This window comes from Suncus etruscus, chromosome 4 (assembly GCF_024139225.1).
Source record: "Suncus etruscus isolate mSunEtr1 chromosome 4, mSunEtr1.pri.cur, whole genome shotgun sequence".
Classification (NCBI taxonomy): domain Eukaryota; kingdom Metazoa; phylum Chordata; class Mammalia; order Eulipotyphla; family Soricidae; genus Suncus; species Suncus etruscus.
In genome coordinates, this window is record NC_064851.1 from 49,369,962 (window position 1) to 49,439,645 (window position 69,684).

At 40.2% G+C, this 69,684-nt stretch overlaps 1 protein-coding gene across 1 annotated transcript; it reads left to right on the forward strand.

Moving 5' to 3' along the window:
• Positions 1–1,300: 1,300 nt before the first annotated feature.
• Positions 1,301–39,535, forward strand: FBP2 (fructose-bisphosphatase 2). The gene is made up of 7 exons (XM_049772276.1): positions 1,301–1,470; positions 6,507–6,669; positions 26,166–26,258; positions 31,150–31,290; positions 32,725–32,862; positions 35,833–35,952; positions 39,341–39,535. Exons 1-7 carry the CDS (start codon positions 1,301–1,303, stop codon positions 39,533–39,535), a joined length of 1,020 nt encoding a protein of 339 aa, XP_049628233.1.
• The last annotated feature ends 30,149 nt before the right edge of the window (positions 39,536–69,684 follow it).

Below are 69,684 nucleotides of genomic sequence, written 5' to 3' on the forward strand. Positions count from 1 at the left end.
TCTTTCTTTCTTTCTTTCTTTTCTTTCTTTCTCTCTTCTATCTTTCTTTCTTTCTTTCTTTCTTTCTTTCTTCCTTCCTTTCTTTTCTTTCTTTCTTTCTTTCTTTCTTTCTTTCTTCCTTCCTTCCTTCTTCCTTCCCTTCCTTCCTTCTTCTTCCTTCCTTCCTTCCTTCCTTCCTTCCTTCCATTCCTTCCTCTCTCTCTCTCTCTCTCTCTCTCTCTCTCTCTCTCTCTCTTTCTTTCTTTCTTCTTTCTTTCTTTCTTTTCTTCTTTTTCCTTTCTTTCTTTCTTTCTTTCTTTTCTTTCTTTCTTTCTTTCTTTCTTTCTTTTTCTTTCTTTCGTCAACCCGACGGTGCTCAGGGGTTACTCCTGACTCTAAGCTCAGAAATCGCTCCTGGCAGGCTTGGGAGACCATATAGGGGTGCTGGGATTCGACCACCATCTTCTGCATGTAAAGCAAAATGCCGTACCTCCATACTATCTCTCCGGCCCCCCAACACATGCTTTGTTAATAAGCATAATTTCCACTCCTGTATAAAACGTTTTGGCTAAGAGATCCTTGTAGTGTCATTTACAATGTAAAGTGACCCTCACCACAGATATCTGCCAATCAGCTTCCCTCTGACAATTGGCAAGTCGGGTCTGCAAGAGACTTAGGTGCAAAAGCTGAGAGTTTTATGAGTCATAATGTTTTTTTTCTGTATTTCTCATCTCCTGAAAGGTTGTATTTTAGGATCTTTAAAAAAAAGGTTTATGAATTCTTTTTAAGCCTTTGAACACTGTCTTATTTTATACATTTTGCATATAGACAGAAGAAATAAAGAAGAGAAGTGATGCGGTAGATACATAATGGTTGATTCTTAGTGAGGTACCTGAAACACATTACTTCAATAAAAATAAATAAGATAATAGGGGGGTGCGAGGAGATAGAGAGAGAGAGAGAGAGAGAGAGGGAGAGAGGGAGAGAGGGAGGGAGAGGAGGGAGAGAGGGAGGGGGAGAGAGAGAGAGAGAGAGAGAAGAAGAGAGAGAGAGAGAGAGAGAGAGAGAGAGAGAGAGTTGGTCATGTTTCTAAACTTCTGATTCTATTTCCAGCGTTGGTAACCTTCCCAATCAGCCAAGCAAGAATCATTTTCCCAGGGCTTACCCGACTGTTGAACCACGTGGGATGAGACACTTTCCCTTAAAGGTCCTGACCAGCATCCGTTTCTAATCAACTTCCACAATCCACAGTGCAAGAGACTGAGAAACAGGTGTTTCTGCAAGAAGAAAAGGAGAATTTGGAAAAGCAACTGCTGTTATTATGGCAGACCGAAGCCCTTTCGAGACTGATATGCTCACTCTGACCCGCTACGTGATGGAAAAGGGTCGTCAGGCCAAAGGGACTGGGGAGCTCACGCAGCTGCTCAACTCCATGCTCACGGCCATCAAAGCCATCTCGTCGGCTGTTCGGAAGGCAGGACTGGCCAACCTGTGAGTCCGGGGCAGAGGTGGGCTCCAGACACCTGGCAAGAGGCCCTGCCTCAGTACCTTCCACCATTCTGCTGGGACATTGGCAATATGTTTAACTGGTGGGGGTTGGGGGTGAGGGAGTATATGCAATTTCCCCAGGGCTTTTGGTAGGAGCTCAGTAAATTGTCTCTGGAGCAAGTCAATAGCCAGGACAGACTTAATGCCCTGGACACAAAGGAACATTTGGGACTTTGTTTGTTTGGTCTCAGTTTTGGTTCATACCCAGTGGTGTCCAGGACGTGCTCCTGGCTCTGTACTCAGGAATTACTCTTGGAATGGCTTGTGGGACCAGAGATCAAACTCTGGTCTGACTTGTGCAATGCAAGCACCTTACCCACTATACTACTGCTTAGCCCTATAGGAGCATTCTTTTTTTTTTTTGGTCATGATCAGTCCATTAAAAACTGAGAATTAGGGCCCGGAGAGATAGCATAGCGACGTTTGTCTTGCACGCAGCCGATCCAAGACCAAAGATGGTTGGTTCGAATCCCGGTGTCCCATATGGTCCCCCGTGCCTGCCAGGAGCTATTTCTGAGCAGACATCCAGGAGTAACCCCTGAGCATAGCCGGGTGTGGCCCAAAAAACCAAAAAAAAAAACAAAAAAAAAACGAAACAAAGCAAAACAAAAAAGCTGAGAATTATTGACAGACAGAAACTCTTCAGTTTTCTACCAAACAGTAACATCACAGTGCTCACCATTGAATTATCTGCTGGCCATATTTCAGGTTTCTTTTCTTCTTCTTCTTCTTCTTCTTCTTCTTCTTCTTCTTCTTCTTCTTCTTCTTCTCTTCTTCTTCTTCTTCTTCTTCTTCTTTTTTCTTCTTTTCTTCTTCTTCTTCTTCTTCTTCTTCTTCTTCTTCTTCTTCTTCTCCTTCTCCTTCTCCTTCTCCTTCTCCTTCTCCTCCTCCTCCTCCTCCTCCTCCTCCTCCTCCTCCTCCTTCTTCTTCTTCTTCTTCTTCTTCTTCATTTTGGGCCACACTGGCAGCACTCAGGGGTTACTCGTGGCTCTGTGCTCAGAAATCGCTCGTGGCAGGGGGATCATATGGGCTGGGGATCAAACCCGAATTTGTCCTGATCGGCTGCATGAAAAGGAAACACCTTATTGCTGTGCTATCACTCCAGCCCCTGATATGTTCAGATTTCTGTCTTGTCTCCATTTGGTATGGGAAAACATTTGGCAAGAGAAATAAATACAGGATGTCTTTGAGGAAGTGATCAAATTCTTCCACTTTATTCACTTTGGTACTTTGGTAAAGCAGAAAAGGAGGCCAGAATCATACTATGTCTACTCAGAGTCACAACCAATTGTGAACATTTGTATCTGTAATTTCAAAAGCAGAGACCAGAGAGATGATAGAGATTAAGACATTTACTTTGTATGTGGTAAACCTCTGATTAATCCTTGACACTTCAGACAGCATCCCAAGCACTTCTAGGAGTTATTCCTGATCACAGAGCCAGAATAAGCTTTGAACACTGTTGGGTGTGGCTCCAAACCAAAATACATAAATTAAAGAAATTAAAAATAAAGCATTCATTCCATTAGAGGTCATTTTAGGAAAACTACAACTATAATAACTGCTATTACTTCTACTACTGTTATTATTGTCACTACCACCACTGTTTTACTAATACCAGTATTAGAATTCAGACTCAAAAAAATAAGAGAAAAAATAATCAAGTCCAATGATTTAAGTAAGTCCTCATGTTATGTCATTTTTGGAAAACCCACCTTTAAGAAAAATGAGATGTGATAAAATCAGACCCTCAAATAGTAGTTGCAATGTAGCTTCATTATAATGTTGGTGAGAAATGCATCCTGGGCAAGATAACTTTGTTCTGAAATCATGTTACAGTAATTTTGCCCTTCTCTCTACTAACATTTGTTGCAATGCTTACTGCCCTTTCCTGGATGTTCAATCCCTTGCTGTCATCTCAGTCTTCACTCATACCCATTGGGTTCTCTTTAATGACAGAGCACACTTTTCTGTAGAGCTCTGACTTTGTGGCCTTTTACTACCCATCATGAACTCAGAAATTGGATGATTATGTTGCTTATTTGATTTGATTTTTCCTACCATGTGACTATGGGGCAGTGATAATATTACTCTTTCTAGGACCACAGTTTCTCCATTTGTAAAATGGAGAGGACCCTTGTGCTATTGTGGCTTATCACAATATATATTGCTAAAAATATACCTTAAATTATTTGGTCATTCAGATGATCAAGGTTCCTAGCTCATCGCTCCCCAAGCTCTTTCCTTTCTTAAGTGGTGAGAGAGATAAAGACGTGTGTTTATGCTCATTAAATGACTTTTGAAAAGTAGGTGAAAGTGGGGGCTGTTCATACCAAAAGCATGCCTTATGATGAGAGGGTTGTAACTTCCAGTCCCTCTCTGTGGCGGGAAGTAGATAGAGAGTGAATCAGCTGAATCTCTACAATATATCCATAAATGTACAAAGGGGAAGGGTTTGGCTAGCTTCCATGCTAGTGAACACGTGGTTATGTATGTAATAGAATATGAATTTAAAAGAACATGGATGCTACTTTCTGGTTCCTTGTACCTTGTTTTGCATCTCTTTCATCTGGATGAAATATCTATATCCTTTATGATTCCCTTTTATAATAAATACAATAATAAACATGCCTGGGTGCTGAAGAGATAGCATGGAGGCAGGGCATTTGCCTTGCATGCAGAAGGATGGTGGTTCGAATCCTGGCATCCCATTTGGTCCCCTGAGCCTGCTAGGAGCAATTTCTGAGTGTAGAGTCAGGAGTAACTCTTGAGCGCCACAGGGTGTGACCACCCAAATAAAGAAGAAAAAAAAGAAACATGTTTGACTTTTTGTTAAACAGCTTAACAGTAACTCACAACCCTCAGACCAACTATGTCTGACTTTTTGTGATCTTCTCTAGAAAATTAAAGGAATCTATGGATGGGAGCTCTAGAAGGCAGTTGGTTAGAAGTACAAAGTACAAGTGTTAGTAACAGATGTATGCAATGGGTACACATGTGCACTTTTGTATAAGGACTGAACTAGACGTTGCTTCCAGGAATATAGTGTTGAGTAGAAACCCAAAATGCTCATGTTTGCCTATGTGGGGAAGCTTGTTAATTCAAAAAGTTGTTTTAAGGTTTAATATGTTCTTGTGATGATGAGCTGGCAACTCAGGCCTTAGGAGAAATACTGTCTTTTTATGATGGGTTAGTCCAGTACTTCTCAAACAGTGGGGTGCACCCCCCCCCAGGGGGGTACGAGGCCCCGTAAAGGGGGGTGCATTTGACCTCAGCAAACATTGTCATAACAAGCTAAGCCCTGTGTTTATTTCTCTGTATATCTTTGGAGCTGAGAGTTGCTGTGTCCTGCTTCAAACCCCGCTTCAAAAAACTATGCATTGCAAAACGTGCTCATTGTAGCTATTAATCCAGACATCACCCCTGATTAAAAAATCAGCTCAAATTATTTTTATATATTTTTGTTTTGCAGGTTAAAGTTTTTTTTAATAAAGATACTCTTTACAGTAGCGTGGGGGGAGGGCCGGGAAAAATGTTTTCTTCCTCCTAGGGTGGCATGACAGAAAATAATTGAAAAGCACTAGTTTAGTCCATTCCTGTGGAGATTTACCAGCTTGATTGTTAATACAGATGACTGACCACTAGGTGGCAGATATATCCGTGAAGCTGAAGGTCAGAATCCCACATCTTGTTCTGGACTGACTGACAAGGGTTCTGATTCAGATGGCTCTTTGGTAACAGACACCTGAAGTATATTAATAAATGCAAGGTAAGGGGCAAGAGACAGAGACACAGAGAAAAAGAGTTGAATAGGCTTGAATTCCTGCTTTGGTAACAGACACCTGAAGTGTCTTAATAAATGCAAGTGAAGGGGCAAGAGAGACAGCGAGAGACAGAGACAGAGAGACAGAGATAGAGAGAGACAAAGATAGACACAGAAAGAGCGATAGAGTTAAATGGCCTTGAATTTTTGCCCCTCATCCAGGAGACCTGAATGGATCCTGTACCTCATAATCCCCTAAACTCGGAGCCCATACTGGCCCCTGAGTATCACTTAAGTGTGACCCAACAGCTAATAACCAAATTAATAAAATTTTAATGTAGCCTAATGGATTGACTCATCTCCACTTTTTGCTACTATCAGAAAAAGGAGAAACTCGGGCTCTGGAGCACAGTGGTAGGGCATTTGCTTTGCATGCAGCCAACCGGGGACGGACCTGGGTTCGATCCCCGGCACCCCATATGGTCCCCAAACCTGCAAGGAGCAATTTCTGAGCGGAGAGCCAGGAGTAACCTCTGAGCGCCGCTGGGTGTGGCCCAAAACCAAACAAATCAAAACAAAACAACAACAAAAAAAGGAGAAACTTTAAAAGATATGCTGGAAGAGGCTGGAACGATAGCACAATAGGAAGAAGTTTGCCTTGAACGCCGCCAACACAGGATAGAACCTGGTTCAAATTCCGGCATCCCATCCCATATGATCCCCCGAGCCTGCCATGAACGATTTCTGAGTGTAGAACCAGGAGTAAACCCTGAGTGTTGCCGGATGTAACCCAAAAACCAAAACCAACCAACCAAACAAACAAATAAATAAAATGCTGCTCACTTACTATTTAACCTGTGATGCTAGATTTTAACCCAAGGCCTCACACATGCAATGCAAGTGCTTTACTTCTAACTGCATTCCTAATCCCTGGTGCTTTTTCAGAGTCATGATGGTAAATGTGTTTGGACTTTACAAATGATCTTTCTCTTCCCCTCCCAGTGCAAAATGTAGGAGATTACAGGAAGATCTCAGTGTTTGGGGGAGAACCAGACACTCTGGTGCCTTCGCCATGCGCAATCATGCGGTGAGATGGAACTTACATATTTGTATTGATCTTTTGGAAACTCAGCCTTGAAAGGATAGGAGGAACCCTTGCATTATCTCTGGAGTCCTGCTCCCCCCAGTGATTTGCTTGGGCTGTTTGACTTCCTAGGTACGGAATTGCAGGAAGCGTGAATGTGACTGGGGATGAGGTGAAGAAACTGGACGTGTTATCCAACTCCCTGGTGATCAACATGCTCCAGTCCTCCTACAGCACTTGCGTCCTCGTCTCGGAAGAAAATGAAAAAGTCATCATTACCGAAAAAGACAAGCAGGTGAGCGAGCAGTTCTCCGTTTTGCCAGTAGATGCCGCTATTGAGTCGGGAAGCCGTGGCCTAGCTTTCCTTCAGCAGCTGATGTTTTCATATCATTGAACTTTTGTTTTCCGGAGATAAAAGAATTGCATACCTCGGAGTTAGTTATCAGTTCTTTTTTTCTAGGACGAGGGAGGCCTTCAGCTAGTGTTGGGGTGCTGAGGGCGGGGAAGGGTGGCTCCTCCGGGCAATTCTCAGCAGCCCTGCGGCGGCTGTGCTTTGCTGGAGATGGGTTATGTGTCTGTGTAAGGCACATCCTGTGCTGCCCCTAACTGGCGCTGGCTCTTGGCCTATTTCTTAGGGAGGTTTTACTCTGTTTATTTACTTTGTTGTACCGCAGCACAGCGTTGTCCTGGAAATGGCTGATTCACTGTCTTGCTTCTGTGAGCAGAGTTCATGGGCTTTAGCTTATTGTGCCAATTAACAAGTGCTGATTTGGGCAAGTTTCAAATCAAATCCTGGAAAAAGGCAGACATCCTGGAAAGAGACTAGAGTCATGCTCTCTGTTTCTCATCCTCTCTTCAATCGCTGTCCTCCATACACAGGTCCCTATGGAGTTACGTTGGGAGCTTTGTTGATCAGGAACAGTCTCTTCGTGCCTGGCAAACTATTAGTTCACCTTAGCAAGGAGATCATAACAATTCGTCATCCTTTCTTCTCTGTCTCATCACCACCCCGCCTAGGGTCAAGAAGGTGCTTATTGGAGACCAGTCAGCAGGAGGAATGATGGGAGACTTCTTGATACAGAGCCATAGAAGTGTTTTTTGTTTTGTTTTGGTTTGTTCTTTTGTTCTTTGTTTTGTTTGGGAGGGGGCACAGCCGGTGACGCTCAGGGGTTACTCCTGGCAATGTGCTCAGAAATCGACCCTGGCTTTGGGGGACCATATGGGCCGCCGGGGATGGAACCAAGGTCCCTTCTAGGTCAGCTGTGTGCAAGGCAAACGCCCTACTACTGTGCTATCGCTCCAGACCCATGTTTTTTTCTTTCTTTTTTATTCTTATTCTTGGTTTATAGAAGTTGTTTTTATAGGAAAAGGACAGAAAAGAGAGGAAGCGCTGCAGATAAGTGGGTGCCTGGAAGGACAAGAAAATCCCCTCCTTGGCTGGTGCCTTAAGCCACATTACATCTTTTATATATATATATATATATATATATATATATATAAAGATTTCTTTTTTTTTTTTTTTTTGGTTTTTGGGCCACACCCGTTTGCTGCTCAGGGATTACTCCTGGCTATGCGCTCAGAAGTCGCTCCTGGCTTGGGGGGACCATATGGGACACCGGGGGATCGAACCGCGGTCCGTCCAAGGCTAGCGCAGGCAAGGCAGGCACCTTACCTCTTGCGCCACCGCCCGGCCCATATAAAGATTTCTTATTCATGCTGAAATTATAAAGTTATTCACAATTGGATTTCAGGCATACAATGTTTCAACACCAATCCCTTCCCCAGTGTCTCTTTGCTCCATTAATGCTCTCCCATAACAATTTGTCTCCCACCAGTGGCTTCTACAAGAGGCACTTTTTCTTTTTTTAACCTTTCAACACTACCTCCTCCTCCTTGTTGAACCCTTCCCCCTAGAGTGATGCCCCCTTCCTATCCTATCCTATCTACCATGGACAAAAATCTAAACAAACAAGGGTGTTGGCTTGGTAGGGTGGATAAATTGTTCTTATCTTTAAGCTTTGGGGCCAGGAGAGCTGTCCTCACCTGTTATTGATTTTTTTCCTATTGTACTGTCCAATGTCAAGTTTTCCTTCTAGGGGCAGGAGCAATAATAAGTGGTAGAGGCTTGCCTTGCATGTAGCAACTTGAGTTCTATCCTGGCATCCCATATAATCTCCTGAGTCCACAGGAGGGACCCCTGAGCAGAGACAAAAATAAGCAATGAGCACCACTGATTGCCCCCAAATTCTTCCTTCATACCTATGGAAATTGGGACATGAGTCAAAATGGGGCATGGTGGGGGATTTCAGAATTAACTGGTCATTATCCCTTTCGTGAGGATTCTACTATTAGTGGAAGCTGTTTTCCCTTTTATTTAAGATACTTTATGTAAGATATTTCCTTTTTAAGTCAGAGATATAGTACAGGGTTCAGGCCTGAGAGGCAATCAAACTGTTTGATCCCTGGCATCACATATTATCCATTGAACCACTCAGGAGTTTATGAGTTGATGAGGGCAAACACAGGAGTAATTCCTGAGAACTGCTTGGTCCTCCATCCCAAAGACACTTCCCTTTAGTGCTAGTCTTAAGTCCCTACTGTCAGCTGTTCAAAAGAAGTGGGGTGCTGACTCAGATCTGGTCATTTCCTGCTGAAGTCATCATGGGAGGAAAAGCTAGACTAGAAGATGCTGATCTGTCAGGGAAAATGTCCCAAATGAAGGCAAACAATGTGCTACTCTCAGAACCCCCACCCCCAGTGTGGACGATGGATGGGGTGGGGAGAGCCTGCTAAAGAGATTTTGGGAAATAATAAAACTAAGAAGAAATTTCTTGGCCCTAAAGTAGCCCATAAAGTAGTAAATTTCCACCTCACATTCCTTTGAGAAGTGAATCTGGAGTTTTTAGTAGAAGAAACTAAGGCACCACCCAGAAAGGGTGGGCTCCTAAGTAAGGGAGACATTACAGAGGAGAATTTAAAGGTGCTGAGAAGAATTAAAAGGACATCAGCCACGCAAGGTCTTCCCTCTGATAACTCCCAGTTTCATTTGGATATAAGAGAACTCCAAGACAAAACAGTCAGGAGAAATTACCTTCCAAAGCCATTTTCTGTTCTTTTCCACTCTGGTGAAATCCATATTTTTTCTTAAATACCCCATCCCTTTATTTCTTCCCTCTTGTTTCCCTCCCTCCCTCCCTCTCTTTCTCCCCCCCTCTCTCTACATCTTTCTCCTCATATCTCTCTACATTTCTTTCAATAGAAACTATTTTTGCTTCATTATTTTGCCTCCTCCTGAATTTTTTTTTTTTTTTTTTTTTTTGTGATGGAAGGCAATGGATCTGAAACAAATTAGTTGCAGTAAGGAATACCTTTCTATTCCTGGAATGGCTATTCCTTGCTCTACACTGAGTCCATCACTCCCCAAGAAATCAGGTAGGGGGCTGGGGATCAGTTTCTGTGAAGCCTTGGAACAAATGGCTTCAGACGAGGTTTGACTGCTAAGTCAGAGGGCTGGTGTTCATGCTATGTAGTAGCTTAGAACTCTGAGTCCTGACCCATGACAGGAATTTCCCTTGTTTTCTCAAGGTTATTAACCTCGCTCCCTCTTTCCCAAGCCACCTGCAGCAGACCCATGTGACAGATTAGGAAGATCAGGTCCTGTTGTTAGTAAAAGTTCTTTATGGGGCCGGAGAGATAGCATGGAGGTACGGCGTTTGCCTTGCATACAGAATAGAGGTTCAAATCCCTGCATCCCATATTGTCCCATGAGCCTGCCAGGGTGATTTCTGAGCATAGAGTCAGGAGTAACCCCTGAGTGCTGCAGGGTGTGACCCCCCCCAAAAAAAGAGTTAATATATATAGCCTTGGATTTCTCTAGACTTAAAAACTCAGAAGCAACATTTCTTTCCAGACAAAGAATATACTTCAAGGGTTGTAGCAATCCCAAAGTCTAAAAAATAGGTGTGATTTTTAGATCAGATTTGTTACCAAGGTAATAGGCATTGGGGGGGGGGGTCCTAGCCCGGTGACTCTCAGGGGTTACTCCTGGCTATGTTCTCAGAAATCGATTCTGGCTTGGAGGGCTATATGGGATGCCAGGGATCAAACCAAGGTCTGTCCTGGATCAGCCTTGTGCAAGGCAAATGCCCTACCACTGCACTATTGCTCTGGCTCCATAGTAGGTTTTGTTTTTTTTGGTTTTTGGGTCATACCCGGCAGCACTCAGGGGTTACTCCCAGCTCTGCGCCCAGCATTCACCCCTGGCAGGCTTGGGGGACCATATGGGATGCCGGGATTTGAACCACCATCCATCTGCCTGCAAGACAAACACCTTACTGCTGTGCTATTTCTCTGTAGTAGTTATTTTTAAAAGCATTTGCCTAAACAATTTACTCTCCATAGGGTACTTCTAGTTTATGGAATGGTTTATTTTTGGTTCCCTTTGTAGAATCAAATAATTAACGATGGGGCTGGATGGCGATGGATGGAGGTCTTTGTGCTTAGGCCCCAGCCACGTGGCTTCATCCCCCATCCAGCCAGCGAGTCCCAGGCCCAGGTGAACGGCCGTAATGAAGACTCACTCACAGGCAGGCATTAGGAAGCATCATCTTTATTCATGCCCTATTCACCACATGTGTGTGGCCTATCTCATAACCTTTTAAGCACTAGTTATTCTTGGCCCTGCATCTAAACTCATTTCAGCCATCTTCCCTTTGGGCTCCATGCTGGTCCAAGACCAGAACACAGAAACCCAGAAGCCAGAGCCCCAGCAGCGCAGAAAGGGCGAATCCCCTTCGTCCAAGGTTTATCTAACTTTTCCAAGACCCCTCCCAGGAATGGGCGGGGTCTTGCAGGTAAGGTAACACCTAATATTCAGTTCCCAAGACCCCTCCCAGAAATGGGTGGGTCTCAGGTAGCTACACCCAGATCCAGGGTCTCAGGTACACTATACCCTTGACTAGTTATTTTGTATAGACACAGCAAAACTAGAGACTTTTTATTTGGGGTATGTCCTAATTTATTAAGATCTTAGGACTCAGAAGGGCAGAGTAGCTGATTCTGCTATTAATCCAAAACTCTATGACCTATGACTGATCCATCAAGATTACCCAGATGGGACAAAAGGGACATACAAAGTTCAGATAATTACAGTGAACAGTGAATTGGAGGTGACCTCAGATCTCTTGTTTTTTGTAAGAGTAGTCTGGAGTGATCGAGTCCTTCCCATCCCTGTCCAGATGTCCCAAGGCTTCTCTGTCTCTCTTTGTGCATATCTCTGTCTCTGCTTGTGCTTAGGCCTAATACCTGCTTATCTAAGCAGGTTCAATGCTTATTAATCACTCCTGATGGTTCTTAGAAAACCAGGAATTAAAGCCAAGTTGGCTACATGGCTACATCTATGGTCCCTCCAGCCACAAATGGGTCTTGTTGCTGATAGTAGGGCCCATGCTGTGGTCTCAGACCTGAATATTCCATATTTTATGTGTCAGGAAAGGACATTTTTGCCTATCTATTTTTTCTTGGGTACATGTTTAAAAACTGTTTGCATTCTGTAACCTAAACTATTTTTCCTAAAGACATATCCCATCTTTGGGTTTTATTTATTTATTTTTTATTTGGGGCCCAATTTCCCACTTCTGGGAACTTCTGCTTATTTGTTAAAAAAAAAAAAGTCAAATTTCTCATTGAAGTTGCTTTAGGTCTGTAACATAAAACCAACCCAGGAGCAACTTCATAGGTATAACTTGTTTACCTTTAGATTTTAATCAGATTAGCCATTTACTCCCTCTCTTACTACCAACCCTTAGGTCTGCACCTATTTGGAAACAGCCCAGGTTTTGAAGTTTAAGAGAATTTCTTAGATGTTAGAACAATTACTTTGATAGTTTAAATATTTTGTGTGGGATTTTAAATTTTTTTAAATCCATTTAACCATTTAAGAAGAAATTAAGACATAGAACTTATTTTATTTTTTAGGCTCATAGTCAGTTTAGGAACCTTTCAGTTTAACTGTGACCCAATACATTCACACAAAATGAATAAAACTGGACTTGGGCCAGAGTGATAGCACAGTGGATAGGGTGTTTGCCTTGCACAAGCCTGACCCAGGCTTGATCCTCGGCATTCATATGGTTCCTGTAGCCTGCCAGAAGTAATTTCTGAGAGCAGAGCCAGAAATAACCCCTGAGTGCTGCTGTATGCTGCCCCAAAATTAAAACCAAAACCAAAATCAAGAACTCAAAACAAAGAACCAAACCAAACCAAACCAAACCAAACCAAACCAAACCAAAGTACTCCTAGACTTTTTACTTAAACCATTATGATTTACAAAGTTATTCATAATTGGGTTTTAGACATAACAGTGTTTCAGGATCAATCCACCACCAGAGTAAATTTCATTCCACCAATATTCCCAGAGTATCCCATGCCACCATCTCCTGCCTCAGCCTGCCAGGAGTAATTTCTGCGTGGAAATTTTTTATGTGGCCCCCAAACAAAAATAAAAACAAAAACAAAATCTGGGTGTCACAGGTTGTATGGGACTCTAGATGCTTCTTTTATCTTCTTATCATGACTGATTATTCCCAGTAAATTTTTGTTTTGTTTGCTTAGGAGTTACTCATGGCTCTTCTTTCAAGGATCAGTCATTTCTGTGCATATGGAACCATTTGGGATGTTGGGGATCCAACCTGGGTTGGCCATGTGCAAGGCAAGAACCCTACACACTGTACTATTTCTCTGACCCATTCTTACTAATTTTGGCAGATGCAACACCTACTTACATTTCTTTAAATATTTTTAAATTCTTAAAAAAAATTTTTTTTGAAACCAATATGAATTAAAAGTCTTTTAAAGTTATATTTCAGGTATATAGTGACAGTGAGTTAGGGTCATTCTCACTATCAGTGTTGACCTCCCTCCACCCTAGTTCCCAGCATGCATCTCATACCTCCACCCTTAACCCCCTGGACTGCTAGTAACAGGTCCATGTTGTGTATAACTTGTTATAGTTTGGGTCTTTTGATTCTACTATCATTAACTTTGGTTTGGGTATTTAGATCTGACCATTTTTTTTATTTCCACTCAATGCTCCTGAGACTGGTTGGCCCCTGGGTCTCCATCATTTTTTTTTATTTTCTTAATTTGTAGGAGGACATAAAAATATGAGGTAGAACAAAATGATTAATATTCTATGATTCTGTAAAAGAAGGCAGGAGCCCCTATCTAGAAACCATAAATAAAATTTTTTTAAAAAGAAAAAAAAAAGGGCAGGGGAAGATGTGGCATTTTTTTTGCATAAGTGCAGTAAACATTGGGGAAATTAGAAAGAAAATTCCCTTGTCCTAAGAGATACAAGGTGTCTCTACCCTTGAAGCATACTGTCATATGATTGACTACAGAGTCTGGGCATGTTAATTGTCTAACCCCAAGGTCTCTTTATGGTCCCAGGAAAAGTTCTGCTTGGTTGTGGTTGTCAAGGCAGTTTTCTATAATTAGAGATTTTGGTTTTTGCACAGACCCTATAATGGAGCATCTTCTGATTTCATTTCACCTCTAGTTAATGAGGTAGGGCAACCTGCCTTTAGATCAAGTTGTTGCTGTTTCCTCCTCATTAGGGTGTCATATGAACGAACCTACTCTGCAGCAATTTGGTGCCAAAGTGGAAGTAGGGCCTCCCCTGGGAGGAGCTTGATTCCTGATGCTGGTGCAGGCAACTGTGCTAATTCTAAGGTTGGGACCTGGGGTTCAGGGTTGGACAGTCAATGCCCAATCAATTGAGGTCTAACCAAGTCTTCATGATAAATGTTCAGGGTGAAAGGCACCCCTGCATTGTACAATTTATGATTTTTTTTTTTTTTTTGGTTTTTGGGTCACACCTGGCAGTGCTCAGGGGTTACTCCTGGCTCCACGCTCAGAAATCGCTCCTGGTAGGCACGGGGGAACATATGGGATGCCAGGATTTGAACCAATGACCTTTTGCATGAAAGGCAAATGCCTTACCTCCATGCTATCTCTCCAGCCCCCAATTTATGAATTCTTATCCCTATTAGATAAGAATGTCTTTCTATATATAACATTTTCCTGTTTTAGTGTGCCTATGCAAAAGGGAATGATGCCATATTATATTATTGGTGTATTTGTGTGTAAAAATAACAAGTTATGCAGTCTCTGTGCCCTGATTTTGACCTGAGATTTTATTCCAAGCAAGACTTTTCTTCTAGTATTTTCTACTAAGTAGAACCAGAACAAGCAAAAAAAAGGGGGGGGGTGGAGAGGGCACCTCTACATATGGAAATAATCACTAAGTGTTATAACTATTAAGGAAATACATCTACAGAAACATACAAAGAAAATATAGATATCCCCATTAAGTTTTTTGAGCTAGTCTGTGGGGGGTGGAGTGGAGTGGCATAAGATCCAGGACACATTTTTCTCCCACACTGTGATCTTGTGAAATCTGAGAAATGGTTTGCAGCAGTTGGGGATCAGGTAGAGTCCTCGAGCTGGCAGTTCCTCTGAAGCTGGATCTGGTAGCAAGCTACAGTCCACATTGAGGGGAGTTGGGAGAAAAAGGGCCACATAGAATGTGTCAGCAGGAGCAGTGGCTGCAGCTTCTTGGAAGGGTGAGAGATGGGGAGGCTGGAAGGGTATGCTTTCACTTTGGGAGCCAGGTGGCAGTTTTCTGGGGCATGTGGAAGGTCCAGATTCCTGAGGAATAAAGATAAGGGTAAAGGAGGTCAGAGATGAGGGGGGTAAGAGGATGGAAGGGATTTCGTAAGGTGGTGAACAGGGTGGGGTGGGGAAAAGAAAGAATAATATTTAATAGGGACTATATATATTATAGGCAGGGATTTGTTCAATGCAGGTTGGACAAACATAGAGGAGTCCACCCCCACTTACACCCACTTATAGACTGACATTGAAGATCTATTCGTAGGTTGTAATTGGAGGCCTGACCCTTATAGTATGGGTGATAGTGCCTAAAAACAAATTGGGAGCAAGTACATCAGGGGAGAAAGGTATTCCAATTTCTAGGCACTTCATCAATAATGGGGGTAAATTTTGCTAAGTAAGGTTTGCAAGGTTGTTTTGTGCATGGATCATTTTAGGATACACATAATTTTCACATCTAGAGTACTAAGCAAAGTGGCAGTGAGCACTGTAAGAGGAGTCTACTCCATGTAGTATCATCTACCATGTCTTGTACATCAAGGTTCCTTTCCTGAAAAGAAACTGACATTGTGGGCAGTTTGCTATAATAGTAAGGTAGCTTGAATTGGAAAAAAAAAAAAAAAGATAATAGTAACTTGCAAAAACATACTCAATGAACGGGGTCTGTAACAAGAGTCTATGGTGTGCAATTGCCTAATTCTGTGGTCTCTATAGACATAAGCTTTAGATCATACTAGCAGATGTAATCAAAAGGAAATGGATAAATTGAAGTATTTTGTCAAGACCTTGTCATAATGAGGATTGAAATTGGAGTTTAATATGATAAAATACGGAAATGCTAAATGAGGGCATCCAATCTATTATCTCCAAGAACCCTCGAGTCAGAGGGATTGGGGACTTCTGGTAGTGGGGCAGATGGGGTAGAGTAAGCTGTCAACTGACCCAAGTTAAAATCAACCTATCTACATTTCTTTTTTTTTTTTTTTTTTTTTGTTTTTTGGGTCACACCCGACAGCCCTCAGGGGTTACTCCTGGCTCTATGCTCAGAAATCGCTCTTGACAGACTCAGGGGACCATATGGGATGTCAGGATTCGAACCACCGACCTTCTGCATGAAAGGCGAACTCCTTACCTTCATGCTATCTCTCCAGCCCCATCCTATGTACATTTTTTTTTTGATTTTGGGTCACGTCCAGCAGCAGTTAGGGGTGACTCCTGCCTCTATGCTCAGAAAATCACCCCTGGCACAGGCACAGGGGACCATATGGGATGCGGGGATTCTAATCACTGTTCTTCTGCATGAAAAGCAAATGCCTTACCTCCATGTTATGTCTCTGGCCCCCTAGCTACATTTCTAACCCAGGAATAACATTTCAAGATTCCACACAGTGACAAACAAGATAACCTGATTGTATAGATGGCAATGGAAACACACACATGGTTGAGTAATAGATTTATCTTTTCTCTGACTCCTAAGGGAGGGCAGCTGAGGAAGGGTGGAGAAAGGGAGGACTATTTCTTTCTTTTCTTCTTTCTTTCTTTCTTTCTTTTTCTTTCTTTCTTTCTTTTTCTTTCTTCTTTCTTTCTTTCTTTCTTTCTTTCTTTTCTCTTTCTTTCTTTCTTTCTTCTTTCTTTTCTTTCTTTCTTCTTTCTTTCTTTCTTTCTTTCTTTTTCTTCTTTCTTTCTTTCTTTCTTTCTTTCTCTCTCTCTCTCTCTCTCTCTCTCTCTCTCTTTCTTCTTCTTTCTTTCTTCTTTCTTTCTTTTCTTTCTTTCTTTCTTTCTTTCTTTCTTTCTTTCTTTCTTTCTTTCTTTCTTTCTTTCTTTCTTTCTTTCTTTCTTTCTTCTTTCTTTCTTTCTTTCTTCTTTCTTTCTTTCTTCTTTCTTTTTTCTTTCTTTCTTTTCTGGTTTTTGGGCCACACCCGGTGATGATCAGAGGTTACTCCTGTCTATGCACTCAGAAGTCGCTCCTGGCTTGGGGGACCATATGGGACGCCAGGGGATCGAATCGCGGTTCGTCCTAGGCTAGCGCTGGCAAGACAGACACCTTACCTCTAGCGCCAAGGCGCTGGCCCCGGATTGTTTATTTCTAGGGAAAATTAAGCTCTATTGTGGTATTGGGACATATCCTGTATATTTTGCCCTCATCCACTGCTCCCAAACTGTTTTTAACGGAAGCAGATGAAGAAAAATCTTCATAATTGGGCGAGAGTACAATGGATAAGGAACCTTCTTGGGGCCATATTCCCATTTTCCCATTACCCCTATCACCATAATCATGGACACAGCTCTGTGTGCAAAGTTCAGGGAGGCAATCCTGGACTCTGGAAGGAGAGGACACTGATGAGTCCTCATTAAAGAATGATTGAAATAAATAAGCTGGTTCATTGAAGCTAGTAGTGACCCTTCTAAATGCACAGAAGGACCTGGGACAGGAATGTAACCTGGATATCTTGAAAAGAAGCAGGGTCCGGATGGAGGTGGGTAAGCTGAAGCTGGGGTCCTAGTAAGGCCCTGTAGGAACCACCCTACACTGAAGGTACAATATTGTGGATGTGGCAAGGACATCAGATTGGGGAGAAAGTGGCTGAGGGTGGGACTGAAACAGAGGTGTGAACGAGGGGAAGCGGGACTGCATCTCCACCATGTAACCCAGGAGCAGCATCAGCGGTGGTAGGTTAAGAGGTGTGGGGGTACAGCTTGCTCAGTAGGTAAAAGATTTACAGGGTGAGTCTAGGATCCTGAGTATGAACTGGGCATGGAGCTTGGAGGCAGAGCTGCGTGGCTTGGGTGGTTCCAGAAGCAGGACTGAATGGTGCTGGGTGGCTTCTAGAGGTGGAGTTGGGTGGAGCCGGAAGGGGCCCTAAGAGTAGGGCTGTGGGGGCACAGAGTGGAGCCTGGAAGTGGGGCCTGAAACAGGTGCTCTGGGTAGGTGAGGATAGAGGGGTCTTCCTGAAGCCCCAGCCACTGAAACCTCTGAAATTAGCCAGGAGCGTGCAGCCTAGGAATCCCTGCACCAGCCTATGGAGGTCTTGGGAGAGCTGGAGTTAGGGACACAGTGCGGAATGTGGGGGTTTGCCGTGCAGACCCGGTCTAGGGAATGGCTCAGATACTGGCTGGGCTACCCTGGCAGGAGGCACAGGCTGTGAATTAAGTGTCTGGATGGAGGAAGAAGACGCTGTGAGAAATAGGATCCCAGGCACTTTTCTGAGGGGCTGAGTGTGAGCTAGGGGCAGTGAACACAAGAAGGACGCCCTGTGTTAGTGTGACACATGTTGAGCTACACATGTGGTCCTGGGTACCAGAAGGGGGCTAAGAGAGTCACCGGGGCTCATTGGGTTCATCATAGTTTAGTGCTGGACAGTGCAGCTCTTTCCTCTGGGCTATGAAACTCCTGCCTGAAACAAAGACCCAAGTAACAGACCCAAATCTGGCAGAATGTACCCTGCTGAATGTGTGAACCCCCAAACAATGTTGGAACAGCAGATTGCTGTGATGGTTGTGATGCTTGGACATCAATGTTTTTTTGTTTGTTTTTGTTTTGTTTTGTTTTGTTTTTAGTGAAAATAATGAATAAAAAAGATGCTGAAGACTCAGCAAAGATAATTGAAAACTACCAAAAGAACTTTTCTCTTTGCTAACCTGTGGTACCTCCTTACTGGGTAGACTTCATAAAGGAAAAGTGAAACTTTGCAAGTGATTATTATGACTCGATCACTGGGGACATCCAAATCAAGATGACACTGACATTTTATTCCATCTCATTAAGATTGGAAGATAACAAAATTAGTAGAAACAATCTGTGTTGGTGGGGATGTGATAAAAAAAAGGACATTTCACCTACTGCTGATGGGAATGTTGTCTGATACAACCCTTGTGGAAACTAGTATGGAGAGTCCTCAGTAAACTTAAAATTGAGCTGTCAACTCACCCAACAGTTCCACTTTGGGGCACTTAAACCCAAGACAAAAAAATCATTTAAAAAGATATATGCACACCTTAATTAATTGCAGAATTTAGTGCAATAGCTAAGAATCTTATGAAATCAATCTAAGTGTCTAATGACGAACAAGTAGATCATAAAAATGTAGCATAGTTACACAATGGGATACTACACAGCTGTGAGGAATGAGATAATCATGTAATTTGTTGCAACTTGTATGGAAGTAGAAGATAATATTGAGGGAAGGAAGACAGAAGAAGTACAGACACAGGATGATCTCCTTACTCTGTGTGCAGTATATAGAATAATTAGATGAGTACATGTAATGTAGTAAAGGGGATATGCTGAGATCATTCGTGGCCTCTGAGCTTAGAGAGTATAAAAACAGAGAAGGGAAGAATTAAAGGGGAGGAAGAAAGAAGATGACAAAATTAAGTTATGGGGGAACAGAAGCCAGGGCTTCAATTACACTAGTGGTGTAGAAGAGTATATATATATATATATATATATATATATATATATATATATATATATATATATTTAGTATAGCTATATATTCAAAGCCACAGACTCAATGTGAATCCAGGCAAGAACGTGGCTGTGAATAAAAAACCAAAACCAAAACAAACAAACAAACAAAAAAAAAACTGTTAATCGGGGCCCGAAAAGATAGCACAGCAGCGTTTGCCTTGCAAGCAGCCGATCCAGGACCAAAGGTGGTTGGTTCAAATCCCGGTGTCCCATATGGTCCCCCGTGCCTGCCAGGAGCTATTTCTGAGCAGATAGCCAGGAGTAACCCCTCAGAAATGCCGGGTGTGGCCCAAAAACCAAAAAAAAAAAAAAAAAAAAAAGAAACAAAAAAAACAAAAAACTGTTAATCTTTAGCAGCAAGAGTGGCTGTGGTCTATTGGCGGCATTTGGACTAAGAAGTGCCATTTTTACCCCGTCCCCAGGGTTATTCCTGGACACCTGCTCAGGGTCCCAGCAAGTGGGTTCCCACGAGGTGCAATTTAAAAGAGACCCCAGACTTCCTTGTTCCTGCAAGGGGCTGGGAGGGGACTGGTGAACTTTCACTTCCAGCAATTAGAAAGCAAACACCTCTCGGGGAGTCGGAAGCTTCAGCAGGCAACAAGGGAAGGATATGGCTCCATTTGCTCTTCGCTTGTCCAAATCACAGACCAAAGTGGTGTCTCAGAAACACCCCTCCCTTTTGACTATTTCTAAAACATAAAAGGGACACATGTATCTCCTTTGTATATCTCAGATATATTCCCTTAACATCTATAACTCTTTTCGAACATCCTCATATAGTGACAATTTTGCCCACTGGACTTGTTATTTGATTGTTTGATTTGTTTCCCCCTTTGAGATCTGTTTTATAAGCAATACTGGTAGAAGAGTATTTCTATAGATTTCAAGTTTGAACCAAGTTACAGGGAATGTTGGACTTTATTCGTCAGCCCCCAGATGTACCAACAAAATCTTGTGGCATTGCTTATCTTTTGCATAGGAACATTAAAATTGGAAAATAATACATATGCAAACAAGTTCTTATCTAATAGAGATGGGAACACAAATTTGGTAATGTAATTAGGTCTTTTACCCTGAACATTGGCATAATGATTTGGCTTAGGCCTCAGAAGAATGGGCATCGCCCACACACACCTGAACAATGGATACCATCTATGGAAACAACCACAATTATATATAACATTACCAGGATCCAAGCCTCTACCAGAGAAGACCTACCACTGCTTTGGCATTGACTTACTCCAAAGAGTGCTCCCAACACCCAGGCGACTCAGCAACAGTCTGCATACAGGGCAGATTCCTCCACATTGAATGGTATGCTGAAACTAGAGAATGTTCCACATCAGCCTGACATCGATGAAAGAAATGCACAGAATCCAGCGTCTTTAAATATAAGAATCTGATACCAACAATAGCTAATGTGTGAAAAAGTTTCCCTGGGACCACGGAGAATGACTCAGGTTTGATGGACTGGTATGCCTGGAACCCAGAGTCAGTCTTATGCCAATAAACTTCTGGGGTGAGGCCTTTTTGTAATCAAGCCAAGGATTTTTTTCCATTTTCTCCATTTTTCTGGACCTATGTAAACAACAGCAATTGCACTATCACACAATTACTATTTTCTTTTTTTTACTCTTATCCTTTAAGGAAAAAAAATACAACTTACTGAACTTAAAAACAAATAACTGTAGTAGAATGCCTGTCTCGAATACTGGCAGGGGATGGGAAGGGGGGAGGGGGTAATGTTACACTGGTGAAGGGGGGTGTTCTGGTTATGACTGTAACCCAACTATGATAATGTTACTTAAATAAAAAATATTTTTAAAAAGAAAAAAAAGAATTGGCACAGACAATAAACTTCATGTCTGAGGGAAAAAAACGAAGTGCCATTTTTTAACTGAACTGAGAGTGGCTGCTCATTTCTTTTAATAAAAGAGCTTCACTATAACACATAAGAACACCCCACACTACAAAGGTCATAGTGAGAACACAAGGCATAACCCCACCACAACTAGTGAGTGAAAATGGTAGTTCTAAAGACTCAATTAACATCAGCTACTTCTATAAACTCTCTGATCAGAACTTTAGAGAGTAAATGTTAAGGCTGTTCAAAGAACTCATGGAGCAGTTAGTCTATAAGGCTCAAGAGAATGTGAGAGTAGAAATGAGAAAATGTTGAGCAGAAATTATCAGGACTGAGGGGCCAGAGAGATAACACAGCGGTAGGGTGTTTGCCTTGATTGCAGCTGACCCAGAACAGCTGGTGGTTCGAATCCCAGCATCCATATGGTCCCCTGAGCCAGCCAGGAGCAATTTCTGAGCACAGGGCTAGGAGTAACCCCTGAGTGCTGCCAGGTGTGACCCAAAAATCAAAAAAAAAAAAGGAAGGAAGGAAGGAAGGAAGGAAGGAAGGAAGGAAGGAAGGAAGGAAGGAAGGAAGGGAGGGAGGGAGGAAAAGGAAGGAAAAGGAAGGAAGGAAAAGGAAGGAAAAGGAAGGAAGGAAAAGGAAGAAAGGAAGGAGGGAAGGAAGGAAGGAAAAGGAAGGAAGGAAAAGGAAGAAAGGAAGGAAGGAAGGAAGGAAAAGGAAGAAAGGAAGGAAGGAAGGAAGGAAGAAAGAAAGAAAGAAAGAAAGAAAGAAAGAAAGAAAGAAAGAAAGAAAGAAAGAAAGAAAGAAAGAAAGAAAGAAAGAAAGAAAGAAAGAAAGAAAGAAAGAAAGAGGACTGAAAAACTTGGTAAGTAAATAAAAAACTCATTGGAAAGCCTCACCAGTAGACTAACAAATGCTGAGGACAGAATCAATGAGCCAAAAGAGAGCTGGAAGATGAGCTGCATAGCACCTTATTCAATAGAAGAATTGGAAAAGGGTCATAAAATAAACAAGCAGAAAATGGAAAATATCCTCAGAATAAGTGAACAGAGAAAATAAACCTTTGGGATAAACTTAACAGGAACAATATAAAAATCATTGCAATCTTAGGAAGCCAGGAAAAAAATCCTTATGAAGAAGCAATAGTCAAATATGCTGAGAAATTCCCAGGGCTGAAGAATGCTTGTACCCATATTCTGGATGCTAGAACAGTAACAGCCAAAAGAGAGCCAAATAAAAGTACCATAGACACATCCCACTCACATTGATGAAAGCCATAGAAAAGCAGCAAGATAAAAAAGGGAAATTACATACAGAGAAACAAATTTAAGATTTAAAGCAGATTTATCACAAGCAACCATCCAGGCCTGAAGGCAGTGGTAAGATATAGTGAAATAACTCAATGGAATGAATGCCTCACCAAGAATAATTCACCCAACCAGACTTTATTTCAGGTTTGAAGGAAGGATCACAGCTTCATGGATAAACAGTAACTGAGAAACTTTATACTCAAAACCAACCTTAAAAGAAGATTAAAGGTCTACTTTAAGACAAGACACCCCCACACAAAAAATTTTTTTACGAAAAAATGCCACAAAATTTCATGATTGTGAAATCATCCCATGTACCACATTTTTAACCCTGGGTAAACAAGTCTGAGGCAGGGCAGCCATGAAGAATTAATAAACCAAGCCAGTCAGGATAGAATCATGGAGTTAGTTTGCTTCTTGCCTTGTGGTTTCTTTCCATGTGCCAAGCCAACTCTGAAACCTCTCTTTATTTTACCAGTACAAATTCAACTGAAAGGGGAAGGTCGAGTGAGAGACCAAATTACCTGTCCAAATGGACTTTTTTATAAGTCAAAGGGCTTAGTGAAAAGAAAGAGGAAGTTGGGGAACCGCCTTTGTTTTGAGTAAAGGTAGGGTGTAACTAACACATGACAATCATTCCTTTCAATACCACTGGACTAAATGCACTAGTAAAGAGAACAATGTTTGATCTGCAAGAAACACATCTGAATAGTCAGAGCAAAAAGAGAGACTGAGTCAAAGGTTGAAAGACAATCCTTCTGGGTCCGAGAGATAGCATGGAGATAAGGCATTTGCTTTGCATGCAGAAGGATTGTGGTTAGAATCTTGGCATCCCATATGGTCCCCTGTGCCTGCCAGGGGCGATTTCTGAGCAGAGAGCCAGGAGTAACCCCTGAGTGCTGCAAGGTGTGACCCAAAAACAAAAATAAAAACAAAAGAAAAAACAAAAAAACAAAAAAGACAATCCTTCAAGCAAACAATTTCCTTAAAAAAGCTGGGTGGCCCTATTAATATGAGACAACCTAGACTTCAGATTCAAAAAGGCTATGAGAGACAAAGGGTCATTTATTAATAAGGGATATGTACATCAGGAAGAAATCACACTCCTGTACATATATACACCTAATTAGGGTGCATATATTCTTAAAAATACTTAAATACTTAAAACAGCTTAAAATAGTTAAAACAAGTGCTGATAGACTTAAAAAACTCCAATAGCAACACAATAGTAATGAGAGACTTCAACACCGCACTGTTGCCTCTTGATAGATCAACCAAGCTGAAACTCAACAAGGATATACTTTAACCTGATACTTTTGATTGAGCAGAAATGGCCTCTAGGAGCAGGAGACACGAGTCACATTTCTCCCCCTTCCATCTCCCCCAGGATCCTGTCTTCACCATCAGGGCTGTCAGAGAGTAACTAAGAACAAGGGGCTTCTACCAGCACCTTTTCATATTTTCCCTTATAAGCACTTTATCATATTTTTCAAACTACAGGCCAATCTGTTTGGAGAAAGGAGAACCTGTCTCATAAGGTTTGTACCAACTATACATTTGTAGTCCGTAGGCTCTCTCAAGTTATGTTCATCGTAATCCTGACTTCTTTCATTTTTATTGTTTGTTTTTGGAGGGGACCACACCCAGAAATTCTCAGGGGTTACTCCTTGGCAGTGCTCAGAGGACTATATGGGATGCCAGAGATGAAACTTTGGACACATACAAAGCAAGTGCTCTATGCTCTGCAAAGCGAGTATACCTGCTTTCTTTGCGTATGTCAAAATATTGGCTCTGACTCCAAAGTCCTGCATTCTTACTTTATTAATGCAGGCCATAAGTAGGGCAATTATATATTCCTTTGGGTCTCATGGTTAAGTGGAGAACTTTGCTGGTGACAAAGTTCAGTCTATGTTGTAACAACTGAGACATACCTAATAAATGCTGAATTTCTGGGTTCTTATTTTACATGTTAGTCACTTGAAAGGAAGTGCCATCTTGGTCTTTATCCAGAAGGATGAAAAAGATGAAATCAAACTTAACTAGGTACTTACTATATGCCAGTTATTGTGCAAGCACTTTACTCTTTTCTCACATAATTTAAACCAAATTACATGAACTTTATGTTTTCACTATTATGCCCCTTGAAGATCTTACCAAAAGAATCTACTGTTACTCTCCCTCACCCCTCCACCTCTAGTTTGCTTGAGTCTCAGAGGTCTTCACTGATAGTTTTTTGCTATTTCACCTCTTGTCCCATACCAACTTCTCATATATTTACCAGTATTAATCTAAGTGCTTGACAAATATCTTTTGAATGCTAGCATACACGAACAAATGAGATAATTTGGATTATCCATAGGAAGGTTAGGGGAATTTTCAAATGTATGGACTAACTCATTATTTCTCAATCTCTTCCTGTTAAGCAATGTATGGTGGGAGCAGAAATAAAGTTCAAGTTAAGCAAGGGCATTTATTGAAAAATCAGAGAAAAGTAGATTTAGTGACAGAAGAAATGACTTTTGGAGGGGCAATTTATTTAGCCAGGAGACTTAGATCCCTATCACCAAGATTTTCTTGGCACCAAGTCTGGGACTCTATGAAAAGTTATTTTGTTAATTTTCCCCATAGAATGCTGGGTGATGCAGCTGACAATAGTGGTGTGGTTGTAGTAAAAAATGTGCTATCTCAAAATCCCATAAACTCTGGCTTCTAATCTTCACATTTGACAAGAATTTTGGACACAGCAGAACATGGTAGAGTAATTCTTTTTCCTCCTGTGTGCTTATGTATACCAGTTATCTTATTGACACAGACTCTTCTGAGATTTTCTGGTTTTTCGGTTGTTTCTTTTCAAATTGAAATAAAAATACTGTCTTAGATGAGACTTAAAATAAATTACTATGAAAACAACATCCAACCTTCTGATGGATGTAGGTAAAGAGAGCTCCAGTTAATTCAGATACCCCACATATTAACTTACAAGGTGCCCATTTTAATCTTGAATTTTGAGCTCTCAGTGAGTCAGGGAAAAAGTGAGATGGACCAGACCAGGTTAATATTAATAGAGCTGTTTGGTTTGTGTTTTGGGCCCACATCTGTGCTCAGTATTACTCTTGGCAGTGTTCAGTGAACAATATGTGGTTCTAGAAATTGAATTGGGGTTGGCCATATTCAAAGCAAACAGATATCACTTAAAGGAGTCTGTTTTGACCCACTGCAGACAAATATAGTAAATAAATTATTTTCTTATCTTTTATATAATAGATTGCTCCTGGATATCCCTTTGAGTACATCAACTGATCTAGTTATACACTGATAGCCCCATACTGCATAATATATGCTGATACACTGCCCTTCTTGAGTGATTTCCTTTTGCTTAAATTGATTTTATTATTGTAGTATTATCTGCAGTTCACAGCCATTTTTGATGTAAGGTTAATTGATATGATAGTTCTTTTCTCTGTGTTTAGGGTAAATATGTGGTCTGTTTTGACCCACTGGATGGATCGTCCAATATTGACTGTCTGGCCTCCATTGGAACCATATTCGCCATTTATAGAAAAGTAAGTATACATTTTAATTATTAAACCCCCTCTTTTCGAGTAATTACTGGAAGTTTACTGGTTTGGGAGCCAAATATCTAGAGTTCTGTCCTCTATTTTCTCACTTTTTATCATGGCACTACAGGAAAAAAAAATTAACCTTGAACTTGTCATTGGAAAACCAAAATGGTAGGTCTTTATTCATCACATAATTGGGAAATCAAACTAAAAAGGTTTATATAAGTTCTTTGAAAATTTAGCTGACATAATTTCAACCGTAAGTTCCACAATTCTTATGTCTCTTCTCATAATCTTCCAGTAGGCAGTCTCAGTTCTGTTGTAAGTGCCTAAAAGTTGGTTTTCGGGCCCGGAGAAATAGCACAGTGGTGTTTCCCTTGCAAGCAACCGATCCAGGACCTAAGGTGGTTGATTCAAGTCCCGGTGTCCCATATGGTCCCCAGTGCCTGCCAGGAGCTATTTCTGAGCAGACAGCCAGGAGTAACCCCTGAGCACAGCCAGGTGTGGCCCAAAAACCAAAAAAAAAAAAAATTTGGTTTTTCTGGTCCTTTGTCTATCCCCTCACATTTGTTTCCTTATCATTTACATGAATGGTATCATCTGTAAGTAGTCTTTCTCCTAATTTACTAATTTAGCAAGACACTCTCCCAAAACACCTAAGTTGTAGCAAAATGCAAGGTTTCCTATTTTCTTGTAACTGAAAGTATTCCAATGTGTAAATGTTTACATCATAATTTATACATCTACTCTTGGGCATTTGGATTGTTCTAGATCATGTCTATTATTATAATGGGTCAATTACAGAGTGAATGTATATTTTTAAAATTTATTTAAACACTGTGGTTATCAGACTGTTTATAATGCAGTTGGTTTTTTCACAGTTACAAAGTTGTTAATGATTGAGCGTCAATCATACAATATGTAACAACCTTTACCAGTGCTCATTTCCCACCATCACTGTCCCCAGTTTTCCTTTTGCTCTCCCCACTGCCCTCTGTTCTGTTTGCCTCCGTGGCAGACATTTTTCTTATCTCTCTTCTATCTCTTCTTTTTTTTTTTTTTAAATTTTAGACACTATGGCTTGCAATATTGTTAGTGAAGGGGTATTATGCATATTGCTTTATCTCCTTTCAGCACTCAATTCTTGTCCTGAGAGACCATTTCCAAATATCATTGTTATAATGATACCTTCCCTGCCCTAACTACACTCTCACCATACTCGTGGGAAGCTTTTTACCATACACTGGTATTCCTAATCCTCATCGCTAATGTCTCTAAAATTATTTCCATACTATCTTTTTTTATATCCCCAAAATGAGTGTTATTATTCTATGTCTTTCCCCCTTTCTCTGACTCATTTCACTCATCATAATAGTTTCCATATCCATCCATATTAAAGCAAGTTTCATTACTTCATCTTTTCTAACAACTGCATAGTATTACATCATGTAGATACACCTTTGTTTCTTTTCCCATTATTCGGTTTTCAGACACTCAGGTTTTTTCCAGTTTTTGGTTATTATGAATAGTAGTGCAATGAACATAGGTATTCAGATGGCTTTTCTGCCTTGTGTTTTTGAACTTCTAGGATATATTCCTAGGAGAAGATCATAGAGAAGCTCAATTTCTAGTTTCTTGAGGAATATTTATGTTGTTTTTCAAAAAAGCTAGACCATACAACATTCTCACCAGCAGTGATTGAGTCCCTTTCTCCCAGCATTCATGACAGCACTGATTGTTCTTGTTCTTTGTGAGGTGTGACAGTATCTATGATGTGAGGAGATATCTCATTGTTGTTTTGATTTGCATCTCTCTAGTGATTAAAGATATGGTACATGTCTTCATGTTAGTTTTAGCCATCCATATTTCTTCTTTGAGAAAATGACTATTCATTTCTTCTTCCCATTTCTGGATGAGATTCAATACTTTTCATTTGTTAAACTCAACAGAGACTTGTATAACTTAGATATTAAACCCTTATCAGATGGGTATTGGATGAATAGTTTCTCTCATTTCTCCCATTCTGGTTTTGCATTTGAGGTGCATTGAGGTGCAAAAGCTTCTTAGTTTAATGTAACCCCATTTATCTTTGCTTCCACATGCTTGGTCAGTGGTATTTTATCCTTGAAGATGTCTTTAGCTTCAGAGTCATGGAGTGTTCTGCTTACACTTTCCTTATGGTTTCAGGTCTTACATCAAGGTCCTTAATCCTTTTTGATGTGACATTTGTGTACTTAATAAAGTGCACTTTTTGCACTTTTGACATTAAAGAGAGGTCTGAGTCCACTTTTTTGCATGTAGCTGATCAGTTTTCCTAACATCACTTGTTGAAGAGGCTTTTCTTCCTCCACTTTATATATTTTCTCCTTTATCAAAAATTAATTAAACATATACCTAAAAGTCAGTCTCATGATAGTCAGGTCTATTACATTGATGTGGGGGTGAGGCCGAAGAGATAACATGAAGGTAAAGCATTTGCCTTGCATGCAGAAGGTCAGTGGTTCGAATCCCGGCATCCCATATGATCCTCCAAGCCTGCCAGGAGCGATTTCTGAATGTAGAGTCAGGAGTAACCCCTGACTGCTACTGGTGTGACCCAAAAACAAAAACAAAACAAAACAAACATTGATCTGGGGGTTTGTTATTATTCCAGTACCATGCTGTTTTAGAGTACAGTTTGAAGTTGGGTAAAGTGATGCCTCCCATCTTCTTTTTCCCAAGGATTGTTTTAGCTTTTCATGGAGATTTATTTTTCCATATGAATTACAGAAGTGTTCATTCTTGTTTTTGAAAAATGGCATGGGTATTCTTCTAGGGATTGCATTAAATATGTATAAAGCTTTGGTAAGTATTGCCATGTTACTGATGTTAATTCTCCCAATTTGTGAGCAGGGTATGTGTTTCCATTTTCTTTTGTCCTCTTTTATATCTTTAAGCAATGTTTTGTGGGTTTCATTGTTTAGATCTTTCACTTTGTTAGTTAAATTGATTCCAAGGTATTTGACTTTTCTGAGGCTCAATTGTTAATGGAATTCTTAAAAAATTATTTTATCTCTTTCATTATTTGTATATAAAAAAGCCAGAGGTTTTTGCATATTAATTTGGTAGTCTGCAACTTTACTATACAAATCTATTGTTTCTAGTAACATTTTTAGTAGTCTTTAAGGAGTTTCTGAATATAATATTATATTATCCGCAAACAGTAAAGATCTTGACTTTTTCCTTTTTTATCTAGATAACCTTGATATACATATATATGTATATTGTTTGTTTGTTTCTGGGCCACAGCCGGCAGCACTAAGGGGTTACTCCTGGCTCTGAGCTCAAAAAATTACTCCTGGCAGGCTTGGAGACCATATGGGATGCTGTGGATTGAACCTGGTCAGCTTTGTGGAAAACAAATGCCCTACCCACTGTGCTATCACTCCTGATATCTTCTTCTTGACAAATTATAGTGGCAAGTGTTTCCAATACTATATTGATTAAAAAGTGGCTAATGTGAGTAACTGTGTCTTGTGCCAGATCTTAGAGGAAATGTTTTAATTTTTTCCCCAGTAAATATAATGTTTGCCATATCCTTGTGGTACATGTCTAACTATATTGAGACAAGTTCCTTCAATTCCCCTGTTGTTGAAGGTGTTTTCATGAACGCATGATAGATCTTGTCAAATGATTTCTCTGCATTTATTAATATGAAAATATGGCTTTTCTCTTTTATTTATATAGTTTATTATATTACATAAAAAGACATCTGGTTGTGATTTGAGGTTTCATCATTATGTCTGCTTTTTTTCTCAGTGTGTCAGATTAGACTCTATCCATTTGAAAGTATAGAATTTAATTCCTCATCCTATCCCAAGATGATGGTGCAACTACACAACTAACTTTGGGCCACACCTAGCAGTGCTTAGGGGTTACTCCTGGTTCTGTGCTCAAGAATAGCCCCTAGCAGGCTCAAGGGACCATATGGGATGCCAGGCATTGAACCTGAGTTCATCCCAGGTCAGCTGCATGCATTGACTATTGCTGTGTTATTACTCCAGCCCAATATTGTATCTGCTCAGGGGACTAAACCTGACTTCTTGCAAGACAGATACCCTACTAGCTGTCCTAATAGCTGTACTATTGTTTAGGACATGATGTAACACTTTGATGAACTTACTTAGCATGCTTGGAAATGTTGTCCTTGTATCCCATCCCTACCCCAACTCAATTTATAATGAGGCTGAAGTTTGTCCTTCGTTTTCCAAAATTTCCAAAGATTTTATGCACTTACCTTTTAGAGTCCAACTCTCTTTAGAAGAAGAAATCTTGGGATATAGTTGGTTATAAAATTGATCCTCGATTTTTGCTCTGTTCTTTCCCCTGAAGTTTGCTATTCCTCCCCTAGAATTCTCACTTTCTTCTGTCTCTCAGATTCTACTAATCTGAATATTAGTAGTGCTGATATGGCTCAAAGACTTTCACAAGGGCCCGGAGAGATAGCACAGTGGCGTTTGCCTTGCAAGCAGCCGATCCAGGACCAAAGGTGGTTGGTTCGAATCCCGGTGTTCCATATGGTCCCCCATGCCTGCCAGGAGCTATTTCTGAGCAGACAGCCAGGAGTAACCCCTGAGCACCGCCAGGTGTGGCCCAAAAACCAAAAAAAAAAAAAAAAAGACTTTCACAAGAAAATGTTTAGAAATGGTAAGTAAAATGGGCCTATAATAGAAGGGGGGTAAGTATAAGGTCATCCATGGGCATGCCCAGTCACAGAGTGAGTTGTTCATCTGAATAAAGGAGATACCAGATACTAGAGATACTACATCATGGAGATACTCAGAAAACTATTGAGTAAGTTGATGAGACATAGTGCATTATCAGATCTCAAAGTTTTCTTTCTTTTCTTTTTTAGACCTCAGAGAGTGAACCTTCTGAAAATGATGCCCTACAACCTGGTCGGAATATTGTAGCTGCAGGTTATGCCCTCTATGGCAGTGCAACTCTTGTAGCTCTTTCCACTGGCCAAGGAGTGGACCTCTTTATGCTTGACCCAGTAGGTATCCAGTATGTTGACATCAATATTAGACTTTGTGGGCTCTGTGTTTGAATTTCAGACTCCTTGAAATAATTTCCTGGTCTTTCATAATACCTTTTTAGGAGATAGGGGCAGTTGTATCAAGTTAGGAACTATCTTCAAGGAATCCAGTACATGAAAATCACAGTACATGAAAATCACAATAGCTTCTTTGATTTCTGGGATTCAATGGGATACTACTATATCTGGAATACAATTCTTAAATGCCAATGTAGCTGATATTGAGACAGAAATATTTCTTTAGAGCAACATTGTGCAGTAGAACTTTCTATGATGATAGCTATGGTTTGTCTTATATGCTCAGAAATCAGAGGCCTCTAGCAATTCTTAAATGCTTTTAAAGTGATTTCCGAGAGCTGGACTTACAGTCTTTCATTTTCATGACCTAAATTTGATTAACCTGTGACTACCCTAATATTTTTGTTGTATTCAATGGAAGTGAAATTAGTAGAAAGCTTAAAAAAAAATTCTTACATGTTTTACTCCCTTCTTCTTTTTCTCATTAAAAAAAATTGGGGGAACCATACCTGATAGGGCTCAGGGCTTACTCTTGTCTCCGTGTTCAGAGATTACTGTTTAGTCGCGCTCAGTAGACCATATTTAATGTCAGAGATTTGAACTGGGGTTGGTCTGTAAGGCAAGTGCCTTAACCCCTTTACAACTTTTCCAGTTTCCCCTATGGTTTCTTTATGTATTTTATGGCTTCAAGCTCTAATAATAATTTTTATTTATTTTATTTTTTTATATAATGTCTTTTCTCTTGCCTATATTTTCTGGAGAACAGGATTTTTCTAAGGATAAAAACTTGGGGAATTCTTTGTATATGTGTGGCCTAGAAGATATTGACAGTTACATATTTTGCTCCAGGGATATGACAAAGTACATGCTTGTCTTTAAAAATACGGTGGCAGGGCCCAGAGAGATAGCACAGCGGTGTTTGCCTTGCAAGCAGCCAATCCAGGATCAAAGGTGGTTGGTTCAAATCCTGGTGTCCCATATGGTCCCCCGTGCCTGCCAGGAGCTATTTCTGAGCAGACAGCCAGGTGTAACCCCTGAGCATTGCCGTGTGTGGCCCAAAAACCAAAATAAGTAAATAAGTAAATAAGTAAATAAATAAATAAATAAATAAAAATACGGTGGCAGAGGAGCAGGGAAGGTCACAGGAGGTGGCTTTTTTTTTTAAATCTTGAGATTTCTAGGTTCAGTGGAACTTTGCTTTCATATGTCCCATGTCCAGTCACTGTACTCAGAAACTGAGAAAAGTGCTTCTGCTTTTCTGTGTATATTTTCCAGATGCCACACTTGTGCATTTTTCTTTTGCTAATGGACAGTGTACTGCTGACTTCTGTTTTCTGAAATCTTTCTTCTTCTCGGCGCCTCTTACATCTCTAGGCTCTTGGTGAATTTGTTCTGGTGGAAAAAGATGTCAAGATTAAAAAAAAAGGAAAGATTTATAGCCTTAATGAAGGCTATGCCAAGTATTTTGATGCTGCTACCACAGAATATGTGCAGAAAAAGAAATTTCCTGAGGTGAGAAAGAAAGCATGATGCAATAGCAGGGAAACTGTTATTTATGCGGGTTTTTGATTAAATGTACACAAGGCATGGCATCTAAAAAAAAATAAAGTATAAGGCAAATCAATGAAAAAAAACATAATAAAAAGAAATAAATTTAAATGTTATATATTTTAGCATATATGATAAGCTATTGGGTACTTACAATATGCACAGATAATCATAAATTATAATTAAAGAACAATCTGGGGACCAGAAAGATAGCACAGTTTATAAGTCTTTTGTTTTTCACATGGTCAATCTGGGTTTGATCTTTTGGCATGATACCACATATAGTCATTCAATACCTACCAGAGATGATTTCTAATCATAAAGCCAGGAGTAAGCCCTGAGCACAGCTGGGTGTGGCCCTCAAATGAGCAAAGCATAAATATTTCTTGCATTGGTTGTATACCTAGCATCATCAGATACATTAATAAAAATGTGGCAACCTCTCTGAAGGTTAATTAGGCAATGTGATTTTAAATATTGATTCATAACTTTGACTTAATAGTTTATTTGAGATTTCTCCAGAAATTAATTAATTAATTATTATTTTTTGGGTTTTGGGTCACACCCGGCAGCTCTCAGTGGTTCCTCCTGGCTTTTTGCTCAGAAATCGCTCCTGGCAGGCTCGGGGACCATATGAGATGCTGGGACTTGAACCACCATCCTTCTGTGTCTAAGGCAAAAGCCTTACCTCCATGCTATCTCTCTGGCTCTCTCCAGGAATTTGTTATGAGGAATGAAAAATAAAGATGTCACTATAGGGGCCGGAGAGATAGTGAAGCGGTAGGGCACTTGCCTTAGACGCTGAAGGACAGTGGTTCAAATCCTGGCATCCCATATGGTCCCCCGAGCCTGCCAGGAGTGATTTCTGAGTGTAGAACCAGGAGCAACCCCTGAGCGCTGCCAGGTGTGATCCAAAAACCAAAAATAAAATAAAATGTCTGAAAGAATGTTTAAAAAAAAAAAAAGATGGGGCCGGGCGGTGGCACTGGAGGTAAGGTGCCTGCCTTGCCTGCGCTAGCCTAGGACGGACCGCGGTTCGATCCCCCGGCGTCCCATATGGTCCCCCAAGAAGCCAGGAGCAACTTCTGAGCGCATAGCCAGGAGTAACCCCTGAGCCTCACAGGGTGTGGCCCAAAAACCAAAAAAAAAAAAAAAAAAAAAAAAAAGATGTCACTATAACATTATATAGTATTATAAATAACAAAAGGGCTAATGAAGTATTAATCACTATGCTACTACATAATATTTCAAGGAAATATTATAATACACATATAACCACTTAGAAGGCAAATCTTCTAAGTATTGATGGAAGAATACATTCACAAAATATTAAGTGAGGGAATGAGTTATATATGTATTTGTTTGTATATAATATATATGACACAACACAAAATATATAATAGAAGAGTTTCTTAGATAATATCATTGTGTTCAGCATTGCTTAATTACAATGTTGATAATAAAGAAAATTCCAGGAAAGCTATGGTCTGTGGAATTTCTCCCCAAGTCTATCTGGGTTTTCTCTAGGCATTTCAGTTTTCTTCTGCTCCTCAGAATATGAACATGAGGTTCACTGCTATACATTTCAATCACTCACTCCAGAACTCAATTGGAGTATGAGTTGCTCTTTTTTGACCAAATTGTGTCCCTTTCGGAGTTGGTGCTGGCCTCCTATTCTGAGTTGACACAGTAGGATCTGGGTATGTATGACCTTGAGCTGAAATAACTGAAATTAAAAGTGAACAAATACAAATTATTGAAACTGATTTTAAAATGCATAATATACACATGACACAATGTGCTAGGTGGTAGGAAAGCACTCAGTGAACCTGCCACTCATGTTTGTTTCTTAAGTGTTTATTGATAGGGTGCGCTCTTTTCACATGGTGTTGCCAACAGTTATTCCTGGAATTAACACCACTTTAATTGGTGATGTTCAGGTGACTGTATAGTGCCAGATAGCAAACTACTGGTATCCTGCTTGTAAAACTTGCTAGTCAACCTCTTGAGCCATCTGCCTAGTTCAAGGGTAGGCAGTTTTCCATAAATAATACTTGGAGAGTTGATGATAAAAGTACTTGATCTGTTTTTCAACCTAAGAATCTGACAAAGAATTAACTCCAAATGGTTATAATCCCTTATTCCAATAATTTATTTTACTTTATTTATTATTATTTTATTTTTTATTTTAAATTTGCTACAGTGTGTGAGTTTTAATTGCCATATCTCAACTTCTTGAAGAAAACATTGCCAATAACAATTTATTATTATTTTTTTGAGTTATCATGGCCTAACAGACAAGAGACCGACAAGGTTATAATATTTTGCAGAATGTACTTGGCTGGAACTTGGCTTGGCTAATGTTTTTTATGATCTGTTTTTAACTATGAATTATCTTCCTCGTGGTTTGGGACAATAGTATACCTTCCATGAGGGTGACACTCTGAGTCTTGCACTGGCTATACCTAGGAACATTAACTAAAAACAATATGTCAAGTGGAATATTTGGGGGAATTAATGTCTACTCTTCAGAATATATTTCCTCATTTTGTTTTGTTTTCCCAAGAAGACAAATATTTTGCCTGGGTTTTTTTGTTTGTTTGTTTTTGGGCCACACCCAGTAGCACTCATAGGCTACTTCTGGCCCTCTGCTCAGAAATTATTCCCGGCAGGCTCAGGGTACCATATACGATGGCCTGAGATTGAACCCGGGTTGGCCATGTGCAAGGCAAACTCCCTATCTACTGTGCTATTTTTCCAGCTGTCTATTTTGCCCAATTTAAGTGAGACTAAATTTAGTGAGTTCAAACATTGGTCAAGATTCTGGACTAATCAAATGATTAGGGAAGAGACTGCATTTGGAGTATGAACTTAAGCTGGTGTTGAATTATAGCTAATCTTATTACATCTTTCTCTTTATTCCATCCCTTCTAGGATGGTAGTTCTCCTTATGGTGCCAGATATGTAGGCTCCATGGTAGCTGATGTGCACCGTACCTTGGTCTATGGAGGGATCTTCCTATACCCAGCAAACCAGAAAAGTCCTAAGGGCAAGGTAATTATTTTTTGTTAAGTACATCTTATTCTTGCCCTTAATGAGACCGCTAGCATTTCTTTCAAAACCTGTTTTTTTCCTACTGTATAAAGATTGGTATTATTGTTGATTTTTTTTTAAACTCCATGTGTATCATTCCATCACTAATTAGATGTGGGAACTTCCTGCTTTACATATGATTGCCTAACTTTCAGCTTCCATACCAACTGACTTTGGAAACTAGACTCCTTTGAGGATCTTCTGAAATTTAGGGACTCCTCCTAGAAAAAAGATGCTCCTAAACATAAGCATTACAGCATTTTAATAGATTTCATAGATGCCCTGCAGTTTACTGTATGTTTAGGATGTTCTCAATCTCAATATTTTTGAGAACCAATATTTTTGAAAAGGCACTTTGAGATTTTATTTCCACTCTATGACACAAAACCAAAATAGCTATATTTAAAAATTATTTTATTATTAAATTAGGATCATGATAAAATGCATATCTCTTGGATAGATCCTCCATAGAAAGAAGGATCTATTTTCAAATTTTAACAAATTTCAGAAATCACAAGTTGGGAAATAAAAGTTAAGACACATAGCATACTCTACACAGAATTAGCCACTTGTTATATTTGAATTATTGAAATGCCAACATCAAAGCCATGGTAACAAATTTAACATTGAGCTAAAGATAGAGCATAGCCTTGCATATGTTTTGATCCCTGGCACTGCATCTGGCTTCCTGAATCCCACCAGGAGTGATTTCTAAGTTTAGAATCAGGAGTAATCCCTGAGCCCAAGAAATCTCACATCACATGAGAGCAGATTTGGAGATGTAAATTGATATATCAACCCTTGATTGGAATGTATTTGTGGAGTATATATGATGTGTATTTACCCATATATTCTTACCTCAAGCACTTTTTATTCATAGGTAGTTTTTATATTCATACATTCAATTAAAGTTGAAACCAGAAGACTCATGTATGATGCTAAAGAAAAGAAAATTTTCTGAGATATTGGATCAAGTAGAAATTGAAAATACATTTTTGTTTGTTTGTTCGTTGTTTTTTTGGAGGAGGAGGCACACCAGTGATGCTCAGGGGTTACTCCTTGTGCTCAGAAATCGCTCCTGGCTTGGGGGACTCTATGGAAAATCCAGGTTTATCCTGGGTCAGTTGCTTGCAAAGCAAATGTCCTACCACTGTGCTATTGCTCCAGCCCTAGACTATTAAAAATATTTAATAGAACCAGTTTTACTACTGTTTTTCCATTAATAGGGAGAGCATTGGCTAATAAATTACTAATCATTATCATGATTTACAATGAGTCTGAAAGTCTACACATAATTATGAATTTCTAGAATGTAAGTTCATAACTTATATTTAAGAGCACATAACTACCACCACATTGAATATGTTCTTGGTTCTGAATATATTTTTAAGGAAAAACAGGTTTTATTTGGAGGTACTGAGGAAGGTGAGGTAGAGGATAAGAAAAAGAGAGCCCTAGTATGAAACTATGAAAGTTTCGAGAAAGGAGATGCAGGGGCCGGAGAAATAGCGTAAAAGTAGGGCATTTGCTTTGCATGCAGAAGGATGGTGGTTCGAATCCTGGCATCCCAAATGGTCCCCCGAGCCTACCAGGAGCGATTTCTGAGCATAGAGCCAGGAGTAACCCCTGAGCGCTTCCAGGTGTGACCTCAAAACAAAACAAAACAAAACAAAAGACAAAAAACAAAAAGAGGGGAGAGGCAGGTGACATGTGTCTGGGCAACATGCTTGTGGGCCAACAACACCTATGCCCAGCACTGACACTTGGACTCAAGGAACACATGTGTCTCCTAATCTGTTTTAACTTTCACAGTCTCTGTCTCATTTATTGGAGAGACGAAGTACTCCTTCTGTGTGTACTTTTCTCTGTAAGCTTAGGTAATGTTTCTTCTATACTTTTCTTTTTTTGGGGGGGCCATACCTGGAGGTGCTCAGGGGTTACTCCTGGCTGTCTGCTCAGAAATAGCTCCTGATAGTCACGGGGGACCATATGGGACACCGGGATTCGAACCAACCACCTTAGGTCTTGAATCGGCTGCTTGCAAGGCAGACACCGCTGTGCTATCTCTCCGGCCCCTCTTCTATACTTTTCTATACATGACACAAAATCCAAAACCTCTGAGACTTTGTTATGAGATCGCCAAGTCCTGACCCCCTCCAGCCCTAACAGTGTGGAAAAAGGAAGAAAGAGCAAAGCTCTATGAGCTCCAGACCACAGTCTCCCTAATCAGTTAATCCAGGACACTTGGCTGCTAGTGTTCCTTCTCTGGACAACAAGCTATCTGACCTGAATGTACCACATGCACTAGCACTTCTCTGTATCCTGCCAGGCTGCCAACAACTCTAAGATTCAATGGTCTAGCTAGGGTAAGAACATTTTAAAGCTTAGTGTTTTACAGGGAGCAGAGAGATCCTGAAATTCTTCCTGAAGCCCTAACTTGGTTTCTCCTAAATGCTTAACTAGTTTAAACAAGACCAAACATATTTTGTTTCTTATCTAAAAAAAAACAAACCCATTTCTCAAACTGGTCTTACCACACCAACAAACTGGATTTACAAACAAGAACTGAAAAGGAAAAGCTGCAGATATCAAAGGGGGAATGCAGTATGATATGGGCATGCAAGTAGCATGAGTTAACTTCTTCCAAAGGTCCAATAAAAATACCACTTAAGGGGCCGGCAAGGTGGCGCTAGAGGTAAGGTGTCTGCCTTGCAAGCGCTAGTCAAAGAAGGACCGCGGTTCAATCCCCTGGCGTCCCATATGGTCCCCCCAAGCCAGGGGCAATTTCTGAGCCCTTAGCCAGGAGTAACCCCTGAGCATCAAACGGGTGTGGCCCGAAAAGACAAACAAACAAACAAAAATACCACTTAAATATCAGTAAACCGTGCAACCAATCGACACTTGTGCTTTGACTAAGTTCCTCCCCACTGTCCTGGACGCTTGTGGTGTTAAGAAAGACCTTTTGGGGCCTGGAGAGATAGCACAGCGGCATTTGCCTTGCAAGCAGCTGATCCAGGACCAAAGGTGTTTGGTTAGAATCCCGGTGTCCCATATGGTTCCCCGTGCCTGCCAGGAGCTATTTCTGAGCAGACAGCCAGGAGTAACCCCTGAGCACTGCCGGGTGTGGACCCCCCCCAAAAAAAAAAGACCTTTTGGTGTCCCTATAATCCCATCAAACTTGATTCTACAGCCTCTGGACATTCTATCTAGATTTCTGGAGTGCAAGTATCTCAAGCTTCACTTACTCTATTGAGTTCCTTTGGCGTATTGTACCTCACCAAGCTTCATGGGCATGGCCTTGTGACTTCCTACTGAGTGGAAACCTTAATCTGATTCTGTTTCATCACAGCTCCGGCTCCTGTATGAGTGCAATCCTGTGGCTTACATTATTGAGCAGGCAGGAGGAGTAGCAACCACAGGTATGCAACCTGTCCTGGATGTAAAGCCTGAGACCATTCACCAACGAGTCCCCCTCATTCTGGGGTCCCCAGATGATGTGCAAGAATATCTCGCCTGTGTACAGAAATATCAGGCAGGCAGGTAGCAAAATCGACTCTACAAGCCCTCTTAATTCTTGCTTCTTATTAAGAACTTTTCATGAATGTAATGCTCAAAGTTATACTCATTAGAAAAACAGCATCAAACTTTTAATTACATCTTTAGAAGGAATCAATACAAGGGGTTAAAAAATAAAAACAAAACCAAAAACTATGGGGAGTAAACATCTTTGATTTTGTCTTTTATTAAATAGAAATAATAAATAGGGTTGTTCTTTCAAATCAGTCTGTAGTTATATACTTGTGGACAAAAAGCACAGACATCAATATATATGTATGGATATATAATTAACATATTTAAATTAAAATTTAAATATATCGCAATTACAACTTATATGATAAATTATAATACAAACAGGAAAAATTTTGTTTCCTATAAAAATTTTGATACCAACATATATTTAGTGCTGAATTATATACTTCATATGCTACATGTTGGAAAGATTTACAGTGAAATTTGTGCCCCCAAATCTGTTAGAACTATCCAGATCTTCGGGGCTGGAGAGATAGCATGGAGGTAAAGCGTTTGCTGTGGTTCGAATTCCAGCATCCCATATGGTCCCCTGAGCTTGTCAGGAGCGATTTCTGAGCGTAGAGCCAGGAGTAACCCCTGAGCGCGGCCGGGTGTTACCCAAAAACCAAACCAAAACAAACAAATGAGAAATATGCAGATCTTCTGAGATCATGTCATGTAGACTAAAGACAATATAGCAGAAAAAGTTAAGCTTTTGAACCACAATTGAGAAACTGAATGCTTAAAGCAGGTATGTGTTGCTTTTTTGCATATTGTAGATATCTGGGGAAAGTTCTTTTCACCATTCATGTGTGTTCTTCATGCTAAGACTTTAGGTCCCTAAATGCAAACACTAGGCTAGTGAATTAGAGAAGGTCATGAACCTTTCATTCTAGTTTTAGATACTACATATTAAATATTTGAGGACTTATTTCAAATATATGAAAGGGATGGAAAAGGGCAGTCTTCATCCTGCTGGTGAGATAGACAATGGGGCAGCCTTTTAGGGGAACATATGCCCATTCTAGTATAATTTAAAAGTTAGAATGTGCAGACCATAAAATAGCTTTATATCCTGATATGTACAAAGAACTCTATAATCTCTCATATAGAAATTAAGTGTTAATTGAAACAATTCACTCTACTTGGAGGAGCAGACTTAGGTCACATCTGGCAGTGCTCAGGTGATACTTTATGCTTAGGGGTCATTCATACATATATATGTACTATATATAGTTCTGGGGATTAAATCAGGTTTGACCTTATGTGTGTAAACATCATAATCCTTATACTATCTTTCTGGTTCAAATTAGTGACATTTAAACCAGTAAGTACATGACTGAAAGTACAATGAAGAGTTATGCAGCAGTTTAAATTTAGTAACTGACAAACTATTTTAATCTTTCCTGAATTTGAAAATAAATACCTTTCATAGTTTTATATAGAGACATCTTAATTTATTTAATATTTTTGCTTTTTGAGCCATACCTGGCAGTGCTTAGGGCTTATTACTGGCTCTGCTCAAGAATTATTCCTATTGAACTTGGGGGAACTTATGAGATGCTGGGATGGAATGAGTCAGCTTCATACAAAATAAGTGTCCTAACAGCTGTACTATTGCTCCAACTCTTATCAAGGCAAGTTTAATATCAGAGTAGACAAATGCTATGAAATAATCTCAATTGCTGTATTTTCATTCCTGGGTGAATGGGTCTGATGCAGGGTAGTCGCAAAGAATTAATAAACCAAGCCAGCCAGGAGAGTATCATGGAGTCGCTTGGCTTCTCGCCTCCTGGTCTCTCTGGGCCTGCCAAACTGACCTTTCTTTATTCTATTCGTACAAATTCAACCAGGTGAGTGAGGGTCCAGCAAGATCCAGTAAACTTTTACATATCAAAGGGATAGGTGAAAAGGAAGAGGAAGTTGGGGAGCACTTTTGTTTTGGTAAAAGCAGGATATTATATAACAACTAACCTCTTCTGTTCAATAAAACATTTGGAGGGGGGGCACACCTGGCAGCACTCAGGGGTTACTCCTGGCTCCTTGCTCAGATATTACTCCTGGCAGGATTGGTAGGGGACTATATGGGATGCCAGGGATTGAACCCAGGACTTTCTTTCTTTATTTATTTATTTCTCTTTCTTTTCTTCTTTCTTTCTCTCTTTCTTTTTCTTTCTTTTTCTTTCTTTCTTTCTCTCTTTTTTCTCTTTCTTTCTCTTTCTTTCTTTCTCTCTCTCTCTCTCTCTCTCTCTCTCTTTCTTTCTTTCTTTCTTTCTTTCTTTCTTTCTTTCTTTCTTTCTCTCTCTTTCTTTCTTTCTTTCTTTCTTTCTTTCTTTCTTTTCTTTCTTTTTCTCTTTTTCTTTTTCTTTCTTTTTTCTTTCTTCTTATTTTCTTTCTTTTCTTTCTTTCTTTTCTCTTTCTTTCTTCTTTTCTTCTTTCTTTCTTTCTTTCTTTCTTTCTTCCTTTCTTCTTCCTTCCTCCTTCCTTCCTTTCTTTCCTTTTTTTTGGTTTTTGGGCCACACCCAGTGACGCTCAGGGTTACTCCTGGCTATGCACTCAGAAGTTGCTCCTGGCTTGGGGGACCATATGGACGCCGGGGATCGAACCGAGGTCCTTCCAAGGCTACGCAGGCAAGGCAGGCACCTTACCTCTAGCCCACTGCCCGCCCATCTTTCTCTCTTTCTCTCTTTCTCTTTCTTTTTCTTTCTTTCTTTCTTTCTTTCTTTCTTTCTTTCTTTCTTTTCTTTTTTCTTTTTTCTTTCTTTCTTTCTTCTCTCTTTCTTTCTTTCTTTCTTTCTTTCTTTCTTTCTTTCTTTCTTTCTTTCTTTCTTCTTCTTTCTTTCTTTTTTCTTTTTTTCTTTTTTCTTTTCTTTTTTCTTTTCTTTTTTTCTTTTTTCTCCTTCCTCCTTCCTTCCTTCTTTCTTCTTTCTTTCTTTCTCTCCCTTCCTTCCTTCCTTCCTTCCTTCCTTCCTTCCTTCCTTCCTTCCTTCCTTCCTTCCTTCCTTCCTTCCTTCCTTCCTTCCTTCCTTCCTTCCTTCCTTCCTTCCTTCCTTCCTTCCTTTCTCTTTCCTTTCTTTTTTCTTTTTTTTTTTTTGGTTTTTGGGCCACACCCGGCAGTGCTCAGGGGTTACTCCTGGCTGTCTGCTCAGAAATAGCTCCTGGCAGGCACGGGGGACCATATGGGACACCGGAATTCGAACCAACCACCTTTGGTCCTGGATCAGCTGCTTGCAAGGCAAATGCCGCTGTGCTATCTCTCCGGGCCCTCTCTTTCCTTTCTTCCCTCCTCAATTACTCACACCCTCTCTCACTCTCTTTCTTTCTCTCTTTTCCTTATAGTTTACAATAGTATTGAAGTAATTTATAGATGTAATCACTTTGAATCTGTGCATTCCCTAATTATTCACATGTGTTTTTTGTAAGCAATAGAAAGTTGTATTCAGTTTTTTTTTTTTGGGGGGGGGGTCACAGTGCTCAGGGGTTACTCTTGGCTCTATGCCCAGAAATTGCTCCTGGCAGATTCGGGAGACCATATGAGATGCTGGGATTCGAACCACCATCAGTCTGCATGCAAGGCAAATGCTCTATCTCCATGCTATCTCTCCAGCCCTGTATTCCGCTTTTTTTTTTTTCTGAATAGTTTAATAGCTGGATTGGCAAGGGGTACATTATCTTAGGCTGTTCTCTCTTACAAAATGAGTCATATTTCATATTCAATTTCTCAGGCTTTGAGGAAGGGTGGAGTATGATCTTTTCCACTGGAATTTCAGCACAACGTATTCCGTTTTTTAATCCATCTTGTGAGCTCTGTTTCTCTTTGTGTTTTTTCTTTGATCTTAAAGATTTAAATATTTTATATATTTGCCTTTCTTTAGTCTGATTTTGATGTGTCTTTTTATATGATGGTGTTTTTTTTAATATGATGGTGTATTTTTATTTGAGTATTTTTTGGCTAATTTTAAGCCATTTCAAGTCTTGAATATGGGTCCATGTACTCCTCAACTCTGGGAACTTCTCAGCTATAAATTCTTTGACAAATGAATCTTCATCGGAATTGTTTTCTTGTTTCTTGGGTAGTCCAATGATTCTTATATAGTTCCTCTTAAATTGATTCCAAAATTATCACCTGATGTTTATTTATTTTGAGACTATTTTGTATCTTCTAATTTTGTTTGCTTTGTTTATTTTTAAGTTAAATTTATTTTATTTAAAGAGCATGTATCACATATTTGACATAGCTAATCATAATACATTTGTTTTTAGGTAAGTGGGAGAGAAATTATTTTGAAAAAAGAAAAGAAAGAAAGAAAGAGAGAGAGAAAGAGAAAGAAAGAAAGAGAGCGAAAGAGAAAGAGAGAAAGAAAGAAAGAAAGAAAGAAAGAAAGAGAAAGAGAGAGAGAAATAGAAAGAGAGAAAGAAAGAGAAAGAAAGAAAAAGAGAAAGAGAGAAAGAGAAAGAGAAAGAGAGAAAGAAATGGCAGAATATAAATTACTCTCTAATATTGAAGTTAATCAATTTCATCATACTCTAAAAAAACTCCCATATATGCAATGATACATTTCTAATGTGAATTTTTATATAATATATTATACATTTAAATAGACTTAGCTTGCACTGAATAGAGTAATTGAACATTAGAAAACACATACAACTTTATAATTATAATTATCATTAGAGAACCTAAAACTTATAATGTTCTGAAATTCTATAAGTGACGTATATTTATATATTTACAAAAATAACTTCAATATTTTAATAAAGCATGTCCCCAATATTTTTCATGATGTTACTAAATTGTTAGTAGATCATTGTTAGGTCACACCCTGCCTTTGCCCAAGACAAAGGTATTCCCTCAATTTTCTCTTCCTTTTCACCAATCTCTTTGATATGTAAAAGCCCACCTGGATTTCACTTGACACGCCCATGCCTGGTTGAATATGTACTGGTTTAATAAAGAAATGTCAGTCTATCTTAGCACACAGAGACCATGAGGCAAGAAACAAACTGACTCCATGATTTTCTTCTGGCTGGCTTGGTTTATTAATTCTTTGAGGCTACCCTTCTTCAGACCTGTCCACCTGGGGTTGGTAATATAATGCATGGGTTATTTCACAATGTGGGGTGATTTTACAAATCATTACTTAGAATAAATTTTATTTTTAAGACAATATTAATGGGGCTGGAGTGATGGTACAGCGGTAGAGCATTTGCCTTGCATGAGGCTGACCTAGGATGGATCGCAATTTGATCACCCAGCATCCCATATGGTCCCCCAAGCCAGGAGTGATTTCTGACCACATAGCCAGGAGTAACCCCTGAGAGCCACTGGTGTGGCCCAAACCTCCCTCTCAAAAGACAATATTAGTTTAAGTACTGAATATCATTTATGCAGTACAATTGGGTGGCTCCACCACCATAATCCAACCCTAGGAAAACAGGTCTGGAACAGTCATCAAGACATATTAACCAGGCTAAACTTTTGAGCAAAGAGAGGGTCCAGGAGCTTTCAACCTTGTGGTTGTTCTGCCTACCAAAAACAACAAACTTTATTAAGTATCTTAATACAGAACTAGGTAGTGGAAGGGTAAGAATGCAGTCAAAAGACTTATCTTGAGCAAATCTTCCGAGGTATGCATTTTATATGTAAAAAGAGGTAGGTTAGGGAGGGGCAAGAGGCCAAGGAGGGTCTTTGTTTTGGATAAAACAAGTTGTATAATTTTTTTATATAATTTTTTTATTTTTTTAATTCAATAATTTTCAGTTTGACCAAAGTAAATTACAAATCTTTCACTGTAATATTTTAGGCACATAGTGACATTGAATCACCACCAGTGCTGTCCTCCTTCCACCCCTGTTCCCAGCGTGCATCCCATATCCTCCAACATGTAATTTTATAAAATAATGTTGTAGCCAAATCACAATGTCATTTATATACATATATGCATAGCAGATTCTCTTAGAGACAAACATACAAATTCTACAGAAATAATATATGCAAAAATTCAAATATATTGATAAAATACTGTCATAGCATTGCTGAAGATAAACTGCTTCAGAACCAGAATGAATATGAGGTATGGTGTTTGCTTTGTAAATGGATTCAATTTCTGGTATCTGTTATGTTCCCCTGAGCACTGCCAGGAGTGATTACTAAATGCAGAGTCAAGAGTAAGCCCTGGGTATCACTGGATGTGGACCAAACAAAACAAAAGAAAACAAGAAACAACCCCACCCACAAAAATCAAAAAATAAAAACCAACTTCTTTGTCTTATGTAAGGGATTATATCCCTATAATAGACAAAAATGTTTACTACTGTTTAATACTGACATTGTAATCAGTAGACCAATGACTAGATCATGTTAAAAAAAAAAGTCAGGTGTGATTTAAGAGATTATCTCAGAAATAGAATCAAATATTCCACTTACCAGGTAAACTACATTAAGTCTGGGATATATATAAGGTACTTTCAATCATACAATTTCATGGCAAAGACAGAAAAAAACATGGGACTACATCAAATTAAAGAATATAGCAAATGAAAGATGGGCCCAAAGTAAAAGACATTCCCATGGCATTGGAGAAAATATTTGCACTCAACCCAACAGATAAAGGGTTAATATCTAAGATACATAAAATACTAACAAGGATCAACACAACAACAAATCCAAATCCCTATCAAACAATGGAGAGAGGAAATGAACAAGCACTTCTTTGAAGAGACAAACACATGAAAAAGTGCTCATCATCATTTATCAGGGAAATTATAGTTAAGGCAATAATGAGATATATCAAACCCATGAGAATGTCACATATCAAAAAGAACAAAAGAACAATTTGTGTTGGCAGGCATATGAGAAAAAAAAATTCTCATCCATGGTTGGTGATAAAAACTGTCTGATTTAACCCTTATGGAAAGAAGTATGGATATTTCTCATAAAAGTAAAAATTGAAAAAAATGTGAAAATTGAGTTTATATATGACCCAGAAATCCTACTTCTGGATATTTACCTCCAGAACACAAAGACATTCATTCAAACATTCGTTTAAAAGGACATATACATACTATTATTCATGGCAGTAGTCAACACAATAGTTTGGCTATGAAGTCTAATGACAAATGAGTGGAAAATGAAGGTAAGATACATACAAACAATGTACTTCTATGTAGCTGCAAGGAATGATACATACAAACAATGTACTTCTATGTAGCTGCAAGGAATGATGCAATCCTGCACTTCACTGCAACTTCGATGGAATTGTAGGGTATCATGTTAACAGAAGGAAGTAGGAAGATGAAGGACAAACATAACATAATCTTCCTTCTCTGTAGTACATACAATAACAGAATAATAGGTGTTAAAGGGGAGCATACCTAGATTAATCTTGACAGAAGCCCATGCCTAGATGGATTCACTAATTAATTCTTTCAAACCTTAATTAAAAGAAGTTTGAAAGAAACCTGCCAATCCTTGTCAGGATCTTCCAGGAAATTGAAGAAATAGAAACATTCCAAAATAGTTTCTATGGGGGTTCAGAATGATAGCACAGCGGCTAGGGCATTTGCCAGTCAAATGACTGACCTAGGTTCGATTCTCAGGATCCAAAATTGTCTCCCGAGCCTGCCAGGAGCAAATTTTTTTGTTTTTGTTTTTGTTTTGTTTTTTGAGCCACACCTGGTGGTACTCAGGTATCAGGAGTACCTGATAGTACTCCTGGCTATCTGCTCAAAAATAGCTCCTGGCAGGCACGGGGGACCATATGGGACACCGGGATTCGAACCAACCACCTTAGGTCCTGGATCTGCTGCTTGCAAGGCAAACGCCGCTGTGCTATCTCTCCGGCCCCAGGAGGAATTTTTTGAGCACACAGCCAAGAGTAACCACCTGAGCACTGCCATGTGTGGCCCAAAATACAAAAACAAACAAACAAAAAAATAAATAGTTTCTATGAAACTAGCATAATTAATTTCTTATTGTAGCACTTCTGATAGGTATTTATAATCTTTATCAAATAATTCTTTCTATTTACACTTGAGTTGAGAGTTTTAAGATTCTCAACATGATGCATAAATTTAAATTGAGGCTTCAATTTTCTATTTTAGAATACAGTTAACTCTGGCCTAATTTGTGATATATGACTCCAAAAAATAGCTTAGTTTTATAAGAAATCCCAGTACTAACTCAACATCTATTTTACCTGAGTGAAGTCTAGAACTTCATCTGAAACTTAAGAATTCCACGTCAATGTTCAGAGCTCAAACATTTTATGTCATAATTTCTTGTGGTTTGGGGTTCTTCACAAAACTTTACACACAAATTATGAAAATCCTTTTTTCTAACTCAGTAATCTTTATACTCACCTTTTCTATTATCTATTTGGAAGACACTCATTTTACCTTGCAGTATGTAACAGTGTTGGCAGTCTGAGTACCGAGCGAGATAGACAACTCACTCACAAGTCTTCCCATAATCTGTACAGTTGACCAGTGGATGGAGTTGGTTTGGTTAGTGTGGAATGAATATGAAATCTTTGCCCATAATTTCGATGCCTAAAATGAAGTGCTACCTCCTTGTTACATCTCAGGGATAAATGTCAGAACTCCTCAAATAGTTACCATGAAAAAGGTATTGCTTACTTGATACTGTGTAGGTTGTAAGGATGGAGATAGTGGGGCTGGGAAGATAACAGCAGTGGGGCATTTGCCTTGCACGTGGTGACCTAGGATGGCCCCGAGTTTGATCCCCACCATTCCATATGGTCCCCCAAACCTGCCAGGAGCGGTTTCTGTACACAGAACCAGGAGTAACCTCTGAGCACCACTGGGTGTGGCACAAAACAAAGAGCAATGAAGGAGGTAGAGATCTGTGAACACTTCCAGTGCTTCAATTACTACTGATAACCAAGTGAAAAAATCAATGGCATTAATATATATATGTGTGTGTACATATAAAGGCAAGGTACCAACCTACCAAAGAATACCAAGATAAAATGAGAAGAGCTAACTCAAAGACTGGCATATATTTTGCATAAGGAGAGCCCTGGCACATGTTTCCCAAACATCCTTACTTACCTGTCCGAAAAGTGAACAATAATGATGAAAATGTTTATGGTCCATTGGTCCATTAATCCTTCTGCTAGAGAAAATGACCTCTTAGAGGCTTTTGTTTTTGTGCTACTATGTTCCTACTGCCAGTATTTGCATGAAAATTTATAGTCTATTCAAATTTTTGTCCCTTCATTTATTGAGATTTTATCTTATTGTATAATTTTTAAATAAAAAACACTGGTATTTTTTGTCAGATACTTAAAAATACTTTAAAAATATTGTCTATATATTTTCTTTATTTAATACAATTTTTTATTTTGAGGTAGTTATAATTGTAAGAATATTGGAGAATTATATCTTGAATTTCTCCAATGGCATCATTGCTATCATGCAATTTAATGTGGATATCAACATTGATAGTATTTAAGATATAAGTTGACATTGATATTTTTATATTATTTAGGATATATTCATCACATACTTCACTTTTTATTTTTTAAAGATTCTTTTTAAAAGCAGCAATTTTTTTTGTTTATTTGAAGCCACATCCAAAAACAGTGCTAAGAGCTTACACTTGGCCCTGTGTTCAGGAATCATTCCTATGGGACTCAGGGCACCAGTGAAGTTCTGAGGATTAAATTTAGGCAAGCCACATTTGTCTTACTACTGTACTATCTCTGTGCAGCAGCAATTTTAATGAAATAAAGTGACTCATTTTTGATTAAATGTTATTTGTGTTTTATTATGAGATATCTGCCTTCCTCACAATCATAACAAGTTTTTCTTTAGAAATATTTATCATTTAAATTAAATGTCACTCTTTAAGGCAAGTGCAACAGTAATTAGGAAGGGTATTTGCTTTGCATGCACCTGACCACCAAGATTAATTTTTGAGTGCAGATCCATGAGTTACTCCTATACATTACCTGGTGTGTCCCCCCCCAAAGAAATTAAATTCATACACTTTTTAAAATGTGTTACAGAGAATGAAATAAGTGTTTAATTTTCTACCCCAAATAAATTTCCAGCTATACTAGGAAAGATGGCATTTTCTTCATTGAAATGAAATAGCTGTATAAGTGGAACCCCAAGCTCCAAAATGAAGATCTGGTGAGATGTGGGTCTGGAAGCAAATGTTGATGCAGGAAATACTCTACACAGTGAAAAGGTGCAAGAATGGGTTCAGAAAATCCAACACTCAAGCCAAGGATCCCACCACACAAGCCTTCTGCTCCTAAGAAGGAAAGCAGCTTAGTGGGAGAAAGCTGGAAGAATGAGCGCCAGCCTTCCTCAGACTCCTGTTTTTATTGACAAGAACCAGGCCACACCCTATGGTGAGGGAGGAATACCATGTAGGGAATAATACAAAAATCCCATCACCAGATCGCACAAGGGTGGAATATGAATATTTATTAGGGTTGGACTAGTAATCCAACATCTGCCCCTAATCGACTTTATAGAAAAACAAAATAGGGGGCCAGAGAGATGGCACAGTGGTAGGGCATTTGCCTTGCATGCAGCTGATCCAGGATTGACCTGGTTCGATTCCCCACATCCCTATGGTCCCCTGAGCCTGCCAGGTGTGACTTCTGAGTGAAGAGCCAGGAGTAAACCTCTGAGTGCCACCAGGTGTGGTCCTAAAACAAAACAAAACAAAAAAAAAACAAAAACAAAAACAAAAAAAACCAACAACAACAACAAACCAAAACAAACAAAAATAAAACAAAATAATTTACAACCCATGGTTCTAAAATTAGGGCAGATGCCTCTAATGATAAAAATAATGGTTGGCAATGTTTAGCATAGGCTCAGCAAAAGTTGGGAAAATATAAAGAAAAAACTTTTGGACTAAAAACAGGGTATCCTTAAAAAAATAAATAAAAATAAAAATAAAAATAAAAACAAGATATCCTTATCCACAAAGCATCCTGCAGGCTCTAGGCACACTTATTTTTCTAATGCTATGGTCTTTCTTCATGTCCTAGGAAAGGTTCTCCTCAAGCACAGTTTTCACTGTCAGGTTAACATGTTAGTCCATCCTAGGGCAAGTAAATATCAAGACAGTTCCAATTATTCCTAGATCATCTCCAGTTTTCCTAGATTAATCTGCTTTTATGATCTCCCTGTAACATCAGGGTTACCTTGGCTTGGCCAATGTAAAGATGCTAAGGTCAAATCAAAATAAACCAGAAGGTGGCTTTGAGCCTCTCATCCTATGTAGGAGTGTCCTGTTAGTAGGAGGTCTGTCTCATCCCTTTTCAGAGTTGGGAGAGACTCTGATCTCCAGAACTTTTCTAGATATTGAGAGGAGAGACCACCCTGTGGCTAGTCAGTGCAGATCCATGGCCTGTACTGGTAAATTGGACATTCCTGGTATTAGTACAGAGAACCATGCTGGACCCAAGGTTCAGGCATAAACAGCTGTTGACCAAGTGAATAAAGCCTAAATCAAGTCACCAAGTCAAATGCTCAGGGTGGTAGTGCCCCTGTAGCAAGAAATTACTAAGTTTTTATCCCTAATGGATAATAAATCCACTTATTTTCTAATATTTTACGATTTTAATGCACCTATGCAAAAGGAATGGTGCCATAGGATACTATTTGGGCCTAAGGGGAAGATAATAAACCAAACAATCCCTATCCTGGTTCAATCAACAGCACAAAGACTTCATGGGTACTATCTCTACTATCTTCTAAGAATTTATACTAGCAAATCTAAATAAACGGTGGAAAGCATGTTACATCATAGAGCATATACATGTTAAAGAGATACATGTCAGAAGTGTACAAAGAGGGTATACATATCCCCTAAGTCTTTTGAGATACTCTGAGGATAGTAGATAAATCCTGGATCCCAACTTCAATCTGCAACACAGTCTTGTGGAGTCTGAATAAATGACTCTCAGCATTCACAGAGATCTAAGGATCTCTCAAAACCTGAAACCAGTTGTGAGCAACAGTCTATGGTGAAATGAAGTGATAGAAATTGAACACTGAGAACATATCAGCAACAGCGGTGTGTATGTGCCTTCTTTGAGGATGACTCACTGGTCAAAGACTTGAATGACTCCGATACAGCAGTCGCTAGAGAGATGACTTGTAGGATGAGCCACTGGAGAGGACTATGAGCAGTTCGCATGCCAATAGTGCTGCCCGATCTCCACTTTCCATGCAGTGGGCTGTCTGCAGCAAGTCCAACTGGGCTGATTTATATTGATCCTTCAAATTTACACCAGAGTGTCAACATAAGCACCAGTGTGACCTCTGCAGTAGCGGTAGCATCATCTTCTTCCTGGGAAAAATAAATTGCCATGAACAAGAAGGAAGAGTTAAATAAAATATAAACAGACATTATGTATAATATGGATGAATATTAAATGAACACAGAGGTGGCCACCACACACACTCACATATCAGACAGTCAAAAGAATTGATCCATAGGAAAAATTGAACCAGGTTGAATGGGTCAAAGCACTTCGAAAAATCAATCCTATATGTCAAGTGAAAAATTTTCTAGTTCTTTGGAGTAATCGACATTAATGAAGGGGAACTTTGCTGAAAAGAATAAAAGGCTTCATGGTTTAGAATACGCATAGAATATGCTTAAAACAGTCATAATATTTAAGACTAGAATAGTAAGTAATACGTGGGGCTGGAGAGATAGCACAGTAGTAGAGTGTTTGCCTTACACACAGCCAACCCAGGACGAACGTTGGTTCAAATCCTGGCATCCCATATGGTCCCTTGAGCCTGCCAGGAGCAATTTCTGAATGCAGAGTCACGAGTAATCCCTGAGCTCTGCTGGGTGTGACCCCCCCAAAAAAAAAATTACCAAGGATATGTGATGAACACTGTAAAAAGAGTGTATGGGATACAAATACCTTATCCATGAAGTTCTGTGGATAGGGACATTAGAAGATATAGGTAGGTAAAAATCAAATGGAAAATGAATGATTTAAAATATTTGTTAAGACATCACCAGGTCCGGAGAGATAGCACAGCAGCATTTGCCTTGCAAGCAGCCGATCCAGGACCAAAGGTGGTTGGTTCAAATCCCGGTGTCCCATATGCCCCCCCCCCACCCCCGTGCCTGCCAGGAGCTATTCTGAGCAGACAGCCAGGAGTAACCTCTGAGCACCGCCAGGTGTGACACAAAATCAAAAAAAAAAAAAAAGACATCACCATGAGCACTATATTAGGAGACCAACGGAAAACATCACTGTAATGTGAAACTAGGGTATCTCCAAGGATCAGTATTAACAGAAGCATTAAAATTTTTTATAATAGACTAGAAATTAAGACACTGAAGCATTCTAATAATAAGCACTATATTAAGAGTCCGCATTCTGCTGCTGTTTTTCTGTTGGTAAAATATTAGAACATTATTATAGACATCTCTAAGGAGCATCTAGTTAAACATCTGCTAATTTAAACAGCTATATTTATAGCAGCATGTTTCTTAGAAGTATAAAAAAAGAATATGGCAACTCTCCCCCTTCTCTTTCTCTCATCTCTTTCCTCTCTCACTCTTCTACTCTTCCTCTCTGTCTCTCCTCTCTTTCCTCTTTCATCTCCTCTTTCCTTTCTTCTCTTTCTCTCATCTCTTTCCTCTCACTCTTCTACTCTTCCTCTCTTTCTGTCTCTCTCCACTCTTTCCTCCTTTCCTCTCCTTTCCTCTCCTCTCCTCTCCTTTCCCCCCTCTCTCTCTCTCTCTCTCTTTTTCTCTCTCTCCCCCTCACTGCAGGTTTTCAAGAACCCCTATAAAAGAATGTAAGCTGCTAGGGCCAGAGTGGTAGCACAAGCCGTAAGACATCTGCCTTGTATGCACTAGCCTAGGAAGGACCGCAGTTCAATCCCCGGCATCCCATATGGTTCCCCCAACCCAGGAGCAATTTCTGAGGGCATAACCAGGAATAATGCCTGAGCGTCACTGTGTGTGGCCAAAAAACAAAACCAAAACAAAAAACAACAAAATAAAAGCAAAACAAACAAAAAGAATATAAGCTGCTGAAGATTTTACAGACAAGTTAACTTTTTCTGAAATTGCTTGTGCATCAAATTTAAACCAATGTTTTCTTGCCATATTTTTTTTTTCACTTTCTTTTTTTTTTTTTTTTATTATTTTAATTATGACAACAAAGATGCAAAGAAAGAGGACAGGGTAAAGTTACAGTGGAAGCCCAATCACCCATAAACAGGATTCTCAGTAGTTCCATCGATGATATCCCAGCCTTGAACTTTCAGCCAAAGAACATTAAGAAAAACAAAACTGAACCCATGTACAATACAATTACTTTGTCCCTCAAATCCCCAGTTGTAGTACATATTGTTTCTTAGCAGCACACCATATAATCTAAAGATATTAGACTTATGTAACTCTTTAAACATTGAGGGCAAAGTACATTTATCTAGTTCCATGCACATGCTTACTAGTTTAAGTTAACCTCAAAAGTTTTAATGGGTTGTTTTTCTTAAGGATTGGAGTCAAGAGAACATAGTAAAAAACGATATTAAAGTGGCATTTGTTTGCATAGGCCCACCAAAACATAAGGGACATGGAAAGACAAATTATGGTCTAAATACATGGAGACCCTACCCCTGAAGTTTCCTGGCACAGGACTGACTCTAGGCTCCAGGCAAACTAGTTTGTCCAATTCAAGTCATAGTCTGTAGTGGCAATACACCTCCATTCCTCACATAGTCTCTGTTGTTGGTATCATTCTTCTGTATTAAAGATCCTGGAGTCTGCATATCCCATATTGCAGTCAGTATGGTGCAGAGCATCCTCTCGTTTCACCTCACACTTAAGGGGCAATAGAGAGAACCATGTCCTGTAGAGCAGGTCATCGTTGTTGTCATGTCTTCTCGCAGGTCATTGTTGTTGTCACGTCTTCTCAGTGTAAACAGAAGTGTCTTATTAGGAGGTCGATGTCACACCCTTGGTAGTGTCTTTCCTGGTAGAGGAATGCTTCCAACTGTTGCTATAAAAGACCTTGGATGTTTCGTAGATAGCTTGCCTGGTTCCAGCGTGAATGGAGAATGCCCATTCAACTGAGGCCTATGCCAGGTCATTATATCAATATTCAGGGTGTAAGGTACATTGTAATGAGATTTATTAGATAATAACTAATCTGTATGTATAGTGTTTTCCCATTTTAATGTGTCTATGCAAACAAGGATCAATGCCACGAAGCGTTATTGGTGCATCTGGAGGCAATAGGAACAAGACCAGCAATTTCCATGACATAGTTCAATCATAGGCATCAAACTGAGGGACAGTTCCACCACAATCCTTACTGAACAGCTTACAAAGAAAAGACAAGATGAAAAGTGGATAGAAACATCATGGTAGAAGAATATATAGAGAGTTACAGCAGTTAAAGAAAATAACCATAAAATATTCAAAATATATATGTGTTCAATATGTGTTCGATTTGTGTCCTTCTAAATAGTTCTGGGATTTGTAAGATCTACTGTATGTCTTTGGTCAGAGATTGAAGCTGTGTGTTACTGAAGTTAAGAAGGGTAAATCTGGGGTACTGATGGTTGGGAGGAGCATATGATCGCGGTTTCAAAATGTAGACTGGTATGAAATTGCCAGTGACAGCCTGAGTATAGCTGAGAAATTATCTGCCACCCCCCAGATCAAACGACACCCCCTGATCCAACCTCTAGAGCCGGCCTGGGAGTGGGGAAAACCCAGGGTGCCCCATGAGCTCCTCCCAGAAACCCACCTGGAGATCCGGAGGAAAGGGGGAGAGGGGGTTCGGGTGACCCAGGTCCGGGCCCCCCACCCCAGGCCAGGCCAAAAGGCCGCTGGCACATACGGAGGTCTGCCAGCTGCCCGCCCGTGCTGCTAAAAATCCAGCTCCAGGAAGGGAGAGAGACCCTCCCAAGCCCGAAGGACAGGGATTTAAGCCCAACCTAGGCCAGTCCCCAGACCCGGCCTGGGAGTGGGGAAAACCCAGGGTGCCCCATCAGCTCCTCCCAGAAACCCACCTGGAGATCCGGAGGAAAGGGGGAGAGGGGGTTCGGGTGACCCAGGTCCGGGCCCCCCACCCTAGGCCAGGCCAAAAGGCCGCTGGCACATACGGAGGTCTGCCAGCTGCCCGCCCGTGCTGCTAAAAATCCAGCTCCAGGAAGGGAGAGAGCCCCTCCCAAGCCCGAAGGACAGGGATTTAAGCCCAACCTAGGCCGGTCCCCAGACCCGGCCTGGGAGTGGGGAAAACCCAGGGTGCCCCATGAGCTCCTCCCAGAAACCCACCTGGAGATCCGGAGGAAAGGGGGAGAGGGGGTTCGGGTGACCCAGGTCCGGGCCCCCCACCCTAGGCCAGGCCAAAAGGCCGCTGGCACATACGGAGGTCTGCCAGCTGCCTGCCCGTGCTGCTAAAAATCCAGCTTCCAGGAAGGAGAGAGAGCCCCTCCCAAGCCCGAAGGACAGGGATTTAAGCCCAACCTAGTCCGTCCCACAGACCCGGCCTGGGAGTGGGGAAAACCCAGGGTACCCCATGAGCTCCTCCCAGAAACCCACCTGGAGATCCGGAGGAAAAGGGGGAGAGGGGGTTCGGGTGACCCAGGTCCCTGGGCCCCCCCTACCTAGGCCAGGCCAAAAGGCCGCTGGCACATACGGAGGTCTGCCAGCTGCCCGCCCGTGCTGCTAAAAATCCAGCTCCAGGAAGGGAGAGAGACCCTCCCAAGCCCGAAGGACAGGGATTTAAGCCCAACCTAGGCCGGTCCCCAGACCCGGCCTGGGAGTGGGGAAAACCCAGGGTGCCCCATGAGCTCCTCCCAGAAACCCACCTGGAGATCCGGAGGAAAGGGGGAGAGGGGGTTCGGGTGACCCAGGTCCGGGCCCCCCACCCTAGGCCAGGCCAAAAGGCCACTGGCACATACGGAGGTCTGCCAGCTGCCCGTCTGTGCTGCTAAAAATCCAGCTCCAGGAAGGGAGAGAGACCCTCCCAAGCCCGAAGGACAGGGATTTAAGCCCAACCTAGGCCGGTCCCCAGACCCGGCCTGGGAGTGGAGAAAACCCAGGGTGCCCCATCAGCTCCTCCCAGAAACCCACCTGGAGATCCGGAGGAAAGGGGGAGAGGGGGTTCGGGTGACCCAGGGCCGGGCCCCCCACCCTAGGCCAGGCCAAAAGGCCGCTGGCACATACGGAGGTCTGCCAGCTGCCCCAGGCGCCGTAGCTGCTAAAAATCCAGCTCCAGGAAGGGAGAGAGCCCCTCCCAAGCCCGAAGGACAGGGATTTAAGCCCAACCTAGGCCGGTCCCCCAGACCCGGCTGGGAGTGGGGAAAACCCAGGGTGCCCCATGAGCTCCTCCCAGAAACCCACCTGGAGATCCGGAGGAAAGGGGGAGAGGGGGTTCGGGTGACCCAGGTCCGGGCCCCCCACCCTAGGCCAGGCCAAAAGGCCGCTGGCACATACGGAGGTCTGCCAGCTGCCCGCCCGTGCTGCTAAAAATCCCTTCTTGCCATATTTTTACAATAGACTGTGCAATGACTCTTGTCCATTTCACCATAATGGTTCAAAACAGAGAATAATATGTATCTGCCAGGAGCCTTTATAACAGGCAGAAAACTTAGCTGAAATGCAGGGCCTTGTGAAAGACACAGAACTTTGCTAAAAGCAGGCATCCTTGAGAAATAAATGTAAACATTTAATAAAGAGAGAAAGAGAAATAAATATAAACATTTAAGATTTAAGGCTTGTGAGGCACAGAAGGGCAACAAGCAGAGAGCTAATCTGAAAGCAGGCAGCCTTGAGAAATAAATGTAAACATTTAAGATTTAAGGCTTGTACAGAAACAAAGAAGGCACAGAAATGGGAAATGGAGTCTAAATTATGAGGTCCCCATTATCTGTACATTCCGACCTGCCCGAGATGGGTTCCATTATCAGTGCACTCCGGCCTGATGGAGATGGATCTCACTATCTGCACATTCCGTCCCACTTACCAATGGGTCCTGTTATCTGGACGTTCTGGCCTGTTCAATGTATCCATCCCCTATCAACATATTCACAAGCAGAACTGTGCACGCAAAAAGTATATAAGCTGGGCCTTGAGTTTCAATAAATGGATTTGGATCTGGAATCCTTTTCCCACTTTTGTTTGTCTCCGTGTCTGTCTTTGTATCGTTGTGCATGCACGATCTCTCTCCAAGAAAGAATAACCACATCTTAATTGGTGTTCCTGCAGGCAGGGGCACCCACATGTATCCTTTATTGTTGTTCTTAGAGTCCATAATGTACTATGATAGATCAAGGTTTTCTAAAAGGAAGTCCACATAGTTTTTATATCTTCTTGCCATCATAGAAGGAGGATTTGAACCACCATTGGTCCTGAGTCAGCTGCTTGTAAGGCAAACACCCTCTGCTGTGTTATCTCTCCGGCCCCCAGCCCGAATCTTTTGATTCTCATGATACAGACAAAAACAAACAAACAAACAAACAAGAAAAGCCACCACCAATGCAAGTTGCATGAGGAGAAGCCAGGGTCTTTCGAACAAAGCCCAAGCAAATGACATCTCATTGAACCAACCTGAGAAGCAATGAAATTATCATCTCACCAGTCTGGTGCAGAGTCTTGGTTTGATTCCCTGTTACAGTTTATTGCAGCACTATTTACTATAGCAAGACTCTGAAAACAAGCAAGATGCCCCTCAACAGAAGAATGGCTAAAGAAACTATGGTACATATACACAATAGAATATTATGCAGCCGTCAGGAGAGATGAAGTCATGAAATTTTCCTATGCATGGATGTACATGGAATCTATTATGCTGAGTGAAATAAGTCAGAGAGAGAGAGAGAGAAAGATGCAGAATGGTCTCATACACACACACTGGGTCAATTTATTCCATTTCTCCTTTCAGAGCAAGTATATTGTTAGATTTCATCCTGATTGACTGATCAAGGGGAGATAGAGTGGTGTTGAGGTCTCCCAATATTATTGTTATACTATTGATATCTTCTTTCAGATTTGTTAACAATTGTATTAAGTGTTGTGCTGGTCCCTCATTGGGTGCATATATGTTTTGGAGTGAGATTTCTTCCTGTTGCACATATCCCTTGATTATTATGAAATGTCCATCTTTGTCCCTTATAAAGTTTTAAGTCTAAAGTTTGTGTCATTTGATATTAATATGGCCAATCCAGATTTTTTAATGGAATGTTTGCTTGCATTATTAATAGTCTTTCAATCTTTTTTTTTTTTTTTTGGTGTTTGGGACACACCCGACGGTGCTCAGGGGTTATTCCTGGCTGTCTGCTCAGAAATAGCTCCTGGCAGGCATGGGGACCATATGGGACACCAGGATTCGGACCAACCACCTTTGGTCCTGGATCGGCTGCTTGCAAGGCAAACGCTGCTGTGCTATCTCTCCGGGCCTGTCTTTCAATCTTTGATTTGAGTCTATTCACATATGTTTCTTGTAAACAGCACAATGTTGGATTCAGCTTTTTGATCCGTTTTGCCATTCTAAACCGGTGTTTCTTAACTGTTGTGTTTAGTCCATTGACATTGAGAGAGATAATTGTCATGTGATTTAGTATCATCTTTGTGTAGGGGTTTGCTATGCCTGTTGGTCTGTTTTGTAGACCTTTAAGTTTGTCTTTTAAGGTTGGGTTTGAGTCTGTAAAGTTTCTGAACTATTGTTTATCTTGAACCGATATATTCTTTCTTCAAAAGTATATGATTCTGGCTGGGTGAAGTATTCAAGTGGGACATTTAATTTGTTGAGTTTTGTCATTATATTTCAACACTGCCTTTGGCCTTGGGAGTTTCTTGTGATAGATCTGCTGTAAATCTTAAAGATGCTCCTTTGAATGTAATTTCCCTTTTTGTTGTTGTTTTGTTGTTGTTGTTATTTTGGGGACAGATCTGTTGATGCTCAGGAGTTACTCCTGGCTATGCGCTCATAAATTACTCCTGGCTTGGGGAGGGGATCATATGGGACGCCGGGGGATCGAACTGCAGTCCATCCTAGGCTAGCGCTTTCAATTCAAACCCCTTAACTCTAGCACCACTGTTCCAACCTCTGTAATTTCCCTGTTTGAACTTGCTGCTTTTAGTATTCTTTTCCTATCCATGGGATTTGTCGTTCTGAGTAGGATGTGTCTTGGGGTGCTTTTTTGGGGGGGCACACCTGGTGACACTCAGGGGTTACTCCTCGCTATGCGCTCAAAAATCGCTCCTGGCTTGGGGGACCATATGGGATGCTGGGGAATCGAACTGCGGTCCATCCTAGGCTAGTGTGAGCAAGGCAGATAGATACCTTACCACTTGTGCCACTGCTACGGCCTCTTGGGGTGCTTTACTTTATATCTCTTTTAGCTGGTACTCTTGGGGTATAGAATAAAATTCTCTGGTTCTAAAACCAGACCACTGGAGAGTCTGTAGAGAGGGTCTGGAAGCAAAAGGAGATCTGGAAAATAATTCACACACACACACACATACACACACATACACACACACACACACACACACACACACACACACAGAAAGAGAAATGGATTTTCAGGAGTTCCTACACATTTGCCCTTTGTTCCTAAAAAGCAGCAAGCTCTGTGGATGTTTGGAAATGCAAGAGCATCTTATCCCAATCTGAGTATTTAATCTGAGGGAAATGATCACACTTGCAGGTGGCACCAGTTGGTCTAAACACCAATACAAGATGTGGCCCAACAAACAAACAAACAAACAAACAAAAAGGTATTTCCCGTCAATGAGTAACAAGGTGTATACTAGGTGAGGTAGAACAGATCAACCCCATTAATTTCACATTTGGGCATGTAGAATTTGGTTGCATGCATTCTTTAGCTCTGGGAGTTTCTCTGCAATGATGTCTTTAACTGTTGATTCCTTAGAGGGTTTTTCTTCCTGAGTTTCTCTCTGGGACTCCAATATTTTTTTAATTTGTTTCTGTTGAATTTATCAATGATTTCTATTTTTCTCTGTTCATATACTTTCAGGATTGTCCCCATTGTCTGATAGTTTGTTTAAGGTTCTTTTACAATCTCTTCTGTTATATGGAGTTGTTACGCATCTAATTTTCCAGTTCTCTCAGTCATTGTTTCTCTATTGGAGAGGCTTTCCAGTGAGTTTTCATTTCACCTACCAATTTTTCATTCCTGTTATTTCATTTTTTTTTTTTTTTTTTTGGTTTTTGGGTCATACCCAGCAGCACTCAGGGACCACTCCTGGCTCTATGCTCAGAAATCACTCCTGGCAGGCTCAGGGGACCATATTGGATGCCAGGATTCAAACCACTGTCCTTCTGCATGCAAATCAAATGCCATACCTCCATGCCATCTCTCTGGCCTCAGTCATGTTATTTCAGTTTGGAGTTTTCTCATTTCTGTTTTCATATCCTCTTGATTTTTATTTGTGGTTCTCTAAGTTCATTCCATGTTTTTATTAAGTTCTATGAGGATCGCCCATATTTCTTCTCTCAAGTCCTTATTTGAGAGAACCACTAAATTGGTGTTTCGCATTTTTCAGGTCATCAGAGCTTCCATCTTCATTCTCTATAAATGGTGGAGGCCTGCACTGTTTCCTTCATTGTCATGCTTGTTGTGTGGTGTTTTCTACGTGTTGTGAATGAGATTTATTGAGTACCGTTTATTTATTCGAGTATAACATGCACCCCTCTATAATGCGTACCCCTAATTTTCAATTAAAAATCGGTATAGAATTTTGTTTCACACCAAGCATTGTAATTGACAGAAAATGTTGTTGAACATGTGCGGCCATGATTAAAATCATTTATTGACAACGTAAACTGGTATGAACACAATACCGAAATAAAATGACCGGTAACAATATTTATTTAAAATGCTTCAAAATCAGATTCAGCATGAGATCCACTAAAGAGTTGTTCCCATTCTTCTCGAGTTAATTTTTCATCTGTGTCCCAGTTGGCAGGAACATCTGTTTCTCCAGTTTCTTCACTTTCTTCTGAGTCTGAATTCCATAGCAGGTCGTCTTCTGTGCCGTCCATTTGAATGCTGATGCCTGTCTTCCAAAAACTCTTGATGATCATTTCTTTTGGTATGTCTTCCCATGAGGTTTTAACCCAGGATGTCACAAGAGATAAGCCAGGTTTCTTGAGGCTTATGAACTCACAATTCACCTGCGCCCTCATTGGACCAGCCGCCACCGCCACCCCACCCCAGCCCTTGTTAATAACGCGCACCCAAACTTTGATTTCATTTTGGTAGAAAATGTTGCGCGTTATACTCAAATAAATACGGTAGACAATGTGTTGGACATGGAAGTAGAGGGGAGTGGCTGGGTTCTTTAACTCTACCCTTTGGGGCCAGGGTCAATTCACCTTCATTGACGTATTTTTTTGTGGGCTGTTCACAGTGAGGTGGATCCAAGTCCTGGCAGCAGGTCAGGATGGCACCCACATTGAAGTACTTAAGTTAGTGGGGAACAGTTCAATTCACTTTAAATCTCTATTCCTTTAAAAACTGTGGAACCATCAAACTCCTTTCTAAAAAACAGTTTCAGATTTACATTAGAGAAAGAATTCATCTTGGCCACATGAAAAGAATACTTGTTTGAAGTCCACGAACATTCATTTTATTATGCCTAACTACAAAATGTCAATGTCAGGACAGAAAGTTTTCATTTGAGAAGCAATATGGCATCATTGCTGCTGCTGACTGCAAAGAACAACTGAAGTTTTCCCTTACTGCAATTTTTTTTTTTTTTTTGGTTTTTAGGTCACACCCGGCAGCGCTTAGGGGTTACTGTTACTCCTAGCTCTACACTCAGAAATCGCTCCTGGCAGGCTCGGGGGATTATATGAGATGCTGGGATTCGAGCCACCATCCTTCTGCATGCAAGGCAAAAGCCTTGACTGTATGCAAATATGGTTAAATATAATACGACATTTACAAAAAATACCTATGGTGTAATAGTAACACACCAAGCCAAGAACTAGGAAAATCAGGACAGGAATCAAAAGAGACAATAAACATGCTATCTCTCCGGCCCCTTACTGCAGTTATTATCACTGAAATTAAAAAAAAGTCATTTGCAGAGCCAGGAGTAACCCCTAAATGCTCTCAGGTGTGACCCAAAAACCAAAAAAAAAAGTCATTTGTAAACTCAGCGTGAGAATTTTCTCTTCTATTTGTGTGAATACACATGATGGGCTACTGCTACCTTATTCATCACAACGGCTATACTGAAAATAAATAATGGAGTTAAAGAATTGAAAGAGGGAGCTGATTTGGGGTGAAATGATAATCGTGGTAGTAACATTTAACTACACTGAATTGACACATTTTTAAAAAGACAACTAAATATGGAAAAAAAAGTTTTTTTAAGAAAGGTGGCATGCCAGGGCTGGAACAATAGCACATGGATAAGGCATTTGCCTTGTATGCAGCCAAGCTGGGTTCAATCCCTGGTATCCCATATGGTTCCCCAAGCCTGCCAAGAGTAAATTCTGAGCACAGAGCCAGGAGTAACCCCTGAATGCTGCCGGGTGTGGCCCATAAATGAACAACAATAACAAAAGGTGGCAAGTTGGACTGAAGACATTTTCCTTGAAGACAGCCAACCCCAATTTTATCTCTAGCATGGCATATGGTCTTCCAAGACCAGTCAAGAGTGATTTCTGAGTTCAGAGCCAGGAATAAGCTCTGAATATGGCTAGATGTGATCCCAAGACAAAACAAACAAAAAATTTGACTAACAAATCCCAAAACATAATGTGTGGAAGGAAATTACCCAAAACACATGAATCTTTCAAGAGCAAGTCAGGAAAGCACTGGGGTGGGACAGTTTCAGAATGGCAGAAAAAAAGTATTTGTCCTCCTGTCAGGTCTTGTATTAAGATGAAGTGAATGGAATAGAACAGTTAACTCTACTGAAGTCTTTTTTGTTTTTCTTTGTAGGCCACACCTTGTGGTGCTCTGTGGTTATTCCTAGCTCTGAACTCAGGAATTACCCTTGGTGGTATTCAGGGGATCTTATGAGATGCTGAATATTGAATCTAGTCAGCTTCTTGCAAGGCGAGTGCTCTGCCCACTGTACTATTTCTCCAACCCCTCCCTAACTTTGTTGAGCTCTTATTTTACCTGCCAGATTCCCTTTTAGGACAGAAGACCACACTAATGAAAAATCACTGGTAAAGAAATCAAAATCAAGCAGAATAGAGTTGATAGAATTAACTAAGACTATTTATAAAGAGAATGTCTAAAGTGAGGGAAGAGAATAAAGTCAAGAATCTCAGAAAGCAACAACTCATAGGAACAAACAAGGGGATGTGGAGAGACCAAGATTCTATCCAAGCCTGGAAAAGGCACTGATCCAATTGCCTTTGAACTGACCAACTGTCAGGTTCATGTCAGTGGCATCAAGCTCTATTCTTGGTGAGCCTATGAGAAGCAGATCTAGTTATCTCTGGCTTTCTTTTCTCTTGCCCTGACATGTTTCAGTGAAGAACTAGACCTCCACTTCCAGCTAGTATCAACGAGGCCAATCTAAGAGAATAAGGAAGAATGGATGGCACTTCCTTCCATCTGATGTCAGGAGGGTTTCGAGGAGAGGTAATTCTCGAATGAAGCTGTGACTTTCAACACAGTAATAAAATGGTGTTCTCTCTCCACTTTGGAAACAGTGGCAGTAAGAAAAGAACTATTTAGATAATCCCACTGAGAGGCAATAATCCATGAGTCATTGCTCTACTTCTGCCAGGAAGGTGCCAATATTGAGAAGTGATGTGAACTTTCACCCCACCCATCTGCAGCAAAGCAGGATGAGTCAGTGTCTAATTCCGGTCAAGATGGTCAGAAGAATTGACAGGAATGAATAAACACACCCATCAGCCTTGTACTGTATGCAAATCTGATTAGATATAATACGACATTTACACAAAATACCTATGGTGTAATAGTAACACACTAAGCCAAGAACTAGGAAAATCAGGACAGGAATCAAGAGACAATAAACAGACACCAAGATTCAGGATAAAGCAAATACTAGAATGACTTGATAAGGGTTCTTAAACAGACATCAGAAAAATAGTTCAACAAGTAATTAAAACATTTGAGAAACATGGGGAACTGGCTTTGCATGTGGCTGACCCAGGTTCAATTTCCAGCATCCTATATGGTCCAAGCACCACTAGAAGTAATTCCTGACTATAAAGCCAGGAGTATCCCCTGAGCATACCTGGGTGTGGCTCCAAAACAAAACAAAGTATGGAATTAAATTTTTTAAAACCTAATAAAACTATAAAAGAAATATGAAATTCAAATATGTGTAGAAATATAAATTTCATAAATTCTATATATACAGATAAAGATAAGAAAAATTTAACTGAAATATACAATAACTAAAATTTAAAAATAAAATAAGTCCTGGAGCTGGAGCAATAGCATAGCGATAAGGCGTTTGCCTTGCACACGGTCAACACAGAATGGACCTGGTTTGAATCCTGGCATCCCCCACGCCTGCCCAAAGCAACTTCTGAGTGCAGAGCCAGGAGTAACTCCTGAGCATCACTGGGTGTGACCTAAAAACCAAATAAAACAAAATAGGGAGATAGCAGCAGGGCTAGAGTGCATGCCCAGATTTTATTTCAGGCACCTCATGATCCCTTCAGCATCCTGCTGGGAGTATTCCCAGGGCACTTCTGGGTGTGGCCCCCAAACAACAACAAAACTTGTTCTATAAACTCAATAGTTAGAACATAGCAGACATCACTACTTCCTCTTACATACTTCCTGTGCAAGTCATTAAGGATGGAGGCTTGTCTTTGAATATATGACTCATCTAACTCCTTAGAACACTGTTTTTGCTTACGTTTTTGAAGTGTTTTCTTTCTCAAGTTATGTGGCTTAATCCAAATGTCTCAAGTGTATACTTGCTTATAAGATGGCACAATTGGTCAAGGAAAACAACTTATACATTCATAATTTTCTTTCCACAGACTGCTGAAATTAAAAATAAATTTTTGGACCACACCCCAGAGGTATTCAGGGCTTACTTCTGGGTTTGCATTCAGGGATAACACCTAACAGCCTTAGGGGACCATATAAAAAGCCAGGGAGAGAACTTGGGTATATATCCTAAGCACAAGGCAAACACCTTATCCGCTGTACTATTAATCTCAAAATAACATTTGAATATTTTAAGACACACAACTCTACCCTCAAGCCTGGCTTAAGTGATCTGCTGGATAAATACTAGTAAACTATTTCTTTACTGGCTTATAGGCAAAAAAAAAAAAAAAAAAAAAAAAAGCACAACAAAGCGAGTAAGAGAACATTTTAACATCCTTATTACAACAGAAATGGAAAATTCCAACTCACAGTTTACAAAGAAGGAAAATTCTAAGCCCCTGAATGTGAATTTTGTAGAGGTCTGTTCAGTGTTAGTTGAAATTTTGAAACACAAATCACTCTGTAATCCTCCTTTAATACTAGGCATTATTTTAATTATTGTTTTGATAAACAATTTTAGGTTGGAGAATTAAACTCTAGGTCATGAAATGTTTGGTGACTCCAATCCTAAAGCTTGAAATCCTGAAAATACATATGGCTAAAAATTATGGGGTTAAATTTTTAAATTTTATGGTTAAAAATTATAGGGAGAAACACACAGGCATTTTAGAAAAAACTATTTTCACCTAGAATGTATTAACTAGACAATATATTGGACCATTTTGAAACGTAAAATGTGGATATTCCCAATTCTCCTTTATCCTAAATGTATAAATATTAGGGTCAAGGAGATGGTTCAAGGATTGGAATTTATTCTTTGTGTGTGGGAGTCCATATTTGATCCCTGACATATAACTTCCCTCTTCCTCCAGCATTGTTGTGTGTGGTCCCAAAACAAACAAAAATGTTTGAGAAAGAGAAGAGAGAGAGAGAGAGAGAGAGAGAGAGAGAGAGAGAGAGAGAGAGAGAGAGAGAGAGAATGCACTTGAGAATAAAAGGTGGTGATACAGGCAAGAAAATGACAAGATGGAAGGAAGAAAGAAGTGTGGGGTGATGTAATACATTAAGGACAATGCTTCTGTAATGATTAAATGTTTCAAGTCAACTTGAGTAGGCTATTGTGTCAAACAATTTGATTCAGCATTATTCTAGATGTTGCTGTGAAAGTATTTTATAGGGGCCGGCGAGGTGGCGCTAGAGGTAAGGTGTCTGCCTTGCAAGCGCTAGCCAAGGAAGGACCGTGGTTCGATCCCCCGGCGTCCCATATGGTCCCCCAAGCCAGGGGCAATTTCTGAGCGCTTAGCCAGGAGTAATCCCTGAGCATCAAATGGGTGTGTCCCGAAAAACCAAAAAGAAAAGTATTTTATAGATATATTTAGTATTCAAAAATTTACTAACTTTGAGTAGATTGTCCTACATAACGAAGTGGGCTTCATCCCATCAGTTGAAAAAATTTAAAGAAAAAACTGAGTTTCCTGGAAAAGGAGACATTCTATCTAAATACAATAATATTATAATATTGACACACTGCCTTAGTTTCTAGCTTGTGTGTCCTACAAATTCTGGACTTATTGGCACCCACAATGATGGGATCTAAAATGCAGATTTTGACAGGAGATGTCAAAATTTGTTTTGTCAAAATTTGTTTTGAAGAAACAAATCTCAAGTAGAAATTTTCTGGAACCACAGATTTGGCTAGTATGTAGAAGACCCTTAGCTAACCCTTAGCCCCTCCTTCTGAACACCATCACCTGTCTGCACTGCATCTCCAAACCTGCAACCATCAGGCCCAGAATGCCAGGCTGAAAATGGTCAGGCGTGGCCTTTGGTCTCTTTTCTACTCTGATTAAGGACACATAGTTTCCCAGTGATAAAGAGGCCACTGATAATCCATGGCATGATGTGGCATCAGAGATGCAAAATACTGCAACTGGATACTCAGTTAAATTCTAATGAGACAATGTTCTAGGTTATCGTGTATTACATAGACTATTTTTGTTAAATAAATAGGCTTAGGGTTGGCTGCTTATAAATGTGATGGGCAAAATGGAAAAAAGGTCTGGTCTCAAATTTCCATCTTAAGAGGTATATATATAAAGAGGCATATATAAATGATATGAAAAGTTCTTCCCAAAAGAAGTCCTTGACACTTAGAGTCACATAGCTAAGATTTTTGAAAACTAGATTCAAAGGCTCATCCTAAAATGGTTGATTTACAAAGCAAATTTAATTCCCAGTCTTACTGGATTAGGGTTGTTAAAATGAAGGCATTGGGGCCGGAGAGATAGCATGGAGGTAAGGCATTTGCCTTTCATGCAGGAGGTCATCAGTTCAAATCCCGACGTCCCATACACACACACACACACACACACACACACACACACACACACACACACACACACACACACACACACAAAAATGAAGGCATTGTTTGGGAAGAAATATCTTGAAATTTGGAATAGCACATCTTGATGAAACTTGTGAAGTTGAACACTTAAAATTTTCTAAATATTCTCTGCTAGGAAAACAGCCCTTCACCTTCATGTGAGTATATGCTTTGCTTATGTAGCCTATAATGGTCTCACTGGAGACAGTTTCTTTGCTAGACTCTGCAGATCCTTCTAGGGGCCTCCACACAAACCTTCATTGTTCCTATGTTCATTATAAGATTTAAACTCCAGCAGGCCCTGAAAAGTGAGATGCAAAGTACTCTGGGAGATATACACTCTGAGAATTGAAATGTTAAGCATAGCTACCATGTAAAATGTGCTCACTCCTTAAAAGTGCCTGGGAACTGCTCCAGTGAGCAGGGTAGAAGCAGGGGCAAAGCCAACAGAGAACAAGACAGAAATAAGAGAAAAAGTATGGGACCTGGGATTAGTCTATACTTCATATTCAATATTCAATGTTTATTGCTTTAATTCTGTAACATTATGAGAAGAACAATATTCTTGAATCATGTGCCTAATAATCTTAATCTAACAGGATTAAAATATATTAACAAATAAAAATCTCAGTGTATTGGGACATACATTTTTGTTGTGGGCTTATCTAAAAAGATTATTTCTTGAAGAAAAACAGATAAACTGTCTTAGCACACTTAGCTCAATGGTTTTCTGGGTTTGAGAATTCTGTTTTCTGCCCCATTTTGTCTTGTCTTCCTTTATTCTTAACCAATAGCCCCAACACTTAAGAGTTTTGAGTTATTTTCCAACTATGACTTTGAGTTCATTTTTTGTTTTATTTTTTGTTTTGGGCTACATCTGACTACATCTGTCCATCAAATCCATGTTTTTGTTTGTTTTTTGGTTTTTGGGTCACACCCAGCCACGCTCAGGGGTTACTCCTGGCTCTATGCTCAGATATCGCTCCTGGCAGGCTCAGGGGACCATATGGGATGTCGGGATTCGAACCACCAACCTTCTGCATGAAAGGCAAACGCCTTACCTCCATGCTATTTCTCCGGCCCCTAAAATCTATGTTGGCAAGGAAAATGCCATACCTGCTACACTCTTACACCAATCCCAAACTTCCTTCATTCATTCCTTCATTCCTTCATTCCAGCATTCCTGAGGAGTTCTGTGCTTGTTTTTTCTGTAGATCAAAACTTTTGACAGTGAACTGAGATTTGTAAATGTGAAGATATTGGATCTTAAGTTGCAGGGGCCAAGTGGTAATATTTAATTGTCAAAGAGAACTATCAATACAGTGATTAAAATAGGTCATATTTTTAGTGAGATGATTATGTGATATCATTGATGACATCAATGCTATATGATATCCTATCATTGGTATGATTATAGTGTCCTAGAAGGCAATCTCCTAATTGTTTCACCAATGTAAGTGGGAGAATTCTAGGTCAAATGAAAATACCTAACTTAAATCAAAACAAACAAAATATGGGGCAGGAATAATACAGCATGTAGGGGCACTTGCCTTGTACATGACGATCCTGGTATACCCTATTATCCCCCAAACCTGCCAGTAATGATTCCTGTGAGCAGAACCAGGAGTAACTCCTGAACTGAGTGTGGCCTCTAAACCAAAACCAAACAAACAAAAAAGCCAACAACCCTTCCCTATCAATTCCCAGAGCTAAGACATTTATAG

Coding starts and splice junctions, on each gene's coding strand:
- FBP2 (XM_049772276.1), top strand. CDS start 1,301: ATGGCAGACCGAAGCCCTTTCGAGACTGATATGCTCACTCTGACCCGC. Junction 1,471..6,506: donor AAGGCAGGACTGGCCAACCT/GTGAGTCCGGGG, acceptor TTGACTTCCTAG/GTACGGAATTGCAGGAAGCG. Junction 26,259..31,149: donor TATTCGCCATTTATAGAAAA/GTAAGTATACAT, acceptor TTTCTTTTTTAG/ACCTCAGAGAGTGAACCTTC.